This window comes from Ascaphus truei, chromosome 1 (genome assembly GCF_040206685.1).
Source record: "Ascaphus truei isolate aAscTru1 chromosome 1, aAscTru1.hap1, whole genome shotgun sequence".
Lineage (NCBI taxonomy): Eukaryota > Metazoa > Chordata > Amphibia > Anura > Ascaphidae > Ascaphus > Ascaphus truei.
In genome coordinates, this window is record NC_134483.1 from 491,147,760 (window position 1) to 491,219,848 (window position 72,089).

Sequence of the window (72,089 nt, forward strand, 5' to 3'; positions counted from 1 at the left end):
GAAACAGTGCCGGCTACTGCCAGCCACAACAGGGATTCCCAGTATCATTCTGGCCTCTGTAAATAGATATTACCAATTGTACCAAATTGTACAGTTGTTTTGCGACCTGAACCTGCCCACCTGAGACTCGGCTCAGGCTGAGACCTTTACACTCAATCCACTTGTGACCTAACAAGGCTACATCAGCATACACACATACTGTATATGGCTTCGTCGTAGGTTTGTACTGTAGCTACTGAACCAGCAAATCGTACTACAGTAAATTTCCTATGAATCCCACTTAAAGACATAAAAAATAAGATTTATTTGGTTCAGTTTTGATGCCTGCTCATACTGATAGTGTCATTTATCACGGAGAGCTGGCAATGCTTAAGTGACGCAATTTGCATGAGGTTTGCTTTGAGGATGGGTTATTTATAAAGCAGGGTTGTGTTACAGTATATTAGAGAGTGGCACGTGAACATCATAGGAAAACAAAAAAAAAGTCTCTTAAAAGCCAGCCTGACATTACATTGTGTCATTTTAACATCTACACAGCACCCTTTGGGCATTGATGAATGATCTTCTTAGTACATTCATCATATATATATCCTCTACACTCAATTTCATAACAGCTGCATCTGCAACTGCAGAACCCCCTATTACCTCTTGAATGCTTGAGAGAAATATCCACATATGGGGGGGTTGAATGTGGGGGGGAGGGGTGGACGGGGGAGGGGTGCTGCTGCACTCCCTGGGTTAATACATTTTTACATGATGTTTATGTATGTATGTTACTGATTTGGGGTGTACAGCACCCCCCACCCAAACAATTGTTCCTGCACTCCTGTATGTTTATTATGCCACTGTTTTAACTGGCTATGTGGCAACAACCAAAATGTGCACTTGTGGTCTATTTATCTGCAGTTTGTGTTAATTTAAAAATACACCCGAGGCTGTGGTGGGGAAATCCTACTTATATGGAAATTGAGACAACAAATTCAGCAGATGAGGGAGGGACCAAGGAGATTGTCTTCAATGCCACTCCTTCCTACAGCAGAGACACTAGATTAATGAAATCACTAATGCAGTATCAGAAAGAGATTGTTTTGAACATGATTTATTTATATGCAACAAAGCACCAGATGTAGATTTATGTCTCATGTTAGCATCAATGTGAGAAGCATTTTTTTTTTTATACTAATGATTTATTTTTTTCCTGCTGGGGAATAAATCAAAACAGTTTAAAACAGCAGTGTGTGTGTGTGTGTGTGTGTGTGTGTGTGTGTGTGTGTGTGGGTGTGGGTGTGGGTGTGGGTGTGTGTATGTGTATATAATATTCTGTAAGAATACAAAAGCATTGAAGCATGTGTCTTTAGAACATTTATTCGAGCTAAAAAATAAAAAAAAAAGCAGTAGAAATGGTTGAGCATAAAAAAAATGAAATGCTATTTACACCTGTCACATGTTGCAGTTATAACCTGTTTTCTCTGCAATAGCCAGAGCTGTGGCAGTTGTTTTGGGGAAAAAAAAAATATATATATATAAAGAAAGTAAATTAAAAAAAGATTTCAAGGGATTTCAGTTATTATAAGGCACAACTCTCTTTGAAGAGGGGGAGGAGGAGAGGGGGGGAGCGAGGGTGGTCTTCAAATCTGATTTTAATCACTGCGTGGTGCGCGACACTCAGCCGCCTGGGTGAGGGTTAATCCCCCCGTCAGGGGCAGAGGGGCCAGCAAAGCAATGCGACAACGCACCGCGGGTCCCCTTCCCTGCTGAAGGGGTTAATGCAGGAAGATTCGTTTGGCAGAAGCCGGGTCTGCCTTTCTGTGACGTCACTGCTTGCAGCAGCACAGGGAGAGGGCTGGGAGAGTGGCAGACCAGCCTACTCTTTAATAGCTTTGTCATGTGATTGGGAACAGTAGTAAGACAGGTGCCTTCAGCTCAGCCTCAGTAAGGGGCTGGCCGCCTGCAGGAGTGCAAGCTCGGGGTGTGTGACTGGGGATTGTAGTTCCAAAGCTTTACTGCCGTCATTCAGGGGCTGGATGGCGTGGGACATGTGCAACCAGGACTCTGTATGGAGTGACATAGAGGTGAGCAGGCGAATGCACTGGATGGCACATCTTCTTTCCTTACATTGCTGTCTGCTATGCTTTTATTTTATTTGTTTTATATATATATATATATATATATATATATATATATATATATATATATATATATTTATATATATATTTATATACATATATATATATATAATTTATTTATTTTTAAAGATCACCTGCAAAATGTATGAAGGGGCGAGCTTGAGAAACAAGTGTTAGCGTTATCTGAAGTCCCTTTCGGATGGCTATTTTAAAGGTTTGACTTGTGTGATGCTTTGAGTCAACGATTAGCTGCTGTCATCGGTGTCTGTTGCAGTTGGAAACTATTTGCATGTGCCCTGGCTCTCTCTCCAGTCACATGCAATATGTATGCTCTTAAGATATTGATATGAATCAGTGTCTGAAGTCTTTCCAGTGGCATTCGGTGGCCTGGTTGGATACATGCCACATCTATTTATATAACAATTAACTTAAAATAATCTCAGTTATTACCGGTTACATACTTGAATTCTGCATGCCTGCATGGTTTATATATGCATATACTGTATGACCCGTTATATTGCTAAAAAAATATAATGAAAAAACACCTAAATATAACAGTGCATATACACTCTGTATATGTTGATATATGTAAAATGCAAGAGTCATGCAAATGTATTAAAAATTGTATCATACAAACCTGTGGTTCCCATAATAGAGCAATGTATCATTTTATGCCAGTAGGTGATCAGCTGCTTATTATTTTATGTAATTCATTGCAATTATAATGAACCAAAAGGAGAGAGTGTATAAGAGCTGTGCAAAATGCTGGGGTACTGTATGTATAAAAATAGGTGGCAATACATCAAATCTACAGCTTGTGCCGGTTCCAATTCATAAGGAAGAAAAGCAAGCAGTTCTGCACGAGTCCCTGGAGTATGATGTAGAACGCCGGTCCGGATAGTAGCATTCTGCATGTTTGCACTCTCCAAATTGGAACGTTATTAGGGAGCTTCAACAACCTATAAGTCCTATCAAACTTTCTTGCAATAATTAACAATGTAGGACCAACTAGCATACAATGACTGCCCATGTAAGTTAATGTAACCATGGGATATACGATTTCAAACACGAATTGCCTAGTAGATTGTGGGAGATCATTGTGCAGTATATTCAGCATAATGCAAATATATTTTTGAGCAGAAAACCAGGGATGCCTGGTTGCGATGTATAAATGTGTGTATGTTCTTTTATAATTGTCCTTATAAAAACTTGGAATACAAGATTTACTATTATTATTCTTTTTCCTTTCTTGGGGGGTGGGGGGGGGTATTTTTTGTTGTTGCTATTTTGGGAAAAAGAGCAACTGGAGGTAATTCAGATTTAATGTAGCTAATATTGTCAGGCAAGTGGGTGACTTTCTGGCTCCAAAGTCCTAATTGTTTTTGAGTAGCTAGAGTATCCTGTGGGTTGTTGTCTGGCTCATAGTGTGGGTCTCAGCTGCTGTATCTTCATTTTTCCATCATGCATTATTCCTGATGCTGCTAAGAGCTGATTGAGAAGCAGCTTGCATGGAAATATTGAAGATTTATTTTTGTAAACCAATGATTGCAAGTAACATATCAACAGCTATTGATCTTATAATCACTCGAGTTCCGTCAGGAATTTTATGCCACCAGCATTCTAACCAATAATAAAAAAAATTGTATAAAAAGGATTAACTCATGGTAGAATCTGACTCATGCATTGCTGATTTTGTGATCAAATCCTTGCTGCATGCTGCTTGTTTTCTAGAAAGCGATTTTCCTAAGCTTAGTGTATTGAATGAAAAGGTTGTTTTTGATTTTTATTTTTTTTAACATAACACTTGCTGAGAAATGCAATCTATTTTCTCAGAGGTCAGGACAGACTGATGTTCATATTAATAAAGGCCCATGTAGCTCAAAGACCCAGATGTTTCACATTTTAATGAAGGTGATGTGCAGTAAGATTGCAAAGATTGATAGAGGCAATTCACAGTACACATTCCAAGTTTGCTATTGCTTGCTATCTTGTTGCTGCCTATTGCTTAATGACATTATTTAAAAAATAATTACATTATTATTATTTTTCATGAACCTTTTTAGTGCTAAGGGTGCAGCAGTATATTTAGAGAATGTAAATGGTTACTCATAATAATCTGCCAATAATAGCCAGTCCTTTTCTTTTGGGCACTTGGCCATCAGAGACAGAAAACCCCTCTACAAAGGTTAATGGGGAATTAAACTTAATTGTAATGCTTCATTCTTATCACTGGAGCAGTTAAGCTAATTTATTGTCTCCCTCCTTAACTGAGAAAAAAAAAGTCTGTTCAAGTGAAATAATGCACAATAATTAGCTTGTGTGTTAACTGTTCAGGCTTCTTAAATCTTATTAGTTATGTTTGGGATATAGTTTTAATATAGACGTCTTGGTCATACAGAGGAAATGAAAGGTGCTGTGGAAAATTTAAAGCACCTGTTACAGATGTATGGGCAAGTGGTGGAAATATTAGCATGCCAGGAGAAGACAGTTGGGGAATTGCTAAAGCTGGCAACCCCCTAAAGGCCAGATATAAATTAACAACAGGGACACTCGTTACGAACATACCCCACATGTCCTAGATTAGAAGCGCAATGCTAGCATTCAAAAACATTGATTTTATTATTGTGTCAACATTGGCAAAGGTGTGGGTTCTTTCATTGCAGTTGTAATCAACATTTATCTATGGACGATTTAGGCCATCAAATACTAAGGAAGCATACAAAATAAAAAATTCTTTATATTTACTTATACTTTAAGGTAATATTTCCCCCTGACATGCAACTGTATACAGAGTAATTACACCGATTTAAGACGTAAAGTGTGTTTAAGATAAAGAAAGGAGCATTAGTGTATATAAGTCTCTAGCATCCATTTTAATTACCTTTATCCACAAAAGACGACTGTAATTGATTTATAGACTGTACTTCCTCCCATGCTTACTAGATCTTGTAATCTGATTACTGTGTAGAACAAAATGATATCATGGTACAGTATATACCGCTGCTTGCTTTCTAGAAACATATTTCTGTGAAACGTGACATTTCTGTTGTACAGTTGTTCATGCTAAATGACGTATAGTGAAAAAATGTAAATGACTGCAATAGTGTTTGCACTGACCCTTGCTCGCAAGTTTATGGAATGCGGCATGGAGCCATATCCTGGAAAGACACTTTGATGGGCATGGGCATTGGTGAAGGATTGCCTAATCTGGAAGACTTCCAATCTTTTTAATCACAGAGTAACCTTGGTGGCCGAGGCACAAAAAATAGTTGATCAAAGCTTAATGCTGATCACATGTTGCCACTGTTAATAAATTCCTAAGGTTTATACGTGTGCTTTTCTGGATTTTTTTTCCTGCAGTGTGCTGCTCTGGTTGGTGAGGACCAGCCTCTTTGCCCAGATCTCCCGGAACTTGATCTCTCCGAACTAGATGTGAATGACTTGGACACAGACAGCTTTCTGGGTGGACTGAAGTGGTACAGTGACCAATCGGAAAACATTTCCAATCAGTACAGCAGTGAATCATCAAACATATTTGAGGTATGTTAATTGCATGCGCAAACAAGCTTCATGTTGTTAAAAAAAAACACGTTTCTCTATCTGGATAAAAGAATTACAACTTGGACACAAACCAACTTTTGTTACAATTGAAGCTGAGGATCAATGAACGGTCCTACTTTAATTTATTAACGGGCCATGTTCAGGCCCAGACTACTGGAAAATCATTTTAAATTCAGATGTTGCTAGAACAGACTAAAAGTTTCCACCATAACGTTCACTGTAAGTCCTTGTACTTGGGGGTTGCTATTTACGATATCAAAACCGAACCAGAAATGGGTGTTAGTCTGAAAATTGTTACCCTCAAAAGCTTCTGTTATGACCTAGACAAATTCTCGTTTGGGATATTTACCAATTATTCCGGTGCTGATGGAATGTACTTTGGTGTTCATGTGCATGTAGGTTATGAAGATAACACGCCCACTGGCTTCCAAAGTTCTCTCTGCATACTGTATACCTAACAAAAGTAGATGTAGGACTTTAAAAATGTGCTCACTATAATATTTGGCTAGGGAGAAAGAGTATCAAAAAGTAATTTACAGACAGAAAGTGGATCAAGTAAACATTCATGGGTATCATACTGAGCTTTTCTATCATCTCACTGGTGACAGTATTGTAATTATAGACCTACCGGTACAAGCAACATAGAGCTGGTAAAGGTAAACAGCAGAGTATATCCGCCCACCTCTAACATTTTTGAGAAATTTACATACTATAAAATATGGTTTGTATACATGTATACTGTACAGTGCATTGTCCATCTGAAAAATATGTAGTGTTATGTAGAAATGTTACATTTACGTCAGTCACTTTTGGCAATTCAGATGCTGTTGCCAATACTGTACCTGTTTTAGTGCCCATCACCTTGGTAGATTTGTGCAGCCACAGCCCTAAATGTTAGTGTCCTACTATGGTAGTGCACCGAAGTCTCCTACCATAGCATTGCTAGCAATATCACTGACTACTAGAGCTTGGTAATGATTAGTCATGGTATAACTCGGGTTATAGGACGCTGCCAGAAAGTACATTTATTGATTTATGCCTCAGATTCACAACTTCAGAGGAAGAGGATCCTTCTCAGAGACAGTGACAAATAGGGTCTACTTTCATGTCTAAAGTGGAATGCCTTAGAAGGCAGCTGCCTCAATTGTTGCCCTTGAACTTCACCAATGCTCCTTTTGTCAGTGTAACTTTACACTGGCATGAAAAACCAAGAACACAACTCAGAGAGAGGCCTAGCCACATGCCCTACTTATATTACAGTAGTTAGTTGATGGAAAAAGCTTAATTGAACTTGATGGAGTTGTCTTTTTTTAACTATTGTGTTACTGGAAGATTTACTGTGGAATTAAAAATTAACCCCAAACTCATGAAGTTCTGTATGTTCATGGCAACAATTACAATTGTGGAGATGTTGCATTATTCTAACAAAATAACCCATTCCTACAGGTGAGGAATTGAATAGAGAATAAAACAACAATTGTCTCTATTGAAATGGTGACAGGGTAAACATGCATAGACGTGTTGCAAACCAACATCGTACGATTACATTTTATAATGAAACCATTCAGCAGTTATCATTACATTATGAATTGTTATTTTAGCTATTTGGTTTAAAAGGGATTGATTATTGAATTGTTGCATTCATTATTGCAGTTTTTATTGATTGATAGGCACTGAATAATATTATTACTTCTATTGCAATCAGGACAGCGTCTATTCTCCCATCTTCCCTTTTTCTACATGTACCTTTCACCTCCAGGGTTTCACTGTGCATCCCATGTTTTTCATCAAATGCTCACCCCTCTCCTCTTAACTTTTCATTCTGACTATATTGGATGACATGCACAGAGCACAGCATACTGTACCATAGCTGGAGCTGCTTCTCCCTGCATTATCCTTGCAGCACCTGCTGTAGCCAGAGGGAGGCCAGTTGATACCAGAGAATATGGAATTAAATATATATTTGTGGGTGGCTGGCTGCATTACAGGAAAAAGTAATAAAGTCACAGGATTCAGACATTGTTGCTGCTTCACATATGACAACAGGTATATTGTCTGTGCAATAAATAGTGGGTCTGCTTCTTTGAAAGGGCACACAGTTGAGTTATATACAAAGACTATCTTTGTTACATTGTAAATGTGGGAAGCATAGAGAGAACTGGCACCTTCCAGATTTTGGATCCTCTCTTCCCATTAATTGTGACCCAGGCTTGTCTGTTTGGTCTTACAGGTTTCATCTTTTCAGTCTCAATAGAGCTTGTCACAATCAAATTTATTGTGAAACTTGTTTGTCAGAGAATTTGCAAACCGGGGCATTTTCTGTTCTATTTTGCACTCTGGAGCTTTTTTTAAAATGTCGACTAGCCAGAAATCTTTCTATCTAATGAGCAAAGTCTGTAAAGCAGGGATTGAGATTGAGCATTCTTCCACTCTGTAATAGTTCCTACAATTCTTTCTGTTATGAGTCAAACATTACTGCGTTTGAGTGATGATATATTTACTGCAACACTCAGCTACAGTTAGTACTGTCTTACTCACAAGAAGGCAAACTCTCTTAGTGGTCACTGTTATGTATTTTATTGCTACCGCAGTATTCCTGAAGCTGGAGATGAAGCCCTTGGACATGGTTATATCATAGTACATTTAAACATAGATTTTCATTGTTGTGAATTTGGAGACATGTTTGATCTCATTCATTTATTTATTTCTATACTACTGTTGTCACATTGTAAATTGCAGATGAGTCATTTTCGCAGGGACAACATTTGAAGCAGTCTCACCTAGACAGAGAATCATCTTGCTCCAATTACTATACTATTGCTATCGAATAAAAAAACGGAGACAGAAAAGGTAGAATCTCCATGTCAAAAACCTCCAGTCAAAGAAAAGGTTTTTATAACATTACTTTTTGTGTTAAGACCTGCTTTTCTGTTTTTTGTAGTGCACCTTTAACACTTTCACTACTGCAGTCTGTCCCCTACAGCAGGGGGGTACAACTCCAGTCCTCAAGCCCCCCTCAACAGGTTCTCAGGATATCCCAGCTTCAGCACAGGTGGCTCAATCAGTCCCTGCTTTGGCAGGTGGTTCAATGAGTTCCTGCTTCAACACAGGTGGCTCAATCAGTTCCTGCTTCAGCACAGGTGACTCAATCAGAGGCTCTGTCTTTGACTGAACCTCTTATTGAGCCACGTGCTGAAGCTGGGATTTCCTTAAAACCTGATCTGTTGGGGGACTTGATGACTGGAGTTGAGCGCCCCTGTACTGAATGGGTCCTTTGACTGCCTGTAGCATTGTTATTTTGCCAACCAGCAGGTGTCACCCTGAAAACAGTCTCCCTACAGGGTGCTGAGTCAACATTACTCATAAGTATTCTCACTTAGGAATCCAATCTAAATCCATTGCTTTGCATCCATAGTTCAGACAGTGAGAATCTGAACATTTCACAGTAGCTGGGTTTCAGGCATTGTACATTTACATAACTGAAAAGTAATGTCTGGTTTGGTGAAATGCATAACGTATATTAAGAAGAAACGTAAATTGTTTTACCGATGATTGAAATGGCCCAACGCGATTTCAGCTGCTCCGTCTCCAGAAGTATAAGCAAGGAAGAGAATGAATCGGATTGAGAAGCAAAGTCTGTTATTCTTGGCAAAAGAATACAAAAAAAATTACAAAGATGAATGGCTTCTTGCAAACGTCAAATAGTTGTGTGCCATGGCATTGATAGTTTTTTTTGTAACTTTATCAGGGCAATTTGTACAGAAGTAGATTATAAAATATTCTGTGAACCTGCCAGTTTTGTTATTATTGCAAGTTATTCATTGTAGGTTTGCAGCCAGATTGATTAATGAATTACCAGATCTTGCGTAAAATGACTTGGCCTGACTTTTAAACAACTACCAATGTTTTATTTGCCAGTCTTGTGACTAGTGTTAATGGGTTTTCAGTGAACTGAACCTCCATAGAATTTTCTGAACTGGATTTTTTTTTTTTCCTTTTTAATTTTCTCGCAAAGCCATTGCCTCAGGCTGGGAGTTCAAGGAGACATAATCTAGGGGAAAAAGACGTAGTAGTTGAATTTTTGATGGCTGATGCCCTTCAGTGCCAAATCAGCATGATTTATCATTGCCATCTACTCAGCACAACAGAGTACAGGGATGATCGTCTGTTTGTACTGCGAACACAATGCATAAGTAGAACTCTGAACTTTGAAGGAAGGCCTCAGAGCTATTTGCAAAGTGTTAGTGCTTAGTGAATACTAAAATACACTAAAGAGATAGTCTGCGGCTACCAGTAACACTTCATTTTTATTCTTGACACGGGCACCTAAATCAGAGACTAGTAACATTTCAGAGATTAAGGCAGTGGTTTGGGTTTATTCCAATGCTATAATAGGATCAGAACTTGAAGGCCCTTTTTATTATGACCAATCGTTTGTACGGCAGTGTATTTCTTAGGGAATTACGTGCCGTCAGAGATTAAAGATTAAAATGTTGTTATGCAATGTTATTAGCATGTGAGTTTCTTTACAAATCAATGTGTCAAAACATAGACATATCATTTGCATAGGTTATAAATCACCTAAAAACACTGATTACGAGTTATGTTAACCAAGCAACAATATACAGTGTGTGTTTGCATTATACTGTACCTTCTGTGTTCTCACTAGAATGTAGCTGATTGACCCATTTAAAATGACACCCTACAGACGAGCCAACGAGTATTCTAAAACTTGCCTTAAACTTGCCAGGTACATGCTGGGTACATTTCAGTGACATTTCCGTAGAGGCTAATGGCCCATCGGATTAACACAGCAGTGGTCCCTGGCAGTCCTACTCAGTTTGAATGGGACTGCCATGGACCCCCACTGTTAATCCGATGGGCCATTAGTCTCTGCAGAAATGTCACTGAAATGTTGCAGCATGTACCTGGGTCTTTTTGGTAATTGCCACTGATTTGTTTTAGAATAACCGTCGGCACTACTGTAGTTCCTATATATGCTAAACTTTGGGTACAACTTTTGTTTTTATTCTGTATGTTTTCTTCTCAAAGTCTGATTACATTTTGTTTAGTTATTGTTGAGATCCATCATATTGGTGCATTTGCAATAGTTCTTGCAGCATACACAACATTTACGGATGTATTGATCCATGAGGCAAAATGAAGCCGTGAAATCAATATAAACATATATATTGTTTTTTCTTTAGTAACTGTCCTTTTGTTTTCTTGTAGTGTGATTTGATTCTTATGTATTGTTTTGAGGAGCTATGCCACGGAATTCAAAAGGTTATATGTGCAATTAGGTTAAAGCTATTAAAGTGATAGTGTTAGTTTATCTTTAACTGGTATCAGCCCAGGCAGGAATAAGAAAATACATATTTTTAAGATATTGAATTTTTTTTATTAAGAACTGAGAAAATCACAAACTCTACAAAACATACATTTCTCATGTACGCTTATATTAGGAAAGTTATAATCCACTGAAAAACTGAACATGAAAATACAGTGCTAAACAATGATTATTGAATGCCATTGTGCCAGACTTAATATATATCCTTTTCAGTTAATGGTAAATTAAGAAAGGTTATTAGTCTGTTAACTTAACTGGGTGTGTTTAATGTGTGCGATAGTATTATGGTACACTAAAGCTTATCAAAGAGTTTAAACGAGCTACGATTACACGAACAACATGACAGCATATTTGAATTCTCACTAAATGTAAACTAGATAGGTCTTGGTGATTGTGTTGAGTAGACAGTTTAGCCTTAAATGTAAAGTATAAGAATGTGTATATTACTCTAATCAGTGGTTTATTGAAATTCAAATAATGTTAAATATGTTTCAAACATGTTCAATTTACTCTGTGGATTGTGCAACACAGAAGTGTCTCTCGTAATGACATTTTGCCAAAAGTAGTTTCAAATCAAAGCCTGTTCCTGTATTACAAAAAGCAGGGAGATGTAAGGTTCAGAAATCAACATGAGATTGCCTGAACAATTTACACAGCAAATTGCCATTCCTTCAGGTTCATAATACTAAACAGATAAAACCCACCAAGGTCCCAAAGAATTGTGTTTATGAGATGATATTATTTTATAGGGCAGGTTTGGGAGACACACAGCATTGTAATTTGTACAACAGTAAATAACAAACAACTGATGCAGACTCAAGCTATCGTACTTTACAAGAATAATAAAAAAAGACTTAAGCAATGCAATAAAAAGTGGTTACAACATTCAGAAAGTGCTCTTAACTTTAATGAGTTTAAGTTCAATGTGCTTAGCTGGTTTAAGTTTATTGTTTTGAGTTCTTGAATAGTGTGCATTTTTGACATTCTTATCGCACAGTTCTGCACAAATAATACACAACAATGCATCTATACTTCAAAACGGAGTTTACTAGAGGAACTGACAGGACTTTATCAATGAGTAAACATTTGTGGATTTTGTGGGAAATGAGTTGGCATTTCGGTGATGAAAAATCAGATTACTAGATTAGTTGTATGAACATTCAGTATATTTTATTTGCAAATGGCTTGTTTTACGTAGGGTTTCATTATTATTTTTTTGTAACAAAAACATCAAACACCAGGTTTCATATCCTGTCAGCGCAAGTGTTAAAAGATAACAGAGAAATGCTACCCTGCGAAAAAAGGGCTCAAAGGCGGCCTTACATTTTTGACCTCTTTCTGCATCCCAGTTCAGCAATCTTTAAATGGCTCCTTATATTGCTAATTGCCTTATACCAATAACTTTTGACATTGACTGCACTGTCTCTGTTTGTCCTTGATCAAGTGAGTGCTGAAAGATTACACACACACACACACACAAAAAAAAATGTTCATGTTAGTATGAGAAAGAAAAAGACAATTACTTTGACAGCTCATATTGTTTGATGGCTTGTGTGGCCCGGTGCCATTTGCAAGCACATGATCAAGAAAGTCCAAATGATCTTTCCGTTCAATCCTGTTAAACATTCCATTGCACTTGCCAACACTTCACCTGCAAGGAACAAGGTTTAAAGTACTCTTTGTATCTTTACCCAACTTAGTACAAGTTTGCGTCAGTAAATCTGCTCTGTATCACAATCCTTTTTTTCTTCCCGTTTTGCCTTAAAAGCAGCTATTGAGGCTATCAAAGAAACTTTATTTCTTAGTATTAAAACCAAGGTCCCTGAAGTACACTATGTTCTTTGCACAGTAACACATCTAAATACAAACTAGTCAGCTGCCACACAGACATTTAGAGGTAACTTGTATGAGTATTTAAAAATGTAATAGCCTTCTTTCACATAGGTCATCGTAAATCCGTTTTGGTCACAGTCACAGTCTCAGTGCACATCTGTTTTAGTGAGACGCTTATTTCTTAAGGTGGCATTTGGACTTCAGAAGCATACAAACAACCTAGCTATAAATTACCACTACTAAAGCTTTTTTGCCTAAGTATATACAGCTTCATAGTCATAATAGTAAGCCTTCATGATACTCACAGTGAATACATAACACAGATCAGTTCAACAAGCGTGAAATTGTGTGTTGTCAACTTGCCACAAGAATTGAGCTACATTCTGGCTTATAGTAATAGTGAAGTAGAGCCTTTTATTTCCAAATTGTAACATGGGTAAATAATGGCCGGACAAGAAACGCTTTCATTTGTCATTAGAACATATTTTCATTTGTCATCAAAACATACTGGTTCTGTAGTTTTTAATTAAACTTACAGATGTGTATCTCCTGTTCTTCTATACTGTATGTTGCTGTTTTCCTAGCAGGTTTTCTTTCTAAATATAAGGAACACTGGGGCTATGTATAAAGAATATATCTATATATAAAAAAATATATTATATATATATATATATTTTTTTTTAAACAAATTGAATGACTGCATTGTGTAAAAAAACAAAACATCTAATCTAAACTCATCAGTAGCATATGTCGGTATGTCATTATTAATGCTCTTACATTTGGTGTGTGTCATGTTCATCGATATGACGGCAGTAAGAACTGTTTACGCCTACAGTAAGTGCATTTGTCTTTTATAGCAAGTAAACGTTGGCGGATAATTTTGATACATTTGTTGTGCAGAAAAGTGGCGCATATTAGAAGTTTAATATTCCATATAATTTGCATATGTGTGCGACACACGGCATCCAAACTCCGCCTCTCACTCTACCCCCAGCGTCATTGTTTTGGTGTGAAAGAAATATGGGTTTATACATTGGCTCACACTGAGTCGTGCTAAATTAGTCTTCTTATGTGCGTTTGTTTTAGGCCAAAACCCACTTATAGTGACACTTTCTACATTATACAATTAGGACCACATACATTTTTTTTTTTTAAATGTTTAATGCAGGTTTGAAGCAGGTTGTCTCCAGAGCTGAACCCCATTAATTTCAGCTCCAGGGACCCCCTGCTTACAGGGATACTTTACTCAGAATGGGGTGCCGGTATCTCCAGCAGTTTTCTGCTTTTCTGGTCACACGGGCGAATAGGAAGCCGCACCGTATGACTTCATGGCTTCCTATTGGCCTACAGGGGTCCAGGAGCTTTGAAAATTGGCCATGCCATATTGTGAACCCTGGAGCGGCTACCAGCACCCACTACGGAGGTAAGTACCTCCGGAAACAGGAGTCCCCTGACCTGAAATGAATAGGGTTCCGCTCCTCAGACCCCCCTGCTTCAATCCTGTATTAAAAAAAGGGGGGGGGGAAACGGCATACATTGTCTCTTAAAGTGTGACACCGTGTGGGCTCTTATGACATACAGGGTATGCTGTACGTCAGCGGTGCGCAAAGTGGGGGGCGCGACCCCCAGGGGGGGCGGGAGATTGTGCTGGGGGGGCGCGGGCAGTTGCAGAGGCCCCGCGCTCTTCCCCCAGGCATTTAAATTAAATGCCGGGGGATCGCGTGAGGCCCCTGCAACTGTTTACTTACCGGGATTCAGCCGTCTGTGTTGCGTCACCATGGTAACGCGGCGTCAATAGACGCCGCGGCACCATGTGACCTGACGTCACACGCCCACGCAGCGTCATCTGACGCGGCTGAAGGAAGGCAGGGGGGCGCGAGAGCCGGGGAAGAGAGACAGGGGGGCGCAGCACAAAAAGTTTGCGCTCCCCTGCTGTACGTAATGGCCCTTTGCTCGTTTTTTGGAGTTCCGAAAGCTGAAGTTATGCAGGGGTAATTCTATATAATTAAGGATAGAAGAAATATGTTGTCAGGATTTGTATTTTATGGCAATTTACTTTTTCGTAATGTGGACCATGATTAAACCTTCGTTGAAAGATAGAGATTTTTCCGATACCTTTGATGCTATTTCAGTAACTCCAAAAGGGATTTTATAAGGCAGTTCATACGGAAGGGGGAAAACAATCAGACGAATAGTAATTTTTGGGGGCCCATGCTTGCATAGCATGCCTATCAGTACAAGGAAAAGTAAATGTCATTAAATGACAGATATCATGCATTTAGCTCTTGTTCACACGGAAGCCTCTGCAGTGCTTTGCAGAGCAATACGTAGCTGACCCCTTCAACAGCAAAGAGGTTAGAACGAGTACAGAGACACATGAATGATTTCTAATAGCAGTTGCTAAACACAAGGCTATTTTAAAGCAGTACTTTGAAATCGATAAGGGCATTGCATGTGGTTTGTCTAAGGAATTTCTCTAGGACCAAAACTAAAGTATGCAAACATGATTACATCTTCGTGTTTCAAATAAAAGGAAAACATGGTTTAAGAGAAAAGGGTAATTCCATTTAGATCAATAGCAGTACTGCATGATTGACCAGTGAATGCAGTTGTTACGTCTTAAAGAAGCCATTTTCACCAGCCCTTACTTTGTATAAATAACCAGCATTACAGTGTGTTTTTCCTATGGCTTTTCATGCTGTCTTCACCTTGGACACTCCTAATAGGGATATTATTATTATGATTATTATTATAATTTATTTGTAAAGCGCCAACATATTCCGCAGCGCCGCTACAATGGGGGCACAGAGATTTGATAATGAGATAAACAGAGTTACTCTTCTGGAACCAGGATCACATGTGGGATGTGAGTGAGTCGAGTGGTTTAACTCATCCCCTTTTGAGAGCACACAGAGTCCTTTTATTTTCTTCAACTTTAATGGGGGAGTCAAAACAAATATAAAGGGTACTTGCAAATGGTAATGTGTGGTGAGAGTGCTTCTATATGTGAAGGTGCTCTGTTATGGGGGGGCGGTAAAAAAGGATGGCCTTGCAGGGGTGTAATGGAGAAAGCATGTACTCACCAAGCCAGCTAGGTAGATTTGAAAGCGCATGTTCCTGTGGCTGGCAGGAAGGGTCTAAGGACCAAAGTAACTGCTATAAAGGCAGGGGAGTAAGCTGGACTAAACCACCTTTCTAGCTAAGGAGATTGGAAGGTTGCCAGGGCAACCAACTAAGGCTGTGTAAGGGACATATGTAGCAATAATGTTGCCTTTACACATGCAGCTTGCTGCTGGAACAGGAGAATTACAGGCAGCTGAACAAGGGAGACAGGAATAGTCAAATTGCAAAGGGAGACAGAAAATGTGCAATCCTGTTCCAAGACAGTTACATCCAAATAAGGACAAACATGCGCTAAGTCACTTCAAATTTGGATTTGGGGGTTGCAATATTTGAGGAGATTTGGGGAGAATTTGAATTGTATAACATCACATGCGGGTGGGGGATATACAATAATGGGCCTTATTCTATATCCACCTAAGCGGCAGTTGGGGGGGAGGGGGGAGGGGCTGAAGATCACCACTGACTTCAGTGGAGATTTTCAGACGAGAAAGGCCCAAACTGCCACTGGATTGGATAAAGAATTACCCCCAAAGTCTCCAGGCGTCAAAACTGGGGGGAAATATAGCACCAGATTTATCAAAACCAAAAAATACTTATTGAAATAATTTTTTTCTCTAACATATGTATATGTTGTGTAACGGGTATCCCCCCACCCCCAATCGCAGATAGAGTGCATGTGAGGGGGAACCTATATGTTACCAGGTGTTCTGCGTATACCTGCAGGTTCACAGGAGGCCTGAGCCTCCGCTGATGGGAACCTGGGGTGCTTCTCTGGAACGTTTCTTGTCAGCGCCTCCACCTATGTGAGATTCTAGGAGTGTAGAGTGGCCCTCATATAGGAACATCCATAAAGTAACCAGCCCACACCAAAGGTTATGGCTAAAAGGGTTTACTATATGGCAAATAACACAACACAACATACTTCAACAATATGACACTGACAGTGTCCCTCTATAACACTAATAGGCACAACTACCGTCTTCTCAGTGCCTTAACCCCCACACCTTATTCCTCCCCCAACACCGTGTACCCAGAGTCCCACGAGTCCACTAAGAGACCCAGAACCTATAGGCGGGATCAGTGCCTGATGTACCGGTTTGGTTGGTGCACTTAATTCGATACCTGCCCGGGCATACGTTCACGCCCGGGTGTAAAGATCTTCACAAAGGGTTGGACGCAGGAACAGGAATCCCCCTCCGCGTTGGGTGGCTCCTGCATGGAGTGATCCACCTTTATAATGTCTCTTATCTCTGCTAACGCAGAGGATGTTATAGCTTCACAGCAATTCACCTTCACAGCAATGGCCAGGATAGTTACGTTTCCTGGCTGGACCCTACTTGTCTAGGTTCTACAGGACCCTGTCCCTATCTAAGGGGAGTCCCTGCAGTAACCACAAGCTGAGGTGAGTAGGGCCTTAGCTGGGGCCTAAGGGGAGACTTCTGGCCTAGTGCAGGAGGCTACTTTCCTCCCTGCACAAACACACCCTCCCCTCTCTGTGTCCCAGCTCCTAACTGACAATCCCTGTCTGCACACAACATTGTATCTTCTTTGCAGCATGAGAATCTGTCAGCCTTAGTGGCTGTCTGACTGCATGTGACAGGGGTGAAAGGGCAGTCCCCAGAGGCTGCTGGGAATCGTAGTCCACTCAGGACCTCGTCTCTATTAGCGCCGCGTGCGCGATCTCTACTGCGCATGTCTGAAGCTGTAATGGCCCCCGCTACTCTTAACTGAGCATGCGCAACTTCCAAAAGCTCCTGCACACATGTAATGGCCACCGCTACCCTTGCCAACCTCTGTGCATTGCACTGCACAGGCGCGAACTCCCGCGCTAACCTCAACATGGCCGCCGCGACTGCTCTGCTTACGAGCAAGCCTCCGCACATGCGCGAACACATTAAACATGGCGGCGTCTTGCCGCAGCTGCCACCGAGAGCCCCCGGGAACGCGCTCGCCCCCGCAGCAGCACGCACGCAAGGGGGAAAGAAACCGGCAGCCAGGGGGACCGGAGGGACTCTGGCTACAGTTGCAAAATGTTCTATGTTCTGTCCTTGATTTTAACTATATGTATATGTTGCCCTAGTTTTACAGTGAGGAGATTTTGATGGACAACAGACTCATCATTGAAATAAAATCCCTTATTATTATTGTATATAACAACCACACAGGCTGCACTATTATACAACACATGTATACATGTTACAATCACTGATGACATTAGAACTAAAACATTAGAGCTAAAGTTTGAAATTATATATATATATTTATATAGATTTATTTATATATATATATATATTTTTTTTTTGCCTTTATATATATATATATATATATATATATAGCAACTGTAAATATTACTGTATGTTCATTTGCATGTCTTAGACAGGTCTGCAACCCTGTCTTTATATATATATATAAAAGCAAAAAACTGTGAGCGCACACTCCTAAGATATATATATTTATATATATTTATATATATATATATATAAAATATATATGATATAGTAACAATTTAATAAAGAATCAGTAAATGATAAAACAGAACTGAAGGTGGAAATGACACTCCTAAATGAAAAAAATGCACATAAACAATAAATACAAAAGGAATAATAAGGAATAGCGGAGGATGCTGCAGCAAGTGAGGGGTTAATCCTGCGGTAAGATCAGTCTGTAATGAGTCCCGTATATTAGTATGCCATGTAAATTCTCCTTTGGTAAAATAGGTGAAGAACTTTAAACTCCAAATAGAAGCAATGTAAAATGAGTTCCAGTAAGTAGATGGATGGCACACTCTCACGATAATAAGCCCCGAAGTAATGCTGATCAGTTGAAAACGCTTGTTGGGCGCCTGTCAGCGGGACGCCTCGTATCTGTGAGCAGTGAAAGCCAGGATATATGCAAATGCAAAAGGGAGTACCTTACCGGTCGGCGTCAAGGCCCGCATATGTCAGGGAGAGCACCACCGCGATGTTCTGCGGGTGTATTTCCCAACACGACCGGGGTAAATGAGCCACCGTACTTTGAGCACTGAAAAAGGAAATTAACGGGAAAACGGGAACCTCAGATCTCAATCAAATGGTGCAATGTTCCAAAAAAGAACAGGCAGGAAACAGCTGGTCACGTCTCAGGAGTCCTCCAGTAGCGCAGCTTCCAACGCAATGGCCATGTCTATGCATACTGCGCATACTGCGCAATATGAATGCCGCACAGCTGTCTCTTACACATACACATGTACAATGTAATTCTATACCTATATACCAATAGGTACCACATAGTATCTACACACATTAATAGTATTGCAACACCCTCTTACATTTAAACCTACCCACACCATTGGTATACACTCCCACTCCACACACACCTTTTGTAAAGCGCTGTATACACTGTGGGTGCTTTATTAATTTATACACACACACACTCTTACACATACTCTTACATCACTAACATTCAGGGACCATTTAACACCTTAAGTCATAAATCGCATACTGCACATGGGGGAGGGATAGGCTTCAGTCACAGATACATTCCAGGACGCACAGTTTTTTAAGTTAAAAAAAAGTGACAAAAACCCTCTACAGTAAAGCATGTAGCAAATGGAAATATTACTGTATGCTCATTTGCATGTCTTAGTCAGGTCTGCAACCCCGCCTTTCACCATTACCACCCAGCACACAGTGCTTCCACTGCAGCAATGGATTCTGGGAAATGACATGCAAATGAGCACACAGTGACACCTATTGCTTCAAAACCATATAGGGAACCATGTTAATGGTTTTGAAGCAAAAGATGGCACTGTGTGCTCATTTGCATGTCATTTCCCAGAATTCATTGCTGCAGTGGACGTGCTGTGTGCTGTGTGATAATGGTGAAAGGCGGGGTTGCAGACCTGTCTAAGACATGCAAATGAGCATATAGTAATATTTCCATTTGCTACATGCTTTACTGTGGAGGGTTTTTGTCACTTTTTTTTTAATTAAAAACTGTGTGTCCTGGAATGTATCTGTGACTGAAGTGGATATATATATATATATATATATATATATATATATATATATATATATATATATATATATATATATATATATAATATATATATATATATATATATATATATATATATATATATATATATATATATATATATATATATATATATATATATATATATATAGAGGTATCATTTGAGTGCGGTACAATGTGGTATCTTCCATTTTGTTAGCCACAGAACGGTATCATCTATTTATTTTTTGATTATATATATATATGCAAATATAACTGTATGCTCATCTGCATGTCTTAGGCAGGTCTGCAACCCCGCCTTTCCCCATTATCACCCAGCATACAGCACTTCCACTGCAGCAAGGGATTCTGGGAAATGACATGCAAATGAGCACACAGTGTCACTTTTTGCCTCAATAACCATTTTTAACATGGTTCCCTATAGGCTTAAGCTTGCTGCATGGTCACAGCTTTGAGCACAGCCAGGGTTAAGGTGCATACCCAGAAAACCACCCACATATATATATATATATATATATATATATATATATATATATATATATATATATATATATATGTACATGTACATGTACATGTACAAATTACTCTACATGTCTACAAATGTTCCAATAACAAGATTCATCTAAAAATAACTTGGATTGGCATATGCAAGGCATTTGTATCAGTTATGTGCTAATCTTGTCAAGTTAATTTATAGTTCAATATATGAGTTTACAAAGTTATAGCGTTTCTCAATTTGTTCCCCTGCTATTCTAGTAGCTGGAATGTAAAGCGGTGTTTTAAGATCTTTGGAAGTGAAGCACAGGGGATGTTCCTTCTGCTTCTCAATGGTTTATGTTACATACTGTAGCTGTGAAAAAGGCGGCTGTGTTTTTAGTATGGAGAAGCACAGATATTAATTCTAGATGCGTTAGTGATGTTGAATAAACTGATCAACTGAAAGAGCAAGAGAGGTATTTTTATTTACGTTATTAAAAAGGTTAAGAATAACTCTATTTCATGCCCCTACTGTGTGGTTACAGCATGTGTAATGCATGAACTTTTATTAAAAAAAAAAAAAAAAAATCCCTAGAAAATATAGCTTTTGTATGGAGGAAATGGGATGAATCACCTCCCCCTCCCTCCCCCCCAGCAATATTCAATCTGCCAAAAAGGTGGACATTTAAAAAAAGATAACGAGAAAATAGCTAGCTGAATGAATCAGAACTAAAAAAAGCTCCACAACTACCAAAAAGGGAAGCATGTGACAGTTATCTACTACGTAGAACAAGTTTTCTAGTATTTAAGATAATTCTCTAGTGCCTGCTATTTATAGGCCACGGGTAAGCTGCAGTAAGAGCCTTTTGCCAATGCATCTCTTTAACCTGGCCTCACAAACTAAGCCAATAAGCTGTCTGACTTCTGTATTACAAGAGGGAGATAACTTAAATAAAACCATTAATGGGTCATTAATGGAGAAAAAGTACAGCTGATATAGTTTTAAGCAGCTGTGAGATAAAGATTTTTTTATCATGTAATAAATGCATGAAAATGTTGAGGTGGAGCGCCGTTTTTTGTAGACATCTAAATATATATATATATATATATATAGAGCCAGAGAGGGAGGGAGCGGAGTAAAAGAGAGGAGAGGGGGGGGGGGGGAGTGCTGTGGGTGGCGTGGGGCAACTCTTCATTCCAACTGTGGCCCCCCATATAGGGTGCAGCGCAGCAGCCGGCCCCGGGGTACACTCTCATTATTTATTGGTGCAGTTATTTAATCTGCTAAGCATATAGTACCAGCTTTTTATTACATGTCTCCACATTATAGTTCAGTAATATGTTCTCCTTTTAGACCAATTCAAATTTAGTAACAGCCTATTTCAGCTTGTTAGTTTTGTCTTTAAGGGGCTATAGTACCATCTCACAGCAGGCAGGACACCACCGCTCCCTTTTTTAACTTATGTATGTCTATTTTGTAATTAACAAATTTTGTTACTTTTGTATGCTAGAGTGCTATCAGGGGATTCTTTTTTTCTGTGTTGGTTTTCATATATATATATATATAATTTATATTTAGATGTCTACAAAAAACGGCTCTCCAGCTCAACATTATCATGCATTTATTACATGATAAAAAAAATCTTTATATATATATATATATATATATATATATATATATATATATAACGTGTGTGTGTTTATATTTATATATTTATGTTTTCATTTTTTCATTATCTCCATTGTGTAAAAAAAACTTGGACCTATGAATTCAAATCATGAAAAATGCTTATAGATTCACAACGCAAAATATATTTTGCTTGCATCTGTGTTACACGTAACAATCTTGCCTTACATTCGAAACAGATGCTTAGTTAAAGGAATTGGCACTAATTGAGACATGAATTTTACTCCCATAAAATGGAACAAGGTGACGGACCTACTGTACAGTAGTCACAGATTTTGACACTATGTAAGTGAGGTAACGCCTTCCTAATTCCTATATCTACAACAGTAATCGCAAGCTGTCACATGTGGCAAAAGAGATGACAACTGACTGTGCTTCTCCATAAGACACCTTCCATCACGGCTTAGTAATTTCATATTCACTAAGTGCTGCTACTCCATAAGGCACCTCTGTGCTGGTAATCAAGTTACAGCCTATTCCTTTGAATGGGCCATAGAAGACTGTTGGAAGGTCTTATAGAATAGCACAGTTTAGCAAATGTGACTCTTAGGCCGGAATTCACTAAACCTTCATGTGGGGTATCACTAGAGAAGGGCAAAAGTGTCAAAATCAGTTTCCTTACATTTCATGAGCTTTCCATTCAAAATCCGTTCCGCGGCGTAAAATCCGTCGATGGATTATTCCAATTTCAATCCAAGCGGAATAATCCAAAATCGCCATTGGATACAATGCGGACAGATTTTAAAGACTCCAATCCGCGGATTCGCAGTCAAGTAGCGGATTGTTAAAAATCCACGCACACATGTTCAAATCCGCGGATTGGAATTGTAACAATCTGACCACTGACTATATATCCGCTATGTGGAGTGTCAGTGATAAAAAAAAAAAAATCCGGAAAAGACAAATCACCTTTTTGAGACTGATTCGCGGAAATCCACAGACCCAAAGAATCCGGCCGATCCGAGGCAGATTCAAATCCGCAAAAATGCGCCCATCTCTATGTATCAAACCCTAATCCCGGATCGGGGTGCGATTCCACGCATTGTGGGATTAGTGAATCGTGGCCTTAATGTTTTATGAAAGAAGTGACCCATGTGCTGGAAATTATGGGACTCTCTCTAAACAAGAATTTCAGATAGATACAGTATTTTCACTCAAGACATATTTCTATATGAAGGATGAGATTCTCATTTAGTTTTATACATTTAAAGTGGCTGTAAGGTTGTAAGCAATAAGATGGCCAGACCGAGAGATCAATGCTTATTATCTTAGGACATCATACCAGAGCCTCATGTCTGTTGCTAAGTACCCACACAGAAAGAAAGAAGTCAAACTTCCACAATGCCACAAATCAGGTTTTGTAAGTATAGTAAATTACATATCATTGAAAACTGTGTGTAATTATGTGTCTGTCTGCAATACATTCCACATGACTGAAGGTCACTTGATAGCACATAACTTTGTTTTCTATAAACGTTCCCCGCTAGGTTTAAGGTTCGATAATGTGTTAACTAAAATTCCATGGGGACTGTGTAGCAAAGATTACTTGATACCACACCATGGAAGAATCCCATTGAAAGCACCATGTTTTTTATGTTTTTCTTTGGCTCTTCTTTTACCTCAGTATGATACTTGATTTGTTCTATGTAAACTTTTTGACAACCCCACATCTCAGAATTGGGCGGTAGTTGGGTCATAAGCCCTTTCTTTGATATTGTAGAGCGACAATTATTTTTTCTTAATACACAATGTCACTTGGATATATCAAGAGTGAGTTACAGACGGCGTTGAGCTTGTTAACCCATGTTAAAGAGAAATAACGAGTGCGTTAAGGAATGAATGCATGTGTTACCAATGTTTTCAATGGCAAAACAATACCGTGTGCGGTCAATATCAGGATAGTATTAACACATCGCACTACATAAACGGATGCAATAATGTCTGCTACATGTGGGTGTAAAATCATTAACTAAATATCTTATAGATTGGAAGAACTCATCTCGGTTTGCATCCGCGTCGACCAGCGGCTCCAGGAGAGGAGAGTTGAACGTTTGCTCCCTCGGTCTGCTCCTACCAGATCCGCTAGTCGCAGTCTTGTTCCTTTCGTTTCCCCGCCTCTTGATGAACCCAAACCCATGCAACTGGGGAACAAATAGGATAGACAGCACTCAATATAATCGTATAATGTCATACATCAATAAAAAAAATACAATTTGTATACTAGAGATTACCCTAATAAAAATGAATACATAGTATATTAGAAGGAGTTGCACTCCCTGGAGTTCAGTGAGAAAATCAGTTAATGGGCTTATAATACAATATTCATTAATGTTTTTGCAAAGTCCAGTTCTTTTGTTGTTGAAACATCTTTTCTTTAGTGGTCTCAATCTAGTACAAATCATCATGGCCACAGGTAATACATTTATTTACTAATCAGCAAATTACTTTCCGCAGTCAGTAAATGTTAAGGCCTGAAGACTGATAAGATCATTTGCTTTCAGGTGTTTTCTCAATATTGTTCTCAGCATCAAGTATAAATTGAAAAGAGTGACCTTTTGATACTGAATCAAATTGACTGCATTTCTAAAGATGCTGTGGTTTCAATTACCATACATTTTTCATATTGGTCCCACAACCAAGGCACTGGCTCCAGCTAAACACTATCTTATCACTGGCCTGTTAATGCAGTCAGCAGTGTGATAGCTTGTTCTTGGATATTTCTTTTTGTTCAGAATCAAAGCTTAGTGTCAAGGACATGAAAGATATGAAGTTTACACACGTAAAAATCTAATCCTTAATTGACTTAAAAATGGGAACGATTCCTGTGGTCAAGGGGCAGGATGTTTGCTGGAGTTTAAACGTATATAATGCTGATGGGGATGAAAGTCCAGCCTCAGCGCCAGTGTAATGCATGATCTATTCTGTGTCCTAAGATGTTTAATTAACAGTTTTATTTTAGCGTCCGTCATAAAATAAACATTTATTTTCACAAAGAAATAAACTTTTCTCTCGTGTTTCATCCAACCTCAAGCCATCCAATGGTTATACATGGGCAGCCAATCTATAGTATATCATATCACAGTTTGCAATTCTAGTGCAATAAGAGAAAATGAGTTATACTTGTTTGGTGGATTACATTTTAGGAGTAACTACCACTCCTCTGCCTTTTGTATTCTTCAAAACGTAAATTAATTTCATTTTTAGTTTTTTGGGGGGACAATAAACCATAATGAAGTGATTCTGCAACTGATGACTGAGACCCATAAATACTTAAATAGGTCATCTATCCTTTTATAATTCCCTATTGTTCTTCATGACATGACTATGGACTGTCTTTTATCCTAGGCTTGTAAGATGCTGAGAATGGGGGGTTTCACATCAGCTGATTAGATGTACCATCTGTCTGGAAAATAGTACCTGGGAACCTAAAATCATAACTCCTTTGTTTTCATCTCTATGTCAATAACTTCATCTGACATCTTCTATATTTCATTCCAACTCCTTCTGACTCTATTTTATGGCATTGTCCCCAAGGAACACCTTTTATAGGAGACATATTTCATCATTCATCTCCCAGAATCATGTGTGCTGAGGCAAAGCCGGTAACGGTATAAGTGGATGCAAATACTTGACACCATAAAGCTATTGAATACCCCTGACAAGCTGTAAGGTATTGTTTTTTTGTTTTTTTTTAAAGCCAAACTATCTTATTCAGATCAAATAACATGAGATAACTGTCTTCCTAACCTATCATTTAAAATTAAGACGTGATACTGTATCCAATGCTCAACCCTTTAAATAATTTCCCGCAGTGACGACTCACTTACTTCTATTGATTACATACTAATTCCCCCTACAGCCAAAATTCAATATTAGATTTTTTTTTCATCGCCATATTGTACTTCACACTGGTGAAATTACAGTCACTGGATCTCGACATGTCAGGAATCACAGTGTAGTTTTATTTAATTGGAAGTAGTTGTGGTAGAGACCTGTAGGGCCATGTCAGTGCTGTAGAGACCTGGATTAATTTCACTGTGGTATCTTTTCTTGTCTCAACATAGAAATTTAACATGGCGTTGTCATGTTGTACATGAGGTTTTGGGACCACATGTGTCATAATGTGTGTTGGAAACTAGCGGCCATTCACTTCCACTTACACACGCTGTCAATGTATTCTGTGTCCTCCAGCAGTCAATGGAGCAACATTAATTATTGGCTGCCAGCATCCTGATTCTAAGGAATCTAATTTACAACCAGTTCAGAACTCATTTGGTTTTGCCGCTAAGCTCCTTTCCACCTCAGATGAGAACTCATTTACAACACATTCCAAAATATGCTAAATGATCACCACACTGTAGTGCTGATCTAATGGTGTATTGTGTAGAGAGGCAGCAGGGCATTGCTCATTACCTCCTGGATAACGTGGCCATAGTTGTCATGGTAACCGATGGACTAGAAGATGACGGAAGGCAGCAAGGAATCCATCACATTGTGTAACACGATGTTCTCCACTTTGCATCTGTTTTGTTGATTCAGACAAGGTTTTTTTAGATTTTTTTTTTTTTACAATTATAAGGTGGTATTTTACAATAATAATCACACACTAATTATTTAAAAGAAAATAGGAATATTTGTCTAGTGGAGAAGTTGTGTTGTATATTTGTTTTTCTCAATGTACACTGTTATCTGATATACTTTCAGTAGACTCTTTGAAAGGATGCATCACTCTACAGTTACACGCGTATTGTTGGAATCGGGAGAATTTGTCTTACATTTAGAATGCTGAATTGGGGACCGTGGGTTGGTGATAAATAGAATGAAACACTGTAGATGCGGTGCTCTTGTAATGTGAGACTATTTATTGTCTCAGGTGCCCACAAATTTGAAATCGACCAATTTGCTTGTAGTTTGACTTCGTCTCCTGCTGAGTCAGATTATGAGCAACCAGAAGCTTGGCCTAAATGTGGCTATTCTTACAAATGCAGCGTGTGTTTTCTTCTTGTAAAGAATGGTTATGTACGGAGCTATTCATCAAACATTCCCCTTTGCAACACGGATGCAAAGAAAAAGCATTCGTTTGTCAATTTAGTTACATTTGATTGGTCCGTAAAGACCGCTTCATACACTGGCGACACACTTTATTCGAGCTCGGCTAGTCCCACGAATTCGGGTATACCCGGGTGTATTGAGGTTTGTGACTGTTTTCTGCCCGAGTGCATTGAGTTATTTTCCAGGCAGGGATTGAAGCATTTTATTCCCGCTGGCTGCAATACTGCACAGTATATATATATATATACTGCATTACAATTCATGAATTTATGCCATCTGGTAGACACGCGAAGCATTGCAGCCTATTAAATCCTAATCATTATCATTTAACAGATCAGCCGCCCATCAGCCAGGCATGAACCCAGGCTGGGAAGGCAAATGCAACGGGGCTTGTCAGAGGTGAGGAGCGGCGCATTCCAGGTATCTGCCAGGTACATACCGGGTATTTGCTCGAATAAAGTGTGTCGCAGCAGTAAATATGACCTTATGTACCTATTGAAATGGGACCAGAAAGCACAGCTGATTATTAATTATGTTACACAATTCGTTGAAGCTTCCAAAATGTTCCTATAACTCGCAAGAAGAAGGTTTAATTCCCTACCGTTTCCATATTACATGTATTACGAACATCTATTTTATGTAGTTTGACGGAACTTAACTTATAAATGGTTTTAACTTTGGATCCTTCCCACCTCTAATTGATTTTGCTTTTGTGAAACTGGTTTACATTTGGCCCTCAATTTTTATGTTTCCATATAAGTAGCAATTTGGGGATAATTAGGAGTAATTGCATAGCGAAAAAAATGTAAAGGTTACCTGACAGCGTCATTTTACTAACGAATGGGTTGACATGTCAGGTTTGAACAGACATGTTTCTAGGCTATTGTGCTTCATTTGTAGTGAGTTTGAGGTTTTCGCTGTGTAAATTGGGACACAGGCAAATATATAATATGACATTAATTGTTTATCAGTCATCTCTGTTACATGTATTGTTTTCTCATAAGTGTTTGATTGCTGAAACTTGTACAAAGCTAATGAAGCGGGCCCTGCGTGTTGGATCCCTGTCCATGTGTACAGTATGTCAGTGAAGCTGAATGCCAGTTTACTTTGTACAGTAAAACAGCCGATGGCCAATATCCCACATTCACTACCTCCAATGTAAGATACACAGACCTCTAAGTGACCAAATGAAATACTGCCGGTTTTATTGTATGTGGAAATATCAAATACATCATAATGTCTGACACTTTGGGTACAGTACAGTACTAGATTTGATATTTCTATATAATAAAAAAAAAAGATTTGGTTGATTCTGGCTCTGTGCAAAATGTCTTAGTTCAGTATAAATGGAAGAAATGTCACTGTGGTGATTTAGTGATGTTTTAAATGACACATGATTAATGCACAGTTCCTACCATTGCTCTGGTTCCTTGTGACACATCCAGAAAGAGCAGGCTGTTAGGTAAAATACGTGACAGATGTTTTGGAGTTCAGACTTTTAGTGCCACACATTTACTTAGCAAACAGCCACTCACTGTAAGATTGTGCCACAGCTGTAGCAATGGCAGAATGCCATTATAACAGAGGTTCTCAACTCCAGTCCTCAAGACCCCTTCACAGGTAAGGTTTTAAGGACATCCCAGCTCCAGCACAGGTGGCTTAATCAGGCTCAATTGAGCCACCTGTGCTGAAGCAGGGATCATGAAAACCTGAGCTGTGTGTGTGTGTGTGGGGGGGGGGGGGGAGTGGGAGTCTTGATGACTCAAGTTGAGACCCCTGCATTATAATATAGGACATCTGTTTTACGGTGGAAATGACTGCAGTGCCCTGGTCAGAGATTAATAAATTGCTTTCTTATTTGTTCTCTAATCCAGTACTTGCAGAATGGACATCAAATGTCCACATACATTTCTTATGTCCTTCATCCATATTAATAGTGTTATACTTAAATACATGTATTTTTTCAACATTACCAATATCTGGTAGTACAGTATTTAGGAGTTTAACATTGCTTCCTAAATGGTTTCTCGAATGCTTTATCTAATAAAAACTAAGCATTACGACAGCATGTGATATGAAGGTAATCTACAACGGTAAAGTAACATTTGTTAAGTAGATAACTTGTATAATAGCCAACGGATAGGCACATGACTACTGTCTAGGCAAGGACAACTTCAAAGGCAACCCTCTTTGTAACTCAAAGTCTGTCATTGTGCAAGTACATTTTGGGTCACACCCATGCAAAAAAAATAAAAGGTTTATTCTAGGACATAGCTTTTCCCTGTCCTTATAAGTGACTTCTGTGAAAAATTAATCTTATCTAATGTTTTACGCCAGAGAAAAGAAAAGTATAACCCGTATATTTGCAATGGCATGCGCTTGATTATTTTGTTTCACAAATAACTTTTACCATACCTTCATAAATATATTTAGGAATGTCAAAAGCAGCACTATACAGGGAGGATATGTGTGTACCACCTTGATGAGATGGTGTATAATTCTTGGCTTTTCAAAGTGGGATTTATTAATTAAACTGCAGTAGTGCAGAACGAGGCACTTTCACATGGAAACCACCATTTTCAATGGGACTTTCTGTGCACTAGTGCCCTGGTCGACATTAACACAGCTTCATGAATAACCGCCACTGATTCGCCAATTTCCCAACCTTGGCTTCAGTCTGCTCCAGCAGTCTGTGATTTTGCTATCACTCGCCGTCAGGAAATCATTGTCAAAGGTGGATATTTAGAAGTGTATATATACAATATATTAGTGGTCACATTCACTCGTGTTTTGGTTAAAAAAACAAACATTTTTGTGTTTTGGTTCTAAAAAAAAAAAGTCTGTGTTTTGGTTTTGCCAAAACTCGATTGGTTTTGGTGTTTCAAAAAAGAATGGAGAAAAACCCCACAAACGTTTTATTGTATTAAGATCATTAAAACATTTCCACACAATCCAATTACTTTGTCTGACCTACAAATGAATGCTTGGTATTGAGAACAATTGAGCCAATTACAATATTGTGTTGGTCTGTCCTTTTGTTTACAAAGATAATGAATTACAATGTCAATTTAATGAACACCACTATATTATTGAATCCTTCTACACCTCTAAAATCTGACTCAACTACACAAGGCTGCTATTTGGTAACAGTCAAGAATGTGCTCTAACCATTTTAATGAAAAAGATCAATAAGTCAAACTTTAGGGGTTATTCATGAAACTGATTTAGGGCCATTTTCAATTTAAGCCAGTGGGAGTTTTTGTGCAATAGCGCCTCAATCAGCACTATCCCAGTTTAAGGAATTACCCCCCTATATCTCAATTTTCCACAGTTTGGAACGGTGCAGAGGGTAAGAGTTGGTCCAACTCATGTTATGCCCATATATGCTAAATAGAATAAAAATAACATTCTAAAAGTAGTAAACCTATGTGGCTAAATGATTTAGATACAAGTTTACTACGTGTGAAAAAGATAAGTGTTTATGATATCACTGACACCTTCACTTATTTTTCTTGTAGAAGATAGATGAAGAAAATGAAGAGAATTTGCTAGCCGTTCTTACAGAGACATTGGACAGTCTCCCTGTGGATGAGGATGGATTGCCTTCATTTGATGCACTGACAGATGGAGATGTAACCAATGAACATGATCCTAGTCTTTCATCTATACCTGACGGCACCCCTCCAATTCAGGAGGCAGAAGAGCCGTCACTAGTAAGAACCATTCCTACTGTTTAACGGGAATTGGATGTGCTTCTCGCTACCCGCTGCATGGGTATGATGTAGTCAAAATAAGGTTTGGACTTTACATTTAGGTAGAAAACAAAAGAGAGCAAAGTTGTGATACAGTATGAAATGTTCTTAGCCCATAAAATAAAAAGTCAAAGAAGCAGTGAGGGGGGCTATTGTTTACTAAAGTGATTGAATAGGTACTGTATGTTTAGGCGCCTATTTTCGGAATATTTAATATTGATTGTCAATGGGTTACAGGATTCAAAGCGGAGAAACATTCCCAAGGGCCGTATACTGTACAATATATATATATATATATATACAGCTGAACCCCGTTATAACGCGGTCCTTGGGGTCCACAACCCCAAGACCGCATTACAACCAGGGTCGCGTTAAAATTTCACCGGCATCAGCTCTCGAGCCTCCTCATTACAGATTTAATTCTCCTCCATTTTGCCGCCTCACCAGTGCTCTCCTCTTCCTGCTGTCCACGTGCTCATATCTCTCTGCTCTGCTCATCTCTGTACATTACATCTCTGTAATTTATAATTTTCTTTAGTTGGTGTCTGAGTTCGGTATATTTTTAGTTGGCCCTCGATATAAACTTCTAGACCTGCAGTATTGGTCAAGGTTGTGAACCTTGGCATAATTAGGGTAGCTATAGTAATTGATGAATGCTGTAATCATTTAGAAAGTATATTGTGCAGACAGCACATCTAATGATATGGTATAGAGCAACAATTGCGGGAAATGTGCAATGGGAACAATGAAGTGACCCTCATTTCCTCAGAAATAATTGTAACTAAGAAGAGCGGAGGTTCCCAGCATTCAAAAGAAAAAAACATCAACACAACATCATTGAATCAGTGATTATTTACTGCGGATAAGGTAAATGGTATACAAACAAAGTGCAAATACACTTCACATAAAACAATACTGAACTGGTAAGAAACACTGAAAAGATGATACACAGTACTAAAACCTTATATACTTATCCTACGCATGGATGATCAATGTGAGATTGCTGCAGATTATTCTGAGAAACAAAATTAGGGAGACAAAAAGACCGAAAAACAAAAAAAATCAAGTGCAAAAAACAAGGAGTGAAGAAAAAGAAATACAAAATAACAGAGCAATAAAAATCTCAGTGGAATTAAATAAGGGGGGATGAACCCCGTCTCCAGGCCCGTTCTCACCAGTCTAATGCTAATGCATTAATGGGAAGGTAGTTCCCTTGTCTCCTGAAAAAAAGCTCCCAATGCTGATGACGTCAGAAATAATCACGTAGTGGATCAAATGTATGTGTTTCCAAGATTTCTCAGCTCAGATAGTCCTCACCAAAAAATGGATGCTCAGTAAAGAATCTCTGATTCAAATACGTCTTTTTGATGTTTTTCTATACCTTGCTTATTGAGTGCTGGGAACCTCCCCTCTTTACTGTAATGATTTAGATGCCATCCAGTATTCATTGTATGTAGCAGTCAAATTTATAATCCAGAAAGTCAATCACACCACAGATTTGCATTTTGCAGGAAAAGCAAACCCTATAATTGCCACAGCAGTATAACAAGCTATTTTAAATCTGTTGATAAGGTGTTGCTTACAATAAGTTTTAGCACTTAAAAGTATAGCCCTGTGAATCCATGTATCTAATTTTAAGTACGTAATTGTAATCCTTGGTGCTGTAACTCTGCCTTTTTTTCCCTCCTTCCATATGTGTATAGCTTAAGAAGCTCCTACTGGCTCCAGCCAACACTCAGCTGATTTATAATGAATGCATTGGTCTCAGTACGCAAAACCATGCAAACCCTAATCACAGGATCAGAACCAGCTCTGCGGTTATTAAGGTACAAACATACTTTGTGTGATAAGGCATAAAACAATAAATAAACATAGGTGGGATTTGAGTTGTGTGGCTGAAACAATGAAATATACAGTATGTGCATAACCCTTCTTTGTATTCAGCAACTGCTTCAGAAACAACAGAAGGACCCAGCAATTACTTAAGCTGTTGTATACAGTAAATAATGTGGCCTTTGGGGGAATAATATAATAACAGTGGCACAGTCCCTCTTTTCCAGGTTTATTTACACTCATAATACAGGTGGGGCAGTAAAAACCTGTTGTTGCGTGGGTTTTTATAGTACTTGAGTAATACCAGGAGTCAGAGATGTCAACTTGCCAGCTGTCTAACTGAAAAAAGATTTCAGTGAAGTCTCAAAAAAGATCTGTTCTTGAAGCTGATGGCAATGACGACTGGCATCCTTCTGACTCTTACCAGTGTCAAATAATGTTTTTCTTATCATTCACGTTAACTGAGAACTAAGCGTTTAGGGGTACTTAAGAGAGTTGCAAAATGTTGCTTTGTAGTATCAGCTAACAAACAAGGCTGAAATGATTATATTTCCATACTTTATTATTACTGTATGAAACCTTAAAAACACCACACCTTACGTGTTTGTGAGATTAAATGTGTTGGAGAAATAAAATAAAACTTGACGTAAGTGACATTTGGAAATTTGAAATGTAATTTCCTTGCCTTGTTCTGCAAACAATTATTCACAGATCATAGATCCTAGTGCACTTATTGTGAGCACGTTAGTGGGAAGATAAAAAAAAAAAAGCCCTCCAATCTCTTGTCTTTATTAATTTTGTGAAGACTCAGCTCACTAATTTTATTTTTCTTATTTCTTTACTCTCTGCTTTTAAGACCGAGAATTCATGGAGCAATAAACCGAAGAACATTTGTCAACAGCAAAAGCCACAAAGGCGTCCCTGCTCAGAGCTGCTTAAGTACCTGACTGCAAATGACGACCCTCCTCAGACCAAATCAACAGAGAACAGGAATAACAACAGACTTGACAAATGCATCACCAAAAAGAAGCCCTATTTGCATCCTCAGCCGCATTTTCAAGGTAGGTTGGGGACTCATAAGGGCTGTTTCACTTTATCCAAAACAGTCTTTATTTATACAAATTGGCCTTACTTTCCCTTTTTTCATCCTGATCACATACCTCATGCACCTACACAGCTATTTCGTTTTGTTTTGGAAACAGTCATGTGAAAGCTATTTTAACTGCTGAGATTTTTTTCTCAGATGAACCCCTGACCAACCACTATCTAAAGGAGTAAGTTCTGTATACTCAATAATATTTGTTATGTTTTAGGTTGGTTTGTTTTGAGGGTGGAAGAAAGCTAACCCAAAGCTGTAAACCTGGAGCTAGAACATGTCACTTGTAATGATCAGCCTTAACAATAACAAACTCGTACAGGCATTTCCTCTTCTCTCAAGATCAGTCAGGTGAGGGGATAATGGTATTTACAGATGTAGCAGGACTCACTGTCTCCGGAGCCGTGGTGGATGAAGCAAAAAGTTTTGGCTCCGGCTGCCACGCCATCGCTGCAGTGGGTCCATGCTTCCGGATTAGACTCTCCCACTGCAATAATCCTCTGGCTCTGGGGCTGCTGCGGTCACGGTCACCCATCTTTCCTGGTGCCTGCTACGTCTGTAGGTATATCATTACTATCCAGACATTCATTCTAAAAAAAACTAACGGCCCTATAGATTTAATAACAGAGAAAGTATCCTAGAGTTTATGTTGGCAGATAGATCTCAATGGGTAGTTTTCCACATGGTAAATTTCCCTTTTAACTTTTTTGTGTACTAATCCAAATCAATTCTCCTTTTTAAATGGCCTGAATTCATATTGGAATAAGCCTAGTACAGTACTACTTGCAAAGTATATTGGAACTGAAATAAAGTGATTGTACACTTACATATAATTTCTGACGTAATAAAAACAAGTTAATTTGTAAATAAATACAGGATGGATATTGGAGCATAGTAATTTTAGTCTCGAACTAAAGTACAGTACATATAGAAGACTGTTGTAAAAAAAAAAAAATCCTTAGATAATGCAGTGAATATATTATCTGTTTTAAAGAATAAAACTACATTGTATCAACTGTTCCTCTATTTGATAATAATAAAAAAAACATCAAATGTTGCATCTTGAATTCTAATCAACAGGGCTGATAGGCATAAACTAGCTTTCACAGTCAAAACTAGTATTACTAAAAAGAAATATCATTAAATAGTGATGTATAAAGCATCTTATGAATCTTTATCCTCAGGCAAATGTGCCAAAATGTCTGGAATCTTTACAAAAGGCACAGAATATAAGACATAGGAGATTTGCATCAATAATATATTCCTCATTCCAGTGCTAAGATAACAAAAGCAGTCATATAAGGGAATACTTGAATATGTAAACTGATATATAAACAAATGTTTTGCTTCTGTCTCTAGTAATCATCCCTGGAACAAAGCGTAGTATTGCTTTAGCTTAATCATTGATATAACAATATGGTTGACTTGAGTAAGAGAACGTGTAACAGGAAATCTTCATGATGGTAATTAACTTGATTAATAGTTAAGAGTTTTCATTGCAGGGAACTAGTGTAAATTGTAGCATGGTTTTGACATATGGAAAGATCCTATTGTCTTGCCTTATGCTGATACTGCAGTGCTGCTAATGTAATGTTTTACATACGTTTAATGATCTAATGTAATTCAGAATAGGTCTGTCCTTGACCATATTTTTACTACTATTTTTAGATTGGAGTCTTTATAAACCAGGTGCATTTACAAACGTATAGATATAATAATCAAAACATATTTAATATGGTTGAAAATGCTGAACAAGAAATTTGCACTGAGCAGTATAGGCTTGCATTATATTTTTAATGGTCCTTAATATTGTTTCACTATGTTTATTATTAACTTGCATTTATTTAATAGCCTTTTAGATGATGTGTTTAGTTCTGTAGCCCCCTTTATTCGCATGTGCTCTCATAAATCAAAGCCGAATGTTTAATAATAGTAATAATAATATGAATACTCATCATGATAAAATATGTATTGCAAGGTGTATCAACAAAATGACATGTCAAGATACAATATAAATAAGTGTAAACGTTATAAGCTCCAGTACTCAGTATTTCTGCCACCTCAGGCACTAAAAGGGAAGAGTTGAAGCTTTCTGCATAGCTGAGGAAGTTCTCACCTGCCATGAACAAGAACAACTGGTCTGTGACTAGTCATTAAGAACTGCTAACCTGATTATGAGGGCATAGCTATTACACTCTTATATAATTGTTTTATTTTTGAAAAAGTAAGTTTGGAGGTATAGTACAACTAAGAGCAGAACATTATCTTATAGTCAGAATTGTTGTTTAGAAGTATTTCTTTTTTTATTATTTACAGCCAAGTCAACAAGTCTGTCACTTCCTTTGACGCCTGAGTCACCAAAGTAAGTATTAATCACTGACAAACAATTTTTGCAAGGGTTGGTTATCTTCTCATTTTTTCTACAATAGCTCCATTTCAGCTTGTTTTTATAAATATGCGCTGTCTTCCAGTGATCCCAAGGGTTCCCCATTTGAGAGCAAGACTATTGAACAAACCTTAAGTGTGGAGCTCTCTGGAACTGCAGGTGAGACTAACTCAACGTTACATTAAAGTATTTATACTGTACGTGCAAGCTTGATTGGTTTAAAGTGATGATAAGGTAATAGTGATTCTGTATTGTTTATATAACAATAAACGTTTGTGTCGGGCTTGACACTGTATTCGTGACAACAATCCCTTTTAGGTGTGCAATGAAGGATTGATAATACACGCACTCAAGAAAATCTGTGTGCAGTACCCGCTGAGTAGAAGTTCAGTAGAACCTCACACAATGTCCCCATGTACAGTAGATCTGTGGCATGTCTGTGAGTTATATTCAGTTTGGTCACCTAATCACTGATTACAAAACTCAGTTTTGTTGACCGTCTACAAAATTAACTTACGTCCATCTCCATAGTTTTTAAGTATAGGGGGCACGGGGCACAAAATTGAATGTCTACAATTATTATTTCCCCATGTCTAACCCCACTTTACTGTCAATATATCATTTTGTTCTGCAACTACAATAACAAGATACGTCCCATTTTATTTTCAACATTTCTCCTACTTTAAAGCAGAAATCCAAGTGGACGTTTTTTCCCCGGTTTTTGTTTATTTATTTTTATATAGGATTGAAGCAGGGGGTCTCCGGGGCTGAACCCCATTAATTTCAGCTCTGGGGACCCCCAGCTTTTGGAGATACCTCCGTAGGGGGAGCCGGTAATCGATCCGGCTGGCTAGCTTGGTCCATGTACAGTAATAGCGGATTTTTCAAAGCTCTAAGGTCCTGTGGGCCAATAGGAAGCTGTGACGTCATCAAGTGTGCCTCCCGGAATCTATAAACCTTGCCAAGATAATGGCACCCTTTTCAGAGGTAGGTATTGGGCCAATAGGAAGCAGGGGGTCCCCGGAGCTGAAATTAATGGGTTTCTGCTTCGGAAATGCCCTGCTTCAAACCTATGTGGAAAAAGATGGAGGAAAAAATGAGCACTTTGATTGCTTCTTTAATTTTATTTGTGTCTGTCCCATGTTTTTTTTTTTATGTCTTTACTGTGTGCCACTCCCCTATACCTTTTAAATGAGCTTTGAGGTGATGGTGGCTGTTTGAGTTGTTAAACCAGTGAAGCAGGCTTCTCCAAGAGATAGTAACATATTTCATCTTCACATATGATACTTTTAAACAGCATGAGATAGATCAAAACAAAAAAGCATTTGAACAATGAAGACTCGCTTTCCCTTAGTTATTTTCAGCCAGTTTTCAGATCTGCATTGGATAGCTAACAACCAGGTGAGGCTATTTAGTCCACAATGACTAGATGGTTTGTAGTTTGTAAGCTGTTTGTTTCTGATGCATTGAAGTATCAAATGTCAAGCGTCACAGTTAGTGTAGTTGATGTTAATGTGCACCCTCAGAATCCTAAGATTAGCACACACCGTGGTGCTTGGGAATCTGGTAGATTGTAAAATCTAGAAAACAGCAACACTGGTTTCTGTCGAGTCTGTGATACTGTATCTTATGAAGAGATGTCAGGTTCATAATTAGACACACACAAGTATAGATATAGTGTATATATATATATATATATATATATATATATACACTTGCCAATTGTGAGCAAATTGTTTTCTATATACGGTGTACTTTATCTCCCTTTTTTGTATGTATATATATATATATATATATATATATACATATATACATATATATATATATATATATATATATATATATATATATATATATATATATATATATATGCAAATATAACTGTATGCTCATCTGCATGTCTTAGGCAGGTCTGCAATGCAACCCCGCCTTTCCCCATTATCACCCAGCATACAGCACTTCCACTGCAGCAAGGGATTCTGGGAAATGACATGCAAATGAGCACACAGTGTCACTTTTTGCCTCAATAACCATTTTCAACATGGTTCCCTATAGGCTTAAGCTTGCTGCATGGTCACAGCTTTGAGCACAGCCAGGGTTATACATATTATGAATATGTGTGTGTATATGTATATATATGTATATATAGTACCGTGTTAGCCGAGCTTCTTCCGGCAGTGTTACATTGAATAAAGCACATCCTGGATATACCATCTCACTGTTTAAAAGTGAAAACCCTTTTGTGCTTTATTCAATGTAACATCGCCGGAGGAAGAGACCAGTGTATCTCGAAAGCTCGCACAAATAAAAGATTTTGTTAGCCACAGAACGATATATATATGTATAAATCCATATAATAGTACCATGTTGTCTGTATATCACCACTATCTAAGGAAATTATGGTTTATGATGACTAGATTGCATTGAGATTGGATATAAGAAATCAAGACTGCACCAAAGTCTTATAATGACAGGTTGACAAAACTGTCAAGACAATGTGAGTTTGTATCAATTACAGCTTAGTTTAGGGCAAGGGTGTGCAAACTTTTCTGTTCGTGCCCCCCTGTCTGGTCTCCCCCCTGCTCGTGCCGCCTCCCCCCTTACCGGCTATCTTGCATCGGCGGCGTCATATGATGTCACAACGTCATTTGACGCAGCATTGTCATGGCAACGCGTCGCCTGGGAGCAGGTAAAATGGATTTACAGAGGCCTCGTGCCTCCCCCGACATTGAATTTAAATGTTGTGGGGAACAGTGCAAGACCTCTGTAAGTGCCGGCGTGCCCTCCAGCTTGCACACCCCTGGTTTAGGGCCCTCTACCCCACTCATTCATGCGCAAGAGTTTTGAAATACATATACTGTATACTTTGTGCTTTGAAATTGCAGGAGTAGTTTTTAAAACTGGTTGCGTTTACTCCTCTTTTTTTCAGTGTTGTTGGGGGAGGAATCAGGAAAACAAGGAAACCGGCTAGTTGATATATTGAAGAAAAAATATGTTGGTGCCGCTAGGGCAATTTGTATTGGCTACAGAGAGCCCTGCTGAGTATTGTCCTAGAATACCCTGCAGGTCCTTCTGTGAGCAAAAGGGATTATTCATTTAAGTGGATTCTCTCAAAATTATACATATGTATTCCATTTAATTTAAAGTGCATCGTTTGAATTTCTTTTCTGGTGTGTTTGTTAGTCGGTCCAACAGGTGGGGACAACTAATTGTCTTGGATACGGAAATGTTGTACTAGAAGCATTACAATTTACAGACAGGCTAATGCATGTCTTATTTTATTGTGATATATGCAATTATAAGATAAATATATGTGGATACCTATTATGGTGTCTGCATTGCCATGTCGTAACAATGTTTGAGAATGCTGATATAGCCCTAATCTCAGCTTTTTTACCAAAGATTGAGAGCTTAATAAAAACAGCCTTAATTGCGTTGTCTCTCAAAACGTTATTATATTTGGCTTACATATTTGCTTTAACCCTTTGAGTGCCTCAGCGCCTCGTCGGCAGTTTGCTTTTTCTAGGGGAAATCACAACTAGTGATGGGTCTTTTTCGAGTCGGATATGGATCTGTCTCGGATCGGCCGGTGCCTTTGGTCTGCGGATTTCCGCGTATCAGTCTAAAAAAAGGGCACTTCGTCTTTTCCGGATTTGTTTTTTTTTTATATATCAATGACAATCCACATGGCAGATTAATAATCCGTGGTCGGATTTTTAAGAAACCAATCCACGGATACCGCAATCCGTGCACAGATTTAAAAACGTTCGCCAATGGAGTGCGGAGTCCGCAAATTGGATTCTTAAAAAATCCGTACGGATTGTACCCAATGGCAGTTTTTGGAGTAATCCGCATGGATTGAAACTGGAACAATCCGTCGGATTTTTACACCGCGGAACGGATTTTGAATGGAAAGCTCGGGAAATTCGGAGAAACGGATTTTGACAGCTTCTCCCATCTCAAATCACAATCTCAGCTCTCGGGGAACTGTGATTGCGATCAGAATGACAGAGGAGTAGGAGGGCCCCTTTTTCCAATCCTGATTTCAGAGGCAGATGGTGGTCATGTGATCACTACACTGGTGATCACATGACCTGAAAGACGGAAGGTCTACTGCATGGGATGCACCGAACCTTCCTTAACAAAGAGGGCTAATATTAAGATATACAGTATTAAGGATTTCAAAAGCTATAAAGTGTATTTTTAATTATGAAACAAAAGGTGATACAAGAAGATACGTGTAAGTGCTTTCATTACATTACTGATCCTGCTTGGTAGCACTGCTACTTAACCCAGGGGTGCTCAGCTCCAGTGCACTAGCCCCCAAATAGGTCAGGTTTTTGGGATATCCCAGCTTCAGCACAGGTGGCTCAATCAGTCCCTGCTTCAGCAGAGGTGGCTCAATCTTCGAGGCCTCTGTCTTCGACTGAGCCTCTTATTGAGCCACCTATGCTGAGGCTGGGATATCCTGAAAACCTGACTTGGGGGAGCAACCGACTGGAATAGAGCACCCCTGACAACCCACTGGGTGATATCCACGCTGTTAGGCTTGCATACAGGACAAGATTTCTATGCACTACAATGCATGACTTGGTTTTGTGGCAGTGTACAGTATGTCGAAATGAGAAGAGACCTCATGCTAACAAACTCAAGCAAAAAAAGAACAATACCAATGCACACCCAGTTTATTGCTGCATAAAAGCTTTGATGCATCAACACCATTAAGTCTTTCATCTTATGTGTTTGCAAACTTGAGTTGTTTAGTTACAGATTTGACCAGCACAAGATCAACACTAGGGCCCGTATTCACCAGTGCTTGAAGACGGCTTATGGCCCGTTTAAATGAATTGTGCTGTAAGGTGTCTTCTAGCGCTAGCAGATTTCTTATGGCAAAAGGGCCGATTAGAAAATATGAACCTTAATGTTAGGCAGCTTCTTAATTTTTGTTTTGGCAAAATATGTAACTGAAAACCCCCCCCAAAAAAACTGATGTGAGAAATCAGTTTTATGGAGCATTGTAAAGAGAAATGAGAAATAATTGCTGGGCTTTCTTTCCCAGCTTTGCTGGAAGTAAAAGGATGTGCGTTAATATTGTTTTTTTTTCTTTTTCTTCTGTTCATTAACAGGGGAATTTACAAGACTTGATTTTGAAGCCAGTAAACTGAATCTTTCTGCATATAGGGAAATGTATCTGAATGTACACCTGTGTACACACCTGCGTTTAAACTGAATATGCACAATCGAAAATAATTCAAATCAAATAAATCTGTATGTAAATGTCAACACCGGGTATTGTTCATTTTGTTAGTTGGCCACGTAGGACAATTTAAAAAAAAAAATGTTTTTGGAACAACTACCTTTACAGTGAAACTGCTGATATGTGTTATCTTAGAGATTAGATAAGATAAGCAAATATACAGCTCTGTGTTGTATTATTAAATTCCCATGTAGTAGATTAAACTGGACATGAAATACATACCACAAGGTATCACTTTTAATTATTATTATTGTTTGCTGGCTATTTCTACATCATTCTGTATATGTAAACTAAAGGCCATGTTTATTAAATGGTATTGAATAATGTTTATATTATCACCATTCACTTGCATGTTTATCTTATTACTAGAGGGACCTGCCCTTGCAGAATTTACAGGTTTAAAAACAGACTTGTCCATGAAAGACAATTTACAGTGCAATCTGTGATATTTGATGACATGGTTTTTTTACCATACTTTTTTATGCTCTCCACAGATATTATTTAATTTCCTTGGTAAATTGTACAATCTTATTTGTGTTCGTTTTCCTCTCGGAAATTCCCAAACGTCTCTGATTGGCCTTTATCCAACATGCTTTGTATCTATCGTCTCATCTTCAGTGAAAAGTTTATACCTGTTCCTTTGCCTCAGGCAGTCAGAGTGTTGCTGTTGGATGTTCCTATAACTTAAGGGGGATGTTTAAATGTACTTGTGTTGTTCTCTAAAAACCTTTTGTGGCCATTCAACCAGTAACTCATAGCTTATAGAGGGTCATGCTATACTGTGAAGGCCTCGTTGTAAACAGAAAGAACCTTAAACTCTTGTACAGATGTAGCAAATGTTACAGCTCCCGTTAAAGCGATGTTTTGTGCCAAAGCAGGCGCCTTATTTAACATTAGAGCTGTTTAAAACGATGGCTAAGAAGATAAAGCACTCGTTATTTAATGCGTTAACAGGGTAATAACGTTTGCTACATCTGTACATTAACCAGATGTACAGATGTAGCAAATGTTACAGCTCCCGTTAAAGCGAAGTGGTGTACTGCTGCAGGCGCCTTATTTAATATTAGAGCTGTTTAATACGATGGCTAAGATAAAGCACTCATTAGTTAACGCGTCTGCTACATCTGTACGTGTCTTTAGACTGGACCACAGCTAAGCATCGGCGCGTTTACAGAAGCTATTAAATTAACAATTGTTTTCTCCAAATGTTTTTGTATTGCTATTAATTTTTTTTTGCCCATTTCAGTACACCTAGGAAAGATAGCTCTTTAAGTAAGGCTTTAGAGTACATCAAACTTGCAACAGATTTCCAGTGCACAAAGTACATAAGTGTGAGTGATACAGAGGTACTTGTTTATTATAAAGCACATTTCAATGCAGTAATCATAAATACTGCTAAGGTTATGCTCTGTTGATATATGACCTACATAGTCTTGATTGTTTGTGTTATGTGATTTGTCTGACACCCATTACATTCTGGATAATGGCAGCTATTTGTTGCTGTGCGCAGCAGGATCCTTTGACAAAAGAAAATAGGCAGCAATAAAAACCATAGTCGAAATTTCATTCTGCAAAGAGCCTCCCTGCCTATAGTTTGGGCAAGTGTGATAATAGTTTTCAATACTGCCTTTTGTCAGCCTGCCGCCTGTAACAGCCACCTGTCCTTTCACACATCTATAAGTACCAGGTAGCATCAAATGAGACTTTAGAAATGCATCTAGTGTCTCAACTAATATCACATGGCAGCATAGCAAATACCTAAACATATCAATTCTATTCAAACTCACTCTGCTCACAAAGCATAAGGTAACATGTACCGTACCTGAACAAAGATTGGTTCAGTATCTTCAGTGACACACAAATAACGTTTACTGCTTTGAAAGAGACATAAATGCTATTTACTGTACATATGTTGTTTTCTCCACCATGACACAACAGCATCAATGTATCAAGGCAAAAGTGATGCAGTAAGTTCTTCCAGGCAGGGTCTCCTTCTCCTAATGTCTCCTTTTATGTATGAAGCGAGTATTCCTATTAGGTCACGCGTGTTACTGCTATAAAGCACTGTGCACATGGATGGCGCTATATAAATAAAGATATACAGGCATACCCCGGTTTAAGGACACTCCCTTTAAGTACACTCGCGAGTAAGTACAAGTCGCCCAGTAGGCAAACGGCAGCTCACGCATGCGCCTGTCAGCACGTCCTGAACAGCAATACCGGCTCCCGAAGCTGTGTGCAAGCAGGGAGACTATAGAGCCTGTTACACATGCATTATTTACATCAGTTATGCACGTATATGATGATTGCAGTACAGTACATGCATCAATAAGTGGGGAATAGGTAGTGCTTCACTTTAAGTACATTTTCGCTTTACATACATGCTCCGGTCCCATTGTGTACGTTAATGCGGGGTATGCCTGTACATGCAATAAAGAGATACATTTCATGGGCAAAAAAGCTGCACCTTATATAACAAAGGAAAAAAATCAATTTTTTCTAGGATGTATCCCAAGCAATTTTTGCCCAGAATTGGACCACTTTTGGCTGGATACAGGGACTTTTATAAGAGGAAAGAAAGAAAAGCACAATTATATTCATAGAAATCTGAGAAAGTAGAGCTGGGCATTAAAGAAAAACATAGCGTGCATATTAATTTTATAACCACTAAATAGAACATGTAATCCTACCTATAAATCCGTTTGCATAAAAGTTAATATTTTATCTTTGCTTAATATTGATGAAAGCCACAACTTGGAAAAGCATTTATGGAAAAATAACATTTTAAAGTCTAACAATAGCCTACAGATGTAACAGCCGTTATTGCTCCCACTGGGACGTTGTAGCGGGAAGGGGAGGGGAGACAACACACCAAAGGAAGCAGCCACCATTTTTAAATGCATTAGCTGCGCATGAAGAAGTGGTAGTGCTAGTGTGTCATCACACGCGCCAACGGGTGCAGTGATGCTTGCTACATCTGTACCCTAGAACAGGGGTGCTCATCTTCAGTCCTCAAGCCCCCAAACAGGTCAGGTTTTCAGGATATCCCTGTTTCAGCACAGGTGGCTCAATCAGAGGCTTAGACTGAGCCTCTGATTGAGCCACCTGTGCTGAAGCAGGTACTGGTTGAGCCACCAGTGCTGAAGCTTGAATATCCTGAAAACCTGACCTGTTGCTGGGGCTTGATGACTGGAGCTGAGCACTCCTGCCCTAAATCATAATTTGTGTTGTATATGTAAGTGAAACGCGTGGCCCGTTTTAATAACTACTGTATAGTGTAATGTGGAGGTGGATTTTGATTAAGAAAAAAAAACACTTTTTAAACTTGGGATATAATTATGCTAGTTTTAATGCCAATATCCTGGTGAATTTGTATTGCCTAAAAGTACTAATAATAAGGGGCCTATTCCATAAACCCTCATAAAAAAAATTGCCCTGCCGTTTACGCCGCCTGTTTTTTGAGTGTTGCTATCACTTTATTCTGAAAGCCTCGATTACCTGTGATAGCAAAATTCCCAAAATGGGCGAGTAGCCGGTGACGTGATGTTCGCCTCTCAAAAGGGCAAACTGGGCGATTTTTCTTTCCCAGCTGCTGAGAGATCTACACAGAGAGAGCCGCCTCTCCCTGCGCAAATCTCGCCAGAAATGTATGTTTTGTAATAAAAATGTTAATACTAGTGAAGATGAGCAGGGTGTCTCCAGATCAGAACCGCGTTGATTTCAGATCCGGAGACCCCCTGGTTCCCGAGATACAGGCCCCGTTATGGGGTGCCGGTACCTCCTATGCATTTTATTCCCACGGTCACGTGACCTTGGGATTTAAATGCATAGGAGATACCGGCACCCCATAACGGGGCCTGTATCTCGGGAACCAGGGGGTCCCCAGACCTCAAATCAGCACACTACAGCTCCGGAGACCCCCTGCTCATCTACATTTTTAATCAAATTTATATTAAAACAGCTTCATTACCTTAATACCTTTTATTGCATGGATTCATGCCGAGGGCCTCCGGTGCTTATATTAACGGGTATCAGCTCCAGAGACTCCCGGCATGAATCTAATACAGGAAAATGCATTTTTTTTCTAAGTCCCCTCTCGCCGCCATCTCAGCAGCTTCTCCCCAGCCTCACGCCAACTTTTCCTAGCATGAGGATTTTGGGAGAAATTTGCCTTTCTAGGGCCGCGATTAGCCTCGATAAGCTAATCGAGGCTACTAGAATTACACGAGTTTCAGAACCTGCCTGCCCGCTTATCGCCAAAAACCTGGCAAATTCTTTTTTTTTTTTGACGACTGAAATTTTGGGCAATTTATATCTTTATCGCCCACTTATCGACGCTTACTGAATAGCAGTAGGCATTTTGGCCGATAAGTATTTCTTTTTAGGGAGAGAAAATGACAAAGGCATTATTTATCTCTACTAGTGCTAATGATTTAATAATATTTGTAGTCATTTAGGTAAACAAAGTATGTCACTTGCTCCCGCCCCCCCTTCCCCCCCCCCAAAAAAAGTAATTTCACTGCCATGCTAAATCGCTTGCTCTATCACAATGGCGAGCTGTAACTGTTGGAGCTCCTCCCATACATTTGAAGCAGTGATCACTTAGAACATGAATCTATAAGGGACATGGAACCCTTAATACAGGTTTCTCAACTCTAGTCCTCAAGACCTCCCCAAAAGGTCAGGTTTTAAGGATATCCCTGCTTCAGCACAGGTGGCTAAGTCGAAGAGCCTGCTTCAGCACAGGTGGCTAAGTCGAAGAGCCTGCTTCAGCACAGGTGGCTCAATCAGTGACTGAGCCACCTGTGCTGAAGCAGGGTTATCCTGAAAACCTTACCTGTTGGGGAAACTTGAGGATTGGAGTTGAGACCCCTGGCTTAATTGCATAATTTGAAAAAGATTAACAAGCATTAACTGTTGTTTAAATCTAAGCGGAATGATATTGAGGCTGCAATGGTTACTGAAAGTGTTAATTTAAGCACTTGTTGCATAACAAATTTTCAGACAGCTGCATTAGTTATGCGTAAAAGGATGTATTATATGTACATTAGGAATGGTTTTACCACGTTAATGAACTGTGAAGACAAAGGAGTATTGAAGTCACGTTGTGTAGCGGCTGCTGGTGTGAGTGTAAAACACACAACTGAAATCACATATGCAGCTTATTTTGTGTTTCAATACTTACAGTACAATTCTCCTACTGTATATCTGTTTTCTTTTGCAATGCCTATAAAAGCTTGTACAATAGTTTATAAGTATCATGTGTATAGCATGCGAATATTGCACATGAAACACCTTGAAACCAAATTAAAATATCGCTTGTGAGCACATTCACATGTCTCAGACAGGTCTGCAACCTGCTTTTCCCCATTATCTCCTAGCATACAGTGCTTCCACTGCAGCAAGGGATTCTGGGAAATGACATGCAAATTAGTGTCACCTTCTGATTCTAATCCATTATAACATGGATCTCTGTGAGTTTATGCCTGCCGTATTCCCCACTCTTTAGCACAGCCTGGGTTAAAGAAGTGCATAAGCAGTAACCTGCACACAGACAGCTGTTTCAACTTTTGGGCCTCATCACCAATTTCAAGGAAAGTGCTGCAAATAACAGTGGTGGATTTTGGTCATTATAACTGTTTTTACTACATAATGCTGCTTGACAGATGTTATAGGTGAAGTGACATGTGGGACCCCATATTATAGTAATATGTTTAATATGTTGAAACTCAGAGAAGCAGAAGCATTTGAAATTATTTTATTTACAATATATTTTTTTATAATATACACATACGTTGAAAAATAATTTCAAATGCTTCTGCTTCTCTGAGTTTCAACATATTAAACATATTACTATAATATGGGGTCCCACATGTCACTTCACCTATAACATCTGTCAAGCAGCATTATATATTTATATTATATATACACACACACAAAAAAACAAATGGGGTAGCCGGCACTCACAATACCATAAACAGTTTGCACTGCATGTCCTATACCAATAGTAAGAGAAAAGTAATCCACTACAGCAGGAGCAGACACAAGACAACACTCAAAGGTAAGAAAGAAAACTTGTATTCAAAAATAAACATAGCACAAACATTCCCAACGTTTTGGTCCTCGTGGGACCTTCCTCAGGAGTCCGCTGCACTCACTGGTTAGTATAAATAGTTAAACAGTTTGATTCATATCACAAACATCAGAGGTAAATACAAGAAAGGACGGAGCGACGTTTCGGACCTCCCGTTCCTTTATCTAGCTAAAGAACCGGGAGGTCCGAAACGTCGCTCCGTCCTTTCTTGTACAGTATTTACCCCTGATGTTTGTGATATTAATTAAACCGTTTACTATTTATATTAACCAGTGAGTGCTGCGGACTCTTTGGATTTTTGTTATATATATATATATATATATATTTATATAATATCTTGTCCTGTCACCTGTGTTCCTGGTTTGTTATTGGATATTCATGAGAATATGATAGACACCTCTCCATTGTCATTCAATGTTGTCAGCTGTTGCCAGGCTGACCCTTGTCCTCCCCGCAGCTCCAGGGAAGGTGAAGCCATGGGTAACATCAGAGGGTACATGTTAGTGAACTGGGCTGTCCGCGACTAGTTTCCCCCTGTGCGGGGATTGCTGCTTTCAGTTTCCTCTGGTAATCCTGAGCCACGGGAAACATACGTCTGACTACATCTGTGAGTGAGAACAATGAAATATTTGCAGGCTTTTAATAATTATTTTAAATGCATGTATTTATTTTATTTGTAAATGTACCAATTACCAGATGTTATTGTATTTACTATATAATTTTAAATAGTTCAATTGGATCTGTGTGGAACAGCATATTTAAATGACATTTGGTTTCAGGAATTATATTTGGTTTCCTTACGCATGCATTTACCACAGCACCAAATAAACTTTCTTTTGTCTTTCTTTTTTTTTAGGACTAACTCCCCCAACTACCCCTCCTCACAAAGCCAACCAAGATAATCCTTTCAGGACTTCTCCTAAACTGAAGTCATCTTGCAAGTCTACTGTGCCACCTACTAAAAAATCTCGCTACATTGAGTCTTCCAGTATCCAAGTTATTAACCATACCAAGAAAGGTCCAGAGCAATCAGAACTGTATGCCCAGCTTAGCAAGACATCAGTGGTAATCGTTGGACAAGAGGAAAAAAAGGCAAAACGACCCAGTTTACGACTTTTTGGAGACCATGATTACTGTCAGTTTATGAATTCAAAATCTGAAACATATATTAGCTTATCACAAGAACTACAGGCCACTAGACGACTTGAATGTAAGGATTCTTTGCCCGGAAAAAAGTTGCAAGTCTGTTCTTACACAAATCGAGAGCAGTTATACCAGAAAGGTACTTTTCAGGCAACCATGCCAAGTTCCCAGAACTCCAAAAGAAAACAGCTTCAAGACCAGGAAATCCGCGCTGAACTGAACAAGCATTTTGGTCACCCAAAACAAGCCGTCTATGATGAAAAAAACAAAACCAGCGAACTGAGAGACAATAATTTTAGTGATGAGCAGTTCTCTAGACTACCTATGTTTTTAACTGCTGGACTAGGAATGGATAGTTTGTTTGACGATAGTGACGATGAAAATGATAAATTGTGCTATACTTGGGATGGAACACAGTCCTATTCATTATTTGATGTATCTCCTTCTTGCTCGACTTTTAATTCTCCATGCAGATATTCAGTATCACAACCAACGTCCGTCATGTCACAAAGATCACAAAGGATTTGTTCCAGATCAAGATCTAGGTCCTTTTCTCAACACAGATCATCTTCTCATTCTCCATATTCCCGTTCAAGATCCAGATCACCGTCTAGCAGATCTTCTTCAGGGTATGTAAAATATCGAATTATTATTGAAATATTTGTATTTCAGAATTATGGACTTTATTGTGCCCTGTATTTATGATCAGTCCCTATAATAATACAAAATCCCCTAATTGCAGGTCAGAAATTCGAGCTTTTCTAAATGTTGCTGTATTGCATTGTAAAATTAGTTGATAAAATGCAGTCATCAATGATATAAATATTATGTGATAATGTTTAGTTGTAATATATTTAATATTCTAATAGAATAGTTTGAACTTTGTTTTATATATGTAGTTCATACAGGAGCTATTACAATGTTACAGTTCTGTTGATTAAATTGGTGTTGGGTATGAGATAAGCAGGTTGCAAATGCCAAAGAGCATTAACAGTACTCTAACTAAGCCACAGGCACAAAAAAGCCAAGAAGCGGATATTTCACACAAAATAAAAATCTCTAAACGCACCATGCATCTGATTTTACTCTTTACAATACTTCATAACATGAAAATACAATAGTCCTTTATGTAGAAGAGAATTATAGTGTAATTAGATAGTTGCAAAATACAGTGCATTTAACTATTAACTGAAATTTACTAGAAGAAATTAAAGAAACAACTGGATATTGTAGAATGTTTATTTTAAATTAGCAATATATATAGATAATACTAAGTCCTGAAGCTAACACTGTACCTTTCTTCAGCAACCAGATTTTTGATAGATAATACTGGATTCTAGGTGATGTCACTTAATTCTCAATATGCAATTTACTTCTTTCTAAGTACTGTGCATACTGACTATTTATTCTTCTTCTAAGGTCTTGCTGCTGCTATGAGACAGATCATTGTAGACAAAGAAATTCTCCAATGTATGCACGATCACAGTCATCGTCACCATATGGTCGTAGGCCCAGGTAAAGATATTTGTTTTGACTTTATTTGTGTCTTGATTGTACAATACAGTATGATCATTTAGAATCCTGTTATTTTACAGTACATATCTATTTTTTTTAACTAATAAATAATTTTGCGCATTCATGACGTAGATATGACAGCTACGAGGAATATCAACACGAAAGGCTGAAGAGGGAGGAGTACCGCAAGGAGTATGAAAAACGGGAATCAGAGCGGGCAAAACAAAGGGAGAGGCAAAGGCAAAAAGCAATCGTAAGCAGTACTTTTCAGAAATATATATATGTATGTGTTTGTGTGCATTGGTATATATGTTTAATGATGTTATTCTACATGAAAATATTAAAATCATATTTGTTTCGAAAATAATTGAACTTTTTGGGTAAACTGAATAATAGTTCATACGTTAATAAGATCACATATTCAACAAAGGTTCAAGGCTTGACAGAAACGCATATGCCACTCTGAAGGCTTTTCCTTAATAGTACTTGAAGGACAGTGCTATAAAGCATGATCACAGTATACATTTATCATCACAATATAGATTTTCCCCTTGTTGCTTAGTGACGAGAAAGACATCATAACTCACTTACATATAAATCCGTACATCACTGCTCATCATCAAATAGTATATAAGTCACAGAGTATCTGTAAGTATGGTATTCAATCCTTTGTCATTTGATACTATTTTGGATAAATAATATTAGTTGGCAGCTTTGTTTTTTTTAACTTTGATAGCTTATATCTCCAGATCTTGAGCTGGCTATTTCAAATTAAACTAATTGGAATATGAGCTAAATGCCTCATAGATCTGCAGGAGTGGGTAATGGGAGTTTCTGAGATGGCAGAGGAAGGTTTGGAAACAATATGTAGCATGCCTTAAGATTGAGTGGACGGAGAGGATGACAACTATCATTCTGCACTAGTCAGACATGTATTTAAGATTTAAGAGGTTTTAGGACTATTAACAGTGTGGCTTCCATAGCAGACAAGAAGGCATTCACGTCTTTATGACCGCTATGAACTCTGAGGATTTAATATTACTGGGATTTTATACGTGTGTATGGTTTTCTTCTGGCTGCATGATTACGTATTCTATATGGCAAACACATACACATTTCCACATGTGCTGACGAGTCATCATAGACAACAGTGAAACACAATTGTGATCCGGAAGGGCTCTTATTGCCTTATCGCAAATCTTTAGAGTGTGTTGAATAGCATGTGAAGGAGTAATTGCATGAAAAGGACTCATTTTCGTGCTAATTTGCATACGAACGAAGACTGCTCCAAATGTTTTCATTGAGCTACATTGGGTATCTCTTCACCCTTTATCAGTTAAAGAGGGATGTGGAAAAAATCCCTGTAAAGCACAGTCTTTGGACTATACTGTATAAGGCCTATCGTAACAGTACTACTGTATATTCATTTAAAGGAACAATCTCGACTACTCGTTTGAAAAAAAGATATATTTTTTTCTGTATAGCATTAGAACAGTGGTGTCCTGAACTGCATTACTTTTAGCTCCAGGGATCTCACGTTCCGAAGATAGATACTAGTTTAGTTACCGGTGTTCTGCATCTATTGGATGGCTACTGTAAGTATCTCAAGAACCGGTGGTTCCCCCGAGCTAAAGAAAAAGTAATTCAGCTCCACCCCACCCCCAAAATAAACCCTGTTTCCAATGCTGTGCAGAATATGTTGGCAGAATTGCTGCTTTAAACATTTCTGTCTTTTTATGCATACTTTCCCGTTGGGCTTTAATAACTAGTTCAGGATTACCACCATTACAAAGCTGCAAGTCGTTTTTTTTATGATGCTGTATCCCAAGTCATAGCTAAATGTATAACCACAGTTGATGCCTTAGCCTCCTCTTTTGAAACATGGTGTAAAAACGTATTTTAATTTATTTTACAGTGTAATTCTTCCAATATGCAGCCTAGCGATATTTCAATCCATAGTTAATTGCTCTACATTCATATTTAGTTCCTATTAAATCCATCTACCTAACACACAGATGAACCATTTTATCATTTTTGGAGATTTAGTGTCCCAAAGCAATTTTTTTAGGTAGTCTTTAATAAAAAGAGATATAGAATGGACTTTTCCCTCAAACTTTAAACTAAAATTAGTGTTTGCATTGTAGTTTATAAAACAGAAAAGTAATAGGCTCACATCTGTTCAAATGCATGAATAAAAATATTGTATCACTGTATGAGACAATGAAGGAGACACAAAATATGTATTTTAGAACTTAGTGAATTTGCTTTACAACACTGGTAAAAAAAAATACTTTGTTTTCTTTGCCCTGTAGGAAGAACATCGAATAATTTACATTGGAAAAATGAGACCTAATATAACTCGTACAGAACTGCGAGCCCGGTTTCAAGTTTTTGGTGAAATTGAAGAATGCACAGTGAATCTGCGGGATGATGGGTGAGAACTTTAATGATTATTATTTCTTAAGAAGTGGGCACATTGGGGAAAAAAGTATAGCAGTAAGTAAGATTGTGGGTGTACCAGTTTGTACTAAGGAAGTGACAGATGACACATTGAGTTCAAAGTCTTATTTATTTTCTTTCACTCTTGTTTATTAGTCTTTCTAGTTGAGATCACTTCCCTCAGAAATAAGTATTTAGCTTCATGACAGGACAATCACACTGATAAATGAATGCAGTAACTTTGGTATATGAAGCACCATAACACCAATCTGCTTCTTTTAAGAGGATGTGTTTCTCTCACTCTTTTGTGAATGTTATTTAACATGTACAGATGTATGTATTCATATTGTCTACTGTATTGGTTATTACAGAGATTGTTACGGTTTCATCACCTACCGCTACACCTGTGATGCTTTTGCTGCTCTTGAGAATGGATACACCTTGCGCAGGTCAAATGAACCCGACTTTGAGCTGTGCTTTTGTGAACGAAAGCAGTTTTGCAAGTCTAACTATGCAGACTTAGGTATGGATTTTATGGTGTAGATACTGATATAAAAATACAGTTCGGTTTTGTATATATAATTTCGCTTAACTTATACTCATAAGTAAGCATAGAAATGTTAAATGTTGTAGCTAATAAATATCCATATAAAATGCTTGCAGTGTGTTTATCGGAAATAATAAACTTTATGGATATGACCTGAAAATAATGTATCAAAATGAGAAAATCTTCAATTGAAAGGAGATATATTTGCCTAATGGTTACTGATAAAAAGATTTAAAAAAAAGCCCTTTCGCCTTAGTTAACATTTTTTATAATGTACGGAGGCATAGAATGATCTGGAGAATAAACACGCGCAGGTTTTTGGAAAGCACACCTGTTAGTGCACTTTAATCAACTCAAACGTAAGAAAGCTGCCCAAGGGAGTTATGGCAGAATAAAGGAAGCGAGAGGGAGTGTAAGGATATAGTGATTACCATTGTATTTTGGGTCAATTTTGTAAAATCTCTAAGAAATGTCACACATGAGCAGCTCACCTCCGAATCCATAAATTATATTTTCTTTTAGAATAACCGACGCTCCCTTTAAGTAACCATTGCATCTAATAGACTACCTGAAGGAAAGCCTTTTAGTTTTATAATTAAAATCACTATCAACCGTCATTTTGTGACGGTTACATGGATAATCCTTTGGGAAATGATAAGTAGAAACGTTTTGTGAGGGGATATACTGGGAACATTATTTGCATGTGTTGGTAGTCAATATAAATGTAAGCGGTTACAAAACATTCTTCTGATGCACAAGAAATCCACTTCCAAATATGTATGTTTCAGCTTTTGCAACTAATGTAGTTACTGTACAAGACAGTCAAATGAGCATACACCCATCATTTTCCATCCGTACTGTAAGATAAGATGCACACACTACTCAAGTGCATAAAACAATTCACAAATTTGAAAAAACACAACAACAACAATGGAGTGAGTAGATTGACAATACTCGTAACCCTAAAAAAAGATGATAGAGAAAGTTGACGTTTGGTAAATTAGATTTTTTTCAGTGTGTACATGTAAATGTGCAGCAGAAGATACTCTTGTCTTTGAGATTGCACACACAGCCCCCGTGTAATCAAAGTTCGATCCTCTGCATTGCCCCCGAATGGGCGATATCGGTCATCAAGGTTGTGGGCAGATATTGTCGATTCTGACGTGATACAGCAGATCGCACTTTGAAGACTACGGGTCATGGTATCTTATGCTAAAAGTGCCCCAAGGTGTATTAGACTTGATGTGCCGAATGGGACATACTGTGCTGTATCGCACTTTAGAGCATAAGGCCCTTGGTGCTTTTTATTATTGTACCACACTATTTGACCACCGCTGGGAGTGGATTGACCATGCCCAATGTTGTTATTCTTACATTGTTATTATCCGTAGTGGCTTTATATGCCAACAATTTCTATATTTCTCTCTACAAAAACACATTTTCTCACGAAAGAAATGGTTTTAGTTTACGTGGTTTACGTGTGCTGTGTTTAGTTTAGAGTTGATCCTCATCATGTCATCGTGACATGTACAGATGTAGCAGCCGTTATTGTGGAACACACATACAGTAAAGTGGCAGTGGAAGAAAGTGCCACTGTGAAGCATTAGCCGCATGCAAAAAAGGGGGCAGGGTTAGCACACTCTATGGCACCCAATGGTAGGCCAATATTTACTAAGCAGTCTTTTGCCATAAGACACGTTGGGCACTGGAAGACTCCTTACACGCCATTGACTTAAACGAGCTGTAAGTTATTTTCCAGCGCTAGGAAAGCTACATTATGTCAGCAGTAAATATACTGTAGAACTTAATCTCCATGCCCTATAAATACATTACTGGGATGTTACTACTTATTGCAATTATTTGCATTCAGGCTGTTTATTATTGTGTAAAGTACGATCATAATTCACCAAAAATTGGTATAAACATAAATTAAATCATTTATCTTTGGTTTTAGATTCAAATTCAGATGACTTCGATCCAGCTTCCACTAAAAGCAAGTATGACTCCATGGATTTTGACAGTTTGCTTAAAGAGGCACAGATAAGCCTGCGTAGGTAACATGCATCAACGCCAAGGCTAATGGAAAGGTGGAGAATACCTCACGGACATTGTGTCCTTCAATAACAAACTCTTGAACGTCAAACCTAGGAATTTCTCTTACTTTACACTCTCTGTACTACAATGGTTTACATGAACACAGCTGCTGAAGACTGAAGAGGCAAAGCGATTGTCAGACAAGCACGTGTATCCATGGGTGTCAGAAGTTTGGCTTTCGAGGTGGTGGTTGTGCCCTACAAACAGAGACAACGTCTGCCTTTCACTGCAGACGAAAGTGCAAACCACCCGAAAGCTCACCAGTTCTACAGAGAAATTTAGAAATATCACGATATTGACACTTATGATTAAAAAGTTAGAAAAAAAACGAAAGCTGCTGAGGCTAAAGTGCACTGCTTCCTTCTTCGTTTTTGTCTGATTTCTAAAGAAGCATCTTCCCGATGAAAAAAAAACATTGCAATATAGAAGACGCCTTAGTGATTTTTCTTTCTTTCCTTTTTTTTATCGGGTACTGGGTGGGGTGAAATAAGAAATGAAGTGATATCTTTCCGAGAAAACACAATTCTCTGTATGCTCTTCTGTTCTTCTTTGATTCTGACACCCATGCAAATGTCCACGATGTTGATCTTCCACTTCAAAAAGCCTTGTAAATGGTCAAATTCACAGCTTGTTCAGCATTATTTTTGTTCTGAAGAGTGGATTTGGTGTTACATAATGAATAAGAGCTCAGTCAAAACTATCTGTAATGTATCCAGATAGATTCTACACTACATTCTAACATGTAGTCAAGTATTTACAGATGTTAGCTGCTCTCCTGCCAGAGGAGTCGGCAAAGCATTGCAACCTCCTCTGGCAGGATGCAGGTCCAATGGAGTATTTTTTATTTTGTGTACATAATGTTTGACAATGTTCTTTATTTGTTACAGCTATGCACTGTAAATGCAGCCTTCTTTTCAATACTGAATACTTTTTTCTTAATTAAGAATATTCAAATGTAATTATATATGGTGAAACACCTATTGTATACTAATCTATTTAGGAAGCTGACTTTACGCTTATATATATTTGATTGTAAAACAAAAAAAAAGACAGTGTGTTTGTTTTTTTTGTTTGAGTGCACAAATAATGCTTTACGCACACTCATCCCTTCTCTTGGTGAGCTTCCATGTAAGTGTTTTGTGAAGGATTATACTGGCCTTTAAAGGTATTAGCCGCATGGACAAGACATTTCCAGTTTTCCTGTAAGTGTTTTCGTTTGCAGTACTACATGCTCAATCAGAGGGATTCAAAATGAAACATCTTGGTGGTCTTTATAAAACGCTAAGTTAAAGTCAGTAGTGATTTTTTGTTTCTCTTTTATTTATGTGTCAGGAATTAATGTAGGATTCATTTCTTTTTACAATAGGCTGTTATGTGTTTTTAATTTGTCTGAAGGAAGCCGCTGAGTAACTCAGCACTGTATAATTTGTGTAGTAAGTCTTTACAGTATGTCTAAACACTGTTTAATAAGCCAGTAATTTTTATTCTTGTTGGCACTGTTGAATAATGGCATTCGTCAATATTTTTACAGTTATGCATCCTTTGCAAATACTGATATTTCATTCCTTTGTTTACTGAAGACATATTTATCAGTTTCTATTGCCCTATTTATTATGATAATAAGCTGATTACAAAAAAAAAAATATGGCCAGTGAAAAGATATACTAAGGATTGCATCACACTCTTCAGGTTATTGTCATGTGCTGCGGTTGAAAAATGAGATTGTTGCTAGACTGTTTGGTACTATGCATTAGCATGGTCTCACAAGCAGCCATGCCATTATTCTTAATAGGACTGCTTTGGTACAGCAAATGTAAGAAATATAAGGAAGCTACGGTTTTGGTTTCCATATGAACAAAGAGCTTTTACACTGAATAATTTTAATCTTACTACTTATGGTTTTTTTTCTGACTTAGTTAGGGTATATGAACTGGTTTGGGTTAACCACTTTACTGCAATGCAATCTTCTCAAATACTAGTGGAATGAAGTATGAGCGCCATTTCTGATAGCCAACGGAACCACTGATTCACAGCCGGTTGACGTGTGGTCCGGGGTACAGCAATTTTACTTTGCAAATATTTAAGTGTTATTGAATGACAGTTTTCAAAACAATTTGTATGATTTTTTTTTTTTTGCAAAATATATTGCAAGGATGTAAAGAACACATTTTTAGGAATAATTAGTGAATGTCAAAAACAGATTTTTGCCTAATCTGCGGTTGTTTTGAAACGTAACCAGATCTCTTAGGTCCATCTTACGAAGGTACAGATAAGAATCAGTACCGATTCACGTGGGACTTTGTCATCCATTATATGATTGTATTCTACTGTGGTTCAACATTCATTGGTTCTTTCATAAATTAGGCATGGCTACCTTACTCTTCCTGTGGCAAAACAAATAAAAAATACGAAGCGGTCATCACATGCCAATGCAGTTTATATTGATAGCTGCATTCATTTATCACCAGCATATTCTGTTCTGAGAGATTCCACTGTCTGTAATGCCGGAAGCTTGCTTGATTTTTTTACTTCTTATTTCAAAGTAGATAGATAGCAATAAAAAAAAAAAAAGAACTTTTTCACGGCTTCTCTGTTATACCATTAACAGATTCAATCCGTGTAACTGTTATTATGTAGGTTAAAAAATGCAGGTATTTTATCTTGTTTAATTATGTGAACGCCAAACTAAAGTTTACAGATTTTTCTTTCTGAATTTTGAGTATCTTCTGTTGTAAAAAAAAGTATATATTAAAAGCAATAAATTATTTTTAAGAAATCAATGTTTAGTATATCATATTATGTGTTTAAAGACCAGATGCATTACCTATTTTGCCTTTAAATTTATGTAATCAGATGTTAAATACATTCTATTTTGCCCTGTATTGCTGAAATGAATAGAGCGAGTGTGTGATTTTGTTTCTCTCTAAAAAGACATTATTTCATTGTTGATTTTTTTGGCAGACCCGATAATTACTCGTACCTAAAAATACAAGTTTCCTCTGTGTTATTGAAAAAATAAAATATGTATGTTATGGGGCATTTACAAAACTCATTTTGGGAACATAATTTATTATCTATGAAGTAAATGAAAGTTATGTGGGGGAGATGCATCAACGTAAACATACAGTGCAAGCAGAAGTTTGTTTTGACACATTGCTCCACTTTCCGGCTGTGTTTGCTTCAACGTGTTTCCTACATTTGACGTAAATTGTTAACCAGAAAAGTTGACGCCACCTCAGACCAGGTAGACACAAGTACAAGATAAAGAAGTGACGCACAGAGACCCCGATTTTTTGCGACATCTCATCCTAATATGTGCATGATGTCACTTCTTCATAACTCCTCCTATTGAAACTCCCCAAATCCCCCACTGATGCACAGCGCCATAGACACATCAAAGACCTTGATACGCTGACACAAACAGACGCAAGTTGAACAACGATGCCATTTTCTGCAATTTTGCTGAAAATCTGCCTTGGTGCATCACCGCCCCTTAATGTTTTTGAAGACCATGCATCAAATGATCGTATAACTATTGCACCCCCGTAAATGCTGTAGCCAAGGTGCAGAATACACCAGTAGATTTTACGTGTGTAGGTTCTGCTTTTGTGTAGTCGTAAATTCTGCAACTGTGCCCTTTGTGACAGCAATGGATAAATTAAAATGGTGACACTGTATTACCATATTCAAAGTTAGGCTTCAGATGGAACATTAAAAGTAGCACATGAAACTGTGCTAAACAACATGTTGCCAAAGAAGGATGCACAGAGAGGAAATATTGTGCAATTAGAGTGATAGATAAGTTGGGTCCGTTGGAAAATAAGAGCACTTCATCCCTTTAGATTTAGGTAATGATTATGCGTCCTTTTTAAAGTCTGTAATGAGAACTTCAATTGCTGTAGTTTAAAACCGAATTGGTAAATGACCTAGAATAGCCATATAGGATAATGTGATGATTCTAAATCTGTACCTGTGTGACAGACATTATCAATAATACACACAACTGATTGGATTGCGCTACTGTAAGATTTGTAGGTGAAAGTGTAATAATGGTGGTAAAACTATGCTTAACAGGAAAGCCAAGCTATTAGTTTAGCCCCACAGGGCTAGGTTCCACCTGCCAATTCTACATGTACTGTGGTTTTATTCATTGTATTAAAATTCCTGTGATTATTTTTTTAATGTGCAGAACACATTGGCCTCACTGAGCTAATAAAGGGAAACAAATGTTTCAAATTCACACCTGTTCTCGCTTATTTCTAAGACTTATGTTACTCGGTCTTGTGCCTGTGCTACCCTCCCACGTTGACGCACACTAAGGCCTCATTCAGGGTGCCAGCTGCAGGACTCGGAGGGAGGGCGGGAGGGAGGCAGTGCTGCAGTTTGCTGGGCGATCTGTGTTTATCCCCCAGCAGACTTTTCAGCGTTGGGGAGGGGGCGGGGTTACACACAGCAGGGTAAGTATCCAAGTTGCAATCATGAAATCATTCTGAAGAATGATTTCATTGGCTGCCTAGGTCCCTGTGACGCTGCTGCAGCTCCAAAAAACGAAATTTTCGTTTATTGAAACTGTAGTCAGCTTCAACTCCTGGCTTCGGAGACAGGGCAGTTGCTACCCTGAAAACCAGTATTCAAATTGAATACTTTGTTTCTCACGGCAGCACGCCCTCCCTCCGAAGCCAGCACCCTGAACGAGGCCTATAGACATTGTTTGGTTATGTACCCGACAGTGTAACACTGGTGGGGACATTTTCTGGGGGGGGGAGTGGGGTGGAGGCACTTACAGAGGCCCTGCCCTCTTCCCCACAACATTTAAATTAAATGCCGGGGGAGCGCGCGAGGCCTTTGTAAGTCCCTTACCTTGACTCTGGCGACGCAATGCCATGTGACATTGTGACGTCAGAAAACGCCAGAGAAAGGTAAAGGGGTGGGGGCGCGAGCAGGGGGGGAGAGCAAGCAGGGGGTCGCAGACAAAAAAGTTTACACACCCCTGCTCTAAAACATGTACTGTAAGATGATAAGATGATCCACACAACTAGATGTTGAGAGTTTATATACTAACATATACTGTATATATATATATATATATATATATTATAACTAATACTGAAGTACTCATTTATTCTGCACTATATATATATATATATATGCATGGTCACACTATATATATATATATATATATATATATATATGCATGGTCACAGCTTTGAGCACAGCCAAGGTTACGATGCATAGCCAGCAAACCCACCCACAGACAGACTATTTCGACCTTAATGGGTCTCCTCAGTGTGGGGTTGGTTATACTGGCTATGCAAAAAATGAAGCAAGGGATAGGTTTTACCATACTTAGTTAAGTTATGGTGGATAAAAAAAAGAGACAACAACCCTCCACAGCAAAGCATATAGCAAAGCTGTGACCATGCAGCAAGCTTAAGCCTATAGGGAACCATGTTTATGGTTTTGAAGCAAAATGTGGCACTGTGTGCTCATTTGCATGTAATTTCCCAGAATCCCTTGCTGCAGTGGAAGTGCTGTGTGCTGGGTGATAATGGTGAAAGGCGGGGTTGCAGACCTGTCTAAGACATGCAAATGAGCATACAGTAATATTTCCATGTGATATATATATATATATATATATATATATTTTTTTTTTTATGCAGAATAAATGAGTACTTCAGTATTAGGTGATACCTTTTTTATTTGGACTAACAATTTATGTCATAGGACAAGCTTTCGAGAGTTCTCCTCTTTTTAATATTTCTGACCTGAGGAAGAGAGGAGAACTATCGAAAGCTTGTCCTATGACATAACTTGTTAGTCCAAATAAAAAAGGTATCACATAATACTGAAGTACTCATTTATTCGCAACTGGACTAACACAGCTATTTCTGTTTTTTTTTATATATATATGTATGTGTATATATATATATATATATTTATATATACAGTATATAGTCTAATCTTAGTTTTTCTGCTCTCTATTAATTCTCTCCATTTAAGCAAACATGAAGAGGAAGAAGGAAGGTCACAAATAGTACAGCTCTTCCTTGGAGGTTTGTAACATTGTAATTCAAACCTCATAAAGATTGAATCAAAAGTTGACTATAACCCTTAGGGATGTGTTTCAATGTAGTTCTATGGGCAGGCACAAAGCATTCTATTTCCATTATGCAGCAATGTATTTGTTAATAATTTTCTTTGCTATGTGTATTGATTCCTCCAGAAAGAGAAGAAATGTGTTCCCTTGAGGTTTAAAAATAAAAGCATCAAATCCAATCCCACCTCCTTTTAGATCTGCTCTTTTATCTATCGCAAACAATACATTAAATAACATAGTGCTTTTATGTCATTGAACGATCCAATGTTTTTATACTGTTGGTACATTATTTTAACAAAACTAATACACGTTTCAAATGATAATTACAGTATAATTATATGTTTGGTATTTGTCATGATTCTACTATACTTATTTCCCATTCAGTGGCAGGCATTGGCAACACTAATATTGAATGTGCTTAATTTACTAAATTATGGTTTTAACTAAGGTGAAATAAACACGGCAAATATCATGGAACTAATCAACATATATAGGTTCTATATTGTCCCCACAACTGGGCCTTTAATTGTGTGATGTAAAATATAAAAAGTAGATTTTACATCACTGTGAAATGGGAGTTAAATTTACAGTGACACAGTTTAAAATATTTGTGTCAGAAAAAATGTACCTACAGTAATACCACTAGTAGTGGGACAACACCATAGAGGGGATGAGATTGTATGCTTGAGTCCTAACCTGTCATAAGATTGTGTCTTGTTTCCAATGATTATTTCAGTGCACTCTGGCATTCAATGATCTGTATTTCTACGGGGAAAAACATTTTGAGAACCATCTTTTATGGGTACGGAGATTTAGGTTCCCGGTATTCTATGTTGCATCTTTCATGCAGATATATAAAACATTCTATGAACATGGGCATTATACGATTGGAAATGTACAGGTACTATTTTCACAATGAAGAGAAAGAAGAGTGAATTTATAGGACTGATGAAAAGAATCATGCTTCATTGGAAAATATCCCAGTTAAAGCTACTAGTCAACAGTATAAAGGCAAATAAAAAAGTGTGTTTAATACACCTACTGTCAGCACAAATATGTTCATATTTTTATTTATTTATAAAATGTTTTACCAGGAAGTAACAAAAAGCAAAGGTAATGCTGCACACCACAATCTGAATAAAAGATACTTGCTGGAACAGGGGAGTTCCTGACGATGACAAGCTCCAAAGTAGGGAAAAAAAGAAGAAGGTTCCAGGGCACTACGGATTTCAAAAGAATTTATTGAACAGGCACAACGTTTCAACCACCAAGCGTGGTCTTTCCCAAGTGAAGATAAATCTTCACTTGAGGAAGACCACGCTTGGTGGTTGAAACGTTGTGCCTGTTCATTAAATTCTTTTGAAATCCGTAGGACCTTGGAACCTTCTTCTTTTTTTTACCAGGAAGTAATACATTGAGAGTTACCTCTCGTTTTCAAGTTTGTCCTGGGCATAGAGTTAAGGCAAATAATACATGGTTACAAATACAGTTACATAAATGAACAGGGTATACTTTTAGAGGGTAAAGGACTATAGAACTAACAACGGTAGAATAGAAAATTAAGTTATATGGAAGAAAAATATAGGGGTTGATGTATTAAGCATTGCACACAGCTGTTTTGATGCAAAATTGGTGCATGTCAGACTCTATTTCAATTGTTCTTCTGTGCGCCTCTGTACTAAACTGAAATTTCTCCATTACTTTTTTCATTTCTTTTAGTGCACAGAAATGGACTGCGATTGGTGTGCAAATATAAATGGTACTGTATGTACTGAAACATGTCTGTGCACCACAAAATCAATGAAAAGTGCATCAAAATCACCCGCCAAGTGCAACACTAAAAATGTATTTGACGCAACATAGATGTTTCATTATATAGGTTACAAAATATATTATTTTGAAAGTATGGCTATTTTAAATAATACTACACTAGCAACTGATATTTACTAATACAGTACCAGTTATAAATAAAAACGCATCATTCTGTTTCAACTTAAATTGTATCAGTCGGGTACTCAACATAAGGGATATGTCATCTCAAACAACAAATTATGTGTCATATCTATGAAGTCTTCATACTTATGACACATTTTGTTAACGTTTTTATTACTTTTTTTCACTGAAAGTTTGGCGTGGAAAAAAAACGTATACTAAAATCTTAGTACAAAAGAGCATGCCCAAATGATGGAATTTGCACTGAAATTGTCCATATTGACACATTTTTAAATAGTTACAAAAAAGTGATTACCTTTTCAATGGTTAACTTATGTAGGCACCAACTGCAATTTCCCTTATTTAGACCAGACAGTATATCTTTGCATTCAACACTATATGGACTAACGTGCGGGAATTTTTCAAGGACAGAGAAAATGATTAGAAACTCATTCTTCCATTAGGCAAGCAGTCATCCTGCAAAGTTGCCAATTTGGAAAAAGCTGTTCCAGTTTGAGGAAGTATTGCTCTATGTTTCTCCTGGGAAAGTGCGGAAGTAGACAATTTTCTGTTATGATTAGACTTTGACCACTGGGAATATCATGTTCTGCTTTGAGGTGTCATTGAAAGAAAAAAAAAATGAATGCATGCAGCAAACTTTCATATGTGCGGAGAGAGTACTGTAAAATGTTTCACCTCTAATCGAGCATGTTTGTGAATTGCCTCAGATTTGTTCTTTGAATGAAAATGTGCATCTTTTCACAAGTTGGAATTTTTGCATTTCTCACTATTGTGCTTTCATGCTACATGTTTAACACTTATTGACAAAAAGTCGCTTTTGCCTTAGATATACTCCGAAATGAATATAATTCAGGTAAAGCAGGTGATTTTAAACAAAAATGGCAGACACCAGTTACAGATACAGCGGCCATTATTTTAAAAAAATCATGCGGTGTATACCTCGGAATACCCATGTCATGGCGTGGGATTGCTCCCAACCGTACCGCCTTAAGACGCAAGTGCAGAAAATGGCATTTTAGTGTTGTGACTTAAACACCTGAAATTGACACAGCAGCACAGTACTGTACACATTACAATTCATTCATTTCATTGCATTTAATTACACACAATCCATGAAATTCAAACAAAGCAACCGCGATAAACACGTTTGCCTGGGGTGATTGGCTGTGTTAATGCCGCGTGGATTACAGCAGCGCACACGAAAACGGCGCAGTGATTTCTTAAAATAATGGTCGCTGCATCTGTAGATACACATCTTATATACATAGATTTACAGATATACAATTAAAGCCTTCATCATATGTTATAATCGTGCAAATACATGTTTGGGGACTTTGTTTTTGAAATGTGGAGTTTAACCTAATTTTTGTAGTCACAGGCTGACATTTTTGTGCAATTTAATTGGATAGATTTGACAAAAGCCGTTTTAAAAAAGAAAGAAGTGCTGCTTACCAAAATGTCTCTAATATAACAGAAAAATTACAACAATTTCAACTATTTTAATACTTCTTGTCAAACTCAAAAACAGTCACACTGTAAATAAAACAGTGGGTTACTCAAAAGATAATTATTATAGTTATATTATAGTTATATATATATAATTATAGTTTATATATTTGTACATTATAGCAATGTATGTATGTATGTTACTGGTTATATTATATATATACAGCATCCCCACTCAAAGTTCCTGCACTCCTGCCTTCAGCCTTATCAATTATACAGTGGGAGGAAAAAGTTTGTGGACCCCTAAGGATTTTGACATATTTCATCTATTTCAAACCTAAAATGTTATTAGATCTTAATCTGTCCTAATAATAGTTAATGATAACCTGAACAAATGACACAAAAACATGATAATTTTTCAACATTTATTTATCCACAAATGATTAAACATTTAATATCCATGTGTGAAAAAGTATGTGAACCTTTAGATTCAGTACCTGGTTGCACCCCCTTGAGCAGCAATGACTTCAACTAAGCATTTCCTGTAACTGCTGGTCAATCTCTCACATCGGTTTTAAGGAATTTCGGCCCATTGCTCCTTACAGAACTGCTTCATGCAAGGGCTTCCTTGCATTGACAGCTCGCTTCAGGTCCTGACAGAACTTTTTCATGGTGTTTAGGTCTGGACTTTGACTAGGTCATTCTGAAACATGGAATTTCTTCTTCTGCAGTCATTCTTCTGTAAATCTACTTGTATGTTTAGAATCATTGTTTTGCTGCATGACCCACTTTCGCTTCTGCTCACGGACGGATGGCCTGATATTCTTCTCTAGAATCTTCTGATACAATGCAGAATTCATGGTTGTGCCAATAATGGTAAGCCGTCCAGGTCCTGAGGCAGCAAAGCAGCCCAAAATCATCACACTCCCACCACCATGCTGTATGGTTGTGATGATGTCCTTCTGCTCTAACACAGTTTTAGTTTTTGCCAAACATAACTGTAAAGCTGCTTCCCCCCCTCCCCCAGACTCTACGGTGGTGTCTAGGGTGCATGAGGGCAGATTACATGCGGTGTGGTGGTGCATACCTGTGAGGAACAGGAGGACCTGAGCTTCCCACGATGTTATTGGGGAGCCAGGACCGGGCTTCTGGGGTGGTAGCCTCCATGATCACTTAGTGGTGCTGCGCCTCCATCTTCTATACTCTCAGGAATATGGGACAGGACCTGTATAGAAGAACCCCTTCGGTCCCAGGGTAATAGCTTCCAACTCACACACAGTCTTTGGTACAAAGGATAGTCTCTTTATTGGCAGATCAGCGACTCCCAAATATAGTGGCGTCCAGCAGCCGCAACAACAACAACAGCAAGCCTTGCTAATTGCTCCGCTCTCCTCCCACACAGATATTTCCTCCTCTCATTCCCTCCAAGTCTCTCCTCCGACAGGATGGTCTGGGCTGGGGCTTCAATACCCCGCGGCCCACCTCCGAGGTTATCCTCGCGGTGGGGATTGGATTCTCCCCATCACCCCAGGCAGAGGGGTGAGGGGCATTGGTCCACCAGGTCTATAATGCTATCAGCTCTACTCAAAGTGGCTGAGTCTCTCCACTCCTCTCTCTGCTCCTGCCCGGCTGCGCAGGTGAGACCGCGGTCTCCTCCAACTCCTTGGACCGATCCGCAGGACTCACTACTCAGACAGTCCCACGGCAGACTCGTCACTTACAGGAGTTGGCTGCTAAATATAGAGCTAGCCCCACCTCTCGTGATGTCAGCAGAACCTCCCCTCTTGCTCACGCCTGCAGCAGAGTCCAGGCCTGCATCTACCACTCAGGGCAGGGCTATGAAGGGGGAAAACCCATGATGATTACTGGTGCCTGATATTAACAGGACTTACCACAGATAGAAGGAAGATAGGTATAGCCTGTGCTGTTTACAGGGGGCTACATAATGTTTCTCCTTGAGGCAAACATGTTCTACCATTGACTCGTCTGCCCAGAGAACATTGTTCCAGAAGTCTTCAAGATCATCTGTGTGCTATTTTGCGAACTTCAGATGGCAGCAATGTTCTTTTTAGAGAGCAGTGGTATACTCCTACAGTAGCTATCCTTCCATGAACTTCATTCTTGCTCAATCTTTTTCTGATACCGTATTTCCTCGATTGTAAGACGCAGGTTTTTTTCCCTTTTTCACGTGGCTGAAATAGGACTGCGTCTTACAATCGATGTACTGAAAAAAAACAACAAAAAAAAAACAGCAAGGGAGCGGGGCTGTAGATGTGGCCGGATTTCTGTGTGCAGCAAAAATGTCTGCGATCACGGCCCCCCTCCTCCCGCTTGTGCAGAGAGAGATGCTGGAGATGCCGGCCGGGTCTACAGCATACTGCACCGACACACTTTATTCGAGCAAATACCCAGTATGTACCTGGCAGATACCTGGAATGCGCCGCTCCTCACCTCTGACAAGCCCTGTTGCGTTTGCCTTCCCAGCCTGGGTTCATGCCTGGCTGACGGGCGGCTGATCTGTTAAATGATAATGATTAGGATTTAATAGGCTGCAATGCTTCGCGTGTCTACCAGATGGCATAAATTCATGAATTGTAATGCAGTATATATATATATACTGTGCAGTATTGCAGCCAGCGGGAATAAAATGCTTCAATCCCTGCTTGGAAAATAACCCAATGCACTCGGGCAGAAAACAGTCACAAACCTCAATACACCCGGGTATACCCGAATTCGTGGGACTAGCCGAGCTCGAATAAAGTGTGTCGCCAGTGTAGCTGCGATCACGCCCCCCCTCCCCTCCTCTCCCCCTCCTCCATGAGGTTCAGAGGGTTGAGATGCCGGACAGCCCGGGTCTGTCTTCACATTGCCCCCTGTCAAATCTCTGTGTGAGTCTCTGTGTGTGTTTGTCTGTGTATCTGTGTGTGTGTATCTCTGTGTGTGTCTCTGTGTGTGTGTCTGTCTGTCTCTGTGTTTGTGTCTGTCTGTGTCTCTGTCTCTGTGTCCTTCCATTCTCCCTCTCCCCCCTTCCCTCCTATCCCTCTCCCCCTTCCCTCCTATCCTTCTCCCCCCTTCCCTCCTATCCTTCTCCCCCCCTTCCCTCCTATCCTTCTTCCCCCCATTCCCTCTCTCTCCCCCCCTTCCCTCTCTCTCTCTCTCCCCCACAGAAAAAAATTCTGCGCATTTAATATAGTGGTTCCCCCCCCCCCCAAATTTTTTTTATTAAATCAAGGTTGCGTCTTAGAATCAATGGCATCTTAGAATCGAGGAAATAGGGTAGTTGAGTCATGAATTCTCACATTAGCCAAGGCAAGAGTGGCCTGCGGATCCTTTGATCTTACTCTGACATTTTTTGTGACTTCCTGGATGATTTGCCGGTTTGTTCATGGAGAGATTTTGATAGGACAACCACTCCTGGGTAGACTGACTGTGGTCTTGAACTTTCTCCACTTGTCCGACAGTGGAATGCTGGAGCCCAAAATCCTTAGAAATGGTTTTGTAACCCTGTTTAGACTGATGAGCATCAAGCTTTTCTGAGGTCCGCAGAAATTTCTTTTGATTGTTGCATGACGTGTTTCCACACACCTGTATGGTGAAGACCAAACTCACAGGTTCTGATCTTTATATAGGGTGGGACCTCCCAAACTCACACCTGAAGAATTACCTAATTATTTTAACACTTGATTCTAATTATCCCCTTTAATTTAGCTGATAAACCCGGGGCTTCACTTACTTTTTCACATACCCTGACTCTTAATTACTCATTATTTGTCTAATTCATACATCAGGAATGGTAACAAGAAACCAGACTTCTTTGTGTCAGTGCTCAAGCTCCAAATGTAACATAAATTGAAAAATCTCTTGTGTAGAGAAAGGACCATATAAATCAAAGTGTATGCCAATGTGTTGTTGTATATCTGAGCTCATAGATAAGGAGTGTATATGTATAGAGGGATACAGACAAGAAAGTCTGTATATAAACAATCTCTCCTATGAAATACCCTGGAGAACTCCTTAGAGCTACACACAATATATGCACATGGTCTTCCAGGTCAGAAAAGAGTATGGTTACTCACGACCGGTACACTTTGCAGACTGTCCTGTTGATCCACGTGCATCACGCTGGGGAGACTTGCTAGTAGAAGATCCAAAACAAAAAAATAGCAGAGCACTTTGAGAGCAAGTGAATACTCTCACTCGTTGACAAAGCGCTGTAGTGCGAAACGTGTCCGAGTATCACATCTTTTCTCCTTATGTCGTCAGAATAATAAAAGGTATTTCTTAACCCATCCAAGGTTCGTGCCCCCCCCTCCCCCTTTGTTATTCACTTGCTCTCACAGTGCTCCACTATTTTTTCCTTTTGGATCTTCTACTAATTCATACATCATTTTGTTTCAAAAGACATGGAAGTGATTAATATAAACCCTATTTAAGAAAATACTGGTTTTGTTTCAAGAAGGTTATCACGGAAAAACTATGGAATTTCCATAATTATCATTGCGGCTCACAAACTTTTTATTGCCACTGTATAAGTAGAATGCACTTGATAAAACCAAAATAAAAGTAAACAATGTATGAATGAAAGATAATGCTTAAACTTTGGGAAAGCATAACTTACCTCCCAAAGCAGTAATATCCCAAATGTCCCAAACTGGAGCATTGTTCTAAAACAAAAGCAAATTAACTGCATGTCTGCTTCAATGTATCAGGGGTGCCTTGCTCCATTTTGAGCAGTGTTTAATGAGGTTTTAAGCAGAACAACTCTGCTACTGAAAGTAATTATGAAAAGAGACTCTTTTAAAGCAGGAGTCCAAGCTGCCGTTTAAAAAATAATATATATATTTGTTTCCCTTTAATATGTGCATCAATACAATCCACACCATGATAATTAATTAGCTAAGTTGCCGATTGATCCGTTCTCCTGTGATCGCTCGGTGAAAATTCCGCTCGGGGGTTCACTAAATGGCTGTCAGTGTAGCAGAAGAGGACCAAAAATTCTAAAGTTCTGTGGGGAAGATCATGTGACTAGGCAGGCACAAGGTACAATTGCTGCACTGTTAGATAGAGGGCAGAGCTCAAAAAAGTGTGTGCCAGAGCCTGTTTCAGAAGAGGAAGGGGATATGACTTTGTAAATGGTTGCTATAGAAACAAAAATTGCTTCTTACACTATACTACATTAAAAATGTCAGTCAGTGTTGTTTTTAAAAAAATGTTGCAATTATTTTCTCATAGTACAGAACTGATTTATTTTAAAAAAAAAATACACATGTAGGATATTGCTTGGTCTGCAGCTTTAATAGTCAAAGTTTGTGGTGGAAAATCAGATTAGATTCAACTATGGTTAGAGGATGGGGAATTATTAGAGTAGAGAAAGTACAGTACTAATATTAGAAAAGTTGTCTGAGAGGCTTATACAGAGGGTTTTTTCTCCCCATTTATTATTAAAGTTTCTTCTTCAGCATCAATGGTAAATCTGCAAATTATTTAGGTCGAGATATTATTTTAATAAAATGTACTCTGTCAAAGAGGAAAAAAAGGTAAACTGATCCAGTTCTTTAGCTCAGAGGAAATCTTCAAAATAACAGGATACAAGTTACTGGAATATTTCAAGTTATGCAGATCATGAATTTTGTAGTAGCGAGGGCTGTTTCAAACGGAAGGAGGAGATTGAACAGCCTTTTCAGTTTATTAGAGAGCCAAAATATGTATTGTGTGTAAACTGATTTTGTGTCCTGCAAAAGAAAATGATCTCATCCATATAACAATGATTAGGGCATTTTCCTATGGTTTCTGTGTAATAGAGACTCTGAAAAGGGATTCATCAATGAATTCCTCTTGGCCGGCGATTCTGTCCCATTGACCTGAGGAAGGTCTAGTAAAGATGTAATCTAAGCAACCACAACATACCAGCTGCAACACCACTGAAATCAAACTATTGGCTGCTCTCTTTTGCCGGATGTTGCAATGTCTGCACAGGGGACTAAGGGTAAATAAAACACTTTATTGACCAACACATCCCCATTCATAGAACAGGCCTCTAAGAAATGCAATTTGTAATTCATTTCCAGACACACAAAAAAAGGCCAAGTCTCTGCTACTGTCATGGTTAAATGAGTTTAGGGAAGTCAATTAGATTGTTATACAGTATTCTTTACAAAAACAAAATTGGTCAGTTATGTAGTATTGCACTTTTTAAGAAGCCCATATGCAGAAACTTTTTATTATAATGTCTCATCACAAACTGACTGTCATGGGAGACCAGGCAATTTACACCTTTTTACCAGGATCATGCATTGAGCAAAACAAGTTAATGAAATAAATTGTAAATATATTCACAGGAAAAGGCAAACACACAATATTACACAAACTACATAAGAAAATACACACTTACTTGGGAACTGGGGTACACAACTAAACTCTCCTAGGTTCAGGTAAACCTACCTAAATATTTTCCTCTGACTGAGATTTAGCCTGCAATCTCCTAGAACTGAAATCAGCCTGCAGTTCCAGATGCCACCCCTCCCCTCTCTGCAGATGTCTGGACTTGGTGCTTAGAATCTTGCTTAGAATCTTAGAGAACGCCACAATCTGATTGGCGCAGGGGTTTATAATACCTCTGAGTTTCATTCACAGAATACTACCCCCCTATCAGAAGTGTGAGAACATTCTCAGCAGCTAATCAGAGCATGGGTCATCTGGCTGATGATTTCAGAGGCAGGGGGCGTGTTGAGCCGGCTCGGGATGGCCCGTGGGTGGGACATATGTTCTGGCCAATAGGAAAAGTGCCTACGATCGCCATCTTTTCCCTAGCCAGCACATTGCCTCCTGCTGGGCAGGCCCCACTGAGTCTCGCAGACCACATGGTCCTCCCACCAGGGGATCTCTGTTCTCCGGACCCAGTACTCCGCCCTGCCTCATCCAATTAGCACCCCAACACCTCTCAACATCCAGTCTGCTCTTTCATCTATGACTTATATTCAGACTAGATGGCACCTTAAACATATGCCCAGGCTGACTGCATAAAGCCTTATAGTAAATGTAAAAAACATCATGTCATACATTATAACAGCATATATTTTGGGGTACCCAATACAGATCCTGGGACAACTTGACACAACTGGGGTACCCCCCTTAACCTAGGGATTCCCTCAGCTACAGTGATACTTTTCATCCCTGTGCCTCATTTTACTGTGCACAAAGCATATGTGTACTTA

At 38.5% G+C, this 72,089-nt stretch overlaps 1 protein-coding gene across 1 annotated transcript; it reads left to right on the plus strand.

Moving 5' to 3' along the window:
• The first annotated feature begins 1,872 nt into the window (after positions 1 to 1,872).
• Positions 1,873 to 59,619, plus strand: PPARGC1A (PPARG coactivator 1 alpha). The gene is made up of 13 exons (XM_075568541.1): positions 1,873 to 2,072; positions 5,487 to 5,666; positions 30,742 to 30,936; positions 32,679 to 32,801; positions 33,665 to 33,869; positions 36,221 to 36,266; positions 36,376 to 36,449; positions 48,498 to 49,413; positions 50,204 to 50,299; positions 50,432 to 50,552; positions 52,612 to 52,733; positions 53,110 to 53,261; positions 55,240 to 59,619. Exons 1-13 carry the CDS (start codon positions 2,025 to 2,027, stop codon positions 55,341 to 55,343), a joined length of 2,382 nt encoding a protein of 793 aa, XP_075424656.1. The 5' UTR covers positions 1,873 to 2,024; the 3' UTR covers positions 55,344 to 59,619.
• Positions 59,620 to 72,089: the final 12,470 nt, after the last annotated feature.

Excerpts from the sequence above, each read along its gene's own strand:
- PPARGC1A (XM_075568541.1), top strand. The coding sequence starts at position 2,025 with ATGGCGTGGGACATGTGCAACCAGGACTCTGTATGGAGTGACATAGAG. Across the intron at positions 32,802-33,664 it reads CCAGCTCTGCGGTTATTAAG|ACCGAGAATTCATGGAGCAA; the intron begins GTACAAACATAC and ends TCTGCTTTTAAG. Across the intron at positions 36,267-36,375 it reads TTGACGCCTGAGTCACCAAA|TGATCCCAAGGGTTCCCCAT; the intron begins GTAAGTATTAAT and ends GCTGTCTTCCAG.